Source organism: Strongylocentrotus purpuratus, unplaced genomic scaffold (assembly GCF_000002235.5).
Source record: "Strongylocentrotus purpuratus isolate Spur 01 unplaced genomic scaffold, Spur_5.0 spur5_scaffold_12, whole genome shotgun sequence".
Lineage (NCBI taxonomy): Eukaryota > Metazoa > Echinodermata > Echinoidea > Camarodonta > Strongylocentrotidae > Strongylocentrotus > Strongylocentrotus purpuratus.
The window spans coordinates 766,202-832,500 of record NW_022145597.1 but is presented as its reverse complement, the minus strand read 5'-3'; the positions used below and the strand labels follow the sequence as shown (position 1 = coordinate 832,500).

At 37.2% G+C, this 66,299-nt stretch overlaps 1 protein-coding gene across 4 annotated transcripts; it reads right to left on the bottom strand.

Moving 5' to 3' along the window:
• Nucleotides 1-7,845: 7,845 nt before the first annotated feature.
• On the bottom strand, nt 7,846-64,670 carry LOC105446626 (peripheral plasma membrane protein CASK). 4 transcript variants are annotated; one of them, XM_030981546.1, is made up of 12 exons: nt 64,396-64,670; nt 53,175-53,608; nt 31,448-31,534; nt 25,454-25,579; nt 22,691-22,888; nt 21,415-21,648; nt 20,279-20,478; nt 19,473-19,588; nt 18,534-18,695; nt 17,743-17,945; nt 16,782-16,868; nt 12,410-12,586 (listed from the first exon to the last, which is right to left on the bottom strand). In XM_030981546.1, the coding sequence occupies exons 2-12, from the start codon at nt 53,259-53,261 to the stop codon at nt 12,410-12,412; spliced, it is 1,677 nt and encodes a 558-aa protein (XP_030837406.1). In that variant the 5' UTR covers nt 53,262-53,608; nt 64,396-64,670. The 4 variants fall into 4 exon arrangements, with proteins under 4 accessions (XP_030837407.1, XP_030837406.1, XP_030837408.1 ...); XM_030981547.1 differs by lacking the exon at nt 64,396-64,670 and having other exon boundaries at nt 7,846-12,586; nt 53,175-54,578; XM_030981548.1 differs by lacking the exons at nt 53,175-53,608; nt 64,396-64,670 and adding an exon at nt 54,740-54,911.
• Nucleotides 64,671-66,299: the final 1,629 nt, after the last annotated feature.

Below are 66,299 nucleotides of genomic sequence, written 5' to 3'. Positions count from 1 at the left end.
ATTACATAATAACATTCCATACGCCTCTCTGATTCCCTTTCCTTTACCAATGGATCCGACAGTGGGATAGATAATTAAAAGCAAGGCGATAACAAGGACATCTCTAATAATGATGTTGTTGATTTCTCTAAGTCAGTTTAGATCGAAGCCATTGATCGATATTCTCATTGAGCTTTTATTCAAAGATTCAAATAATCGCTTTAAAGCATTGTGGTTTCAAATTCTTTGTCATGAAGAATGTTTTTTTAAAGATTTCATGAGATTGTATGATATTGATTTTAACTTTCAGTCATGGTAGTAAACGTGTTACAACTTCTTTGTCTCGAAGAATTCGTTTTATGAATTTGTTGGCGCTTATACATGGTATCTTGATTATGCATAATGCTTACATTTCCTGTTTGAAGAAGTCATGGTAATTACAACATTAAACGTATTGATTGACAAAATTAGTATTACAAAAAATAGAAGATCTGATGATAGAAAATTTTAGTGCGGTAGATTATTGTTGTTTTTACTTTTTCTAACTCTGCTTCTAACTTCTAACTACTTCTACCCTCATCGATTTAGCTATTCAATCTATTTAAGCCCGAAAATCAATCCATGTATTTGTAAGATGTCAGATTCATCTGATAAATCGGAGGAAACATCGATTATTTCTATAATAAAGTCCATAGGGGTGATTTCTCAACTAAATAACAATCGAAAATGATTTATTCCTGATTTCGAGATAAATTATATTCATTATTAACTTGTAACCCCCGTCAAAGTTTTACTTATTCGATTGTAAGAGATTCTAGGACATGGCTTGAATGGATTAAAACGAAAAATATTAGAATTTTAAAAAACCTGTCGTTTTATTTGATTCGATTTGATTTGTTTTGATTCGTCAGTATGAATACATTTAGGGCACAAAATATGTACATTTTGACAGAATAGCCAACAAAATCTGACAAATAGATTATTTTGTTGGCAGATTGGGATCTAGAAATGTATTTGAAAAGCATAATTGTTTAATTCTCGGTTCACCCCCCCCCCCCTCCCATCCCCATCAAACGATGCAGAACCCACCCCAGATTTCACGCTATTGTACCCAATATTACCAGCCTTTAAACATGGCTAATAATACATTCAGATATGAATCAGGCGATTGTTACTTCATCGAGACTTATCGATTTCTTCTGAAAATGTTGTTTCTCACAAACATAAAATATATTGATTTTATATGTTTTGCTTGACACGCTCGAGACACGAGACAATGCCACATATTTTTACAAATTAAATCGATTGCCAACGGATTGAAGAACAATGTAGTGATTAAATAAGGAAGGTTACTGATCACTGAAAAATTCTAAAAATAAATTTGTTAATTGTTATATTCTGTTGAAATATGTTATGCATGTATTACTGATTGATTAGGAAAGTTAACTGATTCAATAATTGGAACAGGCTATTGTAAAACGTTGTGAAATCTTTTCATCTCATCGTACATATACCAAACTAAGGTTGGTTGTAAGATTGAATCTTAATTCATCTAATCATGAAATCAAATCAAATTTGACTGAAGACTGGTTTCATTTATATAACTCCTTTGGTTCATGAAACTGTCGTCCCTTATATTATATGCAGTAAAGGTTTTCCTTAGTTTCTTAGAAGTTATTTTAGCGGGTTTTTTTTAATTTGTTTATCAATTTAAACAAGTTTGCAGATAACTAAAAGGTATAGCTCCGGCAAATAAAATTCCTTTCGAATACAAACATGAATGCTGTTCCTAGTTGCATAATTCACTCTATTACATGGCTCTAGTTGTAGAATTGTGACAAAGTTTGGTGTCAAGATCTTAAGACACTATGACATTCGATAAAAACAAAAATATATGATTGATTAATATAATTAAAATATGTAAGGACTCACGAGGTTTTTCTCCGTTTTCTGATTTCATTTGTTCAATTAGTTGTTTTTTCTTATATTTGAGAACGGTAGATAAATGTTAGATGTTCTTAAAGAGAAACAAAATACACAAACATACTTACTATCCATATGGTAGAAAGTTGAATCTCTCTGAAGGAATATACCCTTCCAATTCTGCTTGTGTGAATCAGTTTAAATTCCTTCAGCAGCGGGGGTTGTCTTTTATCAATTATTGTTGGAAATCTGAACAATATCACCGACTCCAATGAGTTTACATTCAAAGAAAGGGAGACGATTCGTCGACAGCCTGAGGTATAGATGCGACCCATGCAGCAATATGTTCATGGTTTTAGTTATTTAATTTTCATTCATAGGATGCTACAAAAAGAGTCGGTATATCTCCTTGCATGGGGTGTCGATGTAGTAAGCTATATGTAGCTCATGCAGAATTGACGAGATTCTGTTGCAGTACTGATGTGTTTATATATAGTTCATGTGCAATATTCCACTAGCAGAGTTTGTTTTCGACGTGGTGAAGTATCAACAGCTTGTTTCAGCTTGAGAAGTAGGTCGTCCTCCAGGGAGTAATATTCTCGCGAAGATACAGGATTATATAGGGTTTTAGTAAGACCACTGAGGATATGCTCCTTGAAAACCTAGTCGAACAAGACAGTATCATTTATTTCACAAAGACTCCGTGATCCTCTTACCCTGCTTAGGCTTAATCGGTTAAACACTTGACAAAGGAAGTCCAGAACAGGAGCCCTGTGTCATTTTCCAATCTCTGCAAGAATGATACACCGGACTCAACTTGAGTGCCCAGTGTCACTCACAAACTGGAAAAGAGGATGGAAAATTCATCGATATATTGCAAGATCACTGGTTCGTTGCAAGACAGTAGAATATGCTTTCCTAGAAGTTTTCAGAAGGTCTTTGAATGGAGGAAGAACCAAAACCTCATGCAAACAGTAATGACTATTTGTCTGAAGGCAATTGGTGATAAACAGAACTTTTCAAAAATCCGCCATGGAGTAATCCTGGTAGTTCACAAAGAGTGATTCCTGAGGCAGCGATCTGAGCTCTATGAGACGCAGTCTTCGGAGTGCTTCGATGATGAGATGATGTTTGTCAAGATAACAGAAGAAACCTTCAGGAAGAACTCAGCTTTCACTCCAATCTTGATGAATGATACGATTTTAATGACATCAATCACATCAGCAACAGTTAGAATCCCGTCATATGCACTCCAATCTCAGAACAGCACCAGCTTGTTATTTCTTTATTTCACTCAGTTGTAGAAACGGTCGCAATAATCCTCCCAAATCCAGCATGAACAAGCTCATCGAATGCCAAGGCACCCCCACATCACACTCATCACAAGTTGATACCAAACGTCAGCAGTGTGTGATGAGTTAAGAGACAATGAAGACATAGAAGTGGGACGGGTTGCTGGCAAGCCGGGCTTAAGGTTCCAAAACGGGACATATTCAGAGGGATGGCTTTAGTGAATCCCCCATACATGGCGTATTGATATGACTTCTTTCTCGCTTTCATATTTGATGGGTTAATAATTGTTGGCGTCATGCTTGGCTGATGAAACTGTGTAACAGAAACATCCCCATGCACGCTACTCATCGCAGAGGGTGATCTATTATGCCGCGGATCTCTTCTCTAACCCTACTTTTCTCTTCTCGATGACACTCATTTATCTTCTTTAGCATTCGACATTATGCTAATTGAAGCTCCTTCGTGTAAATTGACATTCACACATCATGTTCATCGCGTTTTGAAACGTAACACACTCGTTACGTTATCAATGGAATGCATTCAGTCAGCTCATTTCCTTTCTGGTAGACGGACAACATTGCATTAAATTTGCCTCTAAGTTCATTCATTTCATTATTACCATGAGTATATGAGGAGGAGGATTCCAAGGTTGTTTTTAAATTTCACAGTCACCATGGTGACAAAGAAATACAATGTGATCTTGTTCATGATTTTGGCCTTGTAATAATGAACTCCAATGAAATTTGACGAATATTTTGGGTTTATTGATACCTAATTATTTGTTTTTTAAGTTCTTCTCTTTTTTTCTTGCTAGAGGTCGAATGATCTATTTCTTTCCTTCTCTAGACACTAGGCTCTGCAAATTCTCTCTCTCTCTCTCTCTCCCATTCTCTCTCACATCTCCCATTCTCTCTCTTCCTCTCTCACTCTCTCTCTCTCTCTCTCTCTCTCTCTCTCTCTCTTCCCTTTTAAGTTCCCTCTTTGTCTTCCTCATTATAACTCTTTGATTGTGTTGCTTTCATTCTCTTGGTTTCTTTAGAACATTCCATGTGGCTTCCTATTGTTGAGGTGTGTTTTTGTATGAAAGACACCTCCAGGCATCGGATTAAAGGTGACCCGTTATATTCAACCCGAATATAACGGGAGCATGGCAGCATTATAAGCTACGGATTAAAAAACAGTGAAGGACAGATATATTCTCTATTGATAATCTTTGAAACAAGAGAGATACCAGAGCAAGGGAAAGTGGTAAAATGGTTGAATGACTATATTCAGAGAGAGAGAGAGAGAGAGAGAGAGAGAGCAATGATGAGGAAGGAATATGAACACCACAAAAACAAACTTTGGTGACATGATTTTAGACTATTGTGAAAATGCACATTGTCAGATTCCACTGAGGTTAACCATTTTAGAAGTGTGAAGTGTGAAGAAATTGTATTTTCTATTAGAATAAGACATCGTCAAATATTATACCAGTTCCTCTATAGTACTGGATAATACCAGTGGCGTATCCAGGCTTTGACATCAGGAGGGGCAACACATCTCATGCACCTTACGGGGATACAATGTACACTGTTGCCCCAAAGTTTGGGATATTTTTCAAACCTCTTTTTATCAAATTAATGATTGTGACAATACGTTATGGTTTATTCTTGATAGAAACGTTAGTATCTTCTCATAACTTTCTTGATAACGAATAGGATATGAGATAGCTTGAAAAACTTGTATTTTAAGACAGGCTGCCTTCTTTTTGCCTTGGTCGGAAGTATGTCAAGATGATCACCCCCCCCCCCCCCCCTCCCTCTCCTATCTTGACCCTCCTTCAAACACGCTACTGTATTGTACCATTTTCTTTATCGTGCAGATCTTAATCTGCACAGAAATAGTCATCTACATGCTTACCTAGATATGCGACAAGAAAATCTAATCGATTTGTAACACCTTTAGAAAAGAAGGCTTTTAAAGATCAATAAAAGTGACGCTTCCGTACAAGACATCTTTATAGTGCATGCTTCCATACATCGACCCGCTACACATGCAGACGTTAGAAATCATATCCGAAATAACTGTCTGAAGCAAATGAAAGTGTATTATAATTAGGGAAGATAAGATAATGTGTTTTTAATGCAAGCTGCATTATGATAATTCAGTTGTGTATGTAAAGATGGTCAGTATTAAAGGTGATTATTTTGAGCTCCATAGTTGCAAAAGTAGTAGGCTTGGTTCAAATTTAAGCAAAAACAACAGCAATTAAGTAATACAATTTCCTTGTAGGCCGACATGCTTTAAGAGAACAGAATACATCTGTTTGGAGCCAAAAGGTATTAACTAATATCGTTCATACATGTAATGCCCCTAGTCTGCCTGAAAACGGACGATTATAACGCTTTACGACAACAAAGATCCCGTAACTGTAAGAAAACAAAAATGATATATCAGGCTACACAAATATATCGTCTGTTTAGAGACAGAAGGGCATTAACTCATATAGTTTAACATAGGTAATGGCCTTCTGGCTTTGCTCAGGCGATATAAATGTATACACCTACGATTTTGAAACTCTTCAGGCTCAATGAATCATGTGAGATAATAACACCAAATTGCCAGAAAGCCAACTTACTTGATTGATGAAGTCGTCTTGATGATGGTTGTCGTCCCATAAACTCGACGATCTCAGAATATCTTTCTCACCTGCGATGAACGAAATCGGAAATCCAGTATCACATGAGGGTTTTTAAACAATGTCTTTCATGTCCACGAATGACTTGTTATCCATAGAAATGATGGCTAACTGATCTCAATCATTCCCCTATCTTCATGATCATACACATTGATTCATACCATGGCGTTGTCGTTGACATGTGCCGGTGATGAACAATAATAAAATGCTAAATTTCCAAGGCGACGTGCGCTAGTAGCCGGTATCACTGGAACAGTGTTGTTTGGATGCGTCATAAACCAATCGTAGTTTTATCTTACTTCGTCTTCCAAATAATAAGAGAGAAGAAGAAATACTGTCATTATCAACTCTATTGAGCACTATTTTTGTACAAAGTGGATTCATTCATTCCGTGTAATATCGGCGGCGTTAATTTCTTGTGAGAGAGTGAGAGATGTTTCACAAACTATTCACGCAATAATAAAAGCTTCCTATTTCAAACAAAAGAAAGACGAATAAAATTACTCGCAAGTCATCAAGGTCCCTATGTTGGCGTAGGCCTTACATACATCTTCGTTTGTAACATTAACACGATTAATTAAGACGCACCTCTTCCCCCTACATCACCAAGATAACATAACGATGTGGTTTGTTGCTCAGATGGCCCTGTAGTTTGGAAAGGAAGCCCTCACAAACACATGGAATACTTTCACGGCCAGGCGTTAAGTGAAACGAGTTTTCTGTACACCTCTCTTTAGTTTTCGTCCTTTGTCAATATTGTCTATTCTCGAACTGTGTCTGTTCAATACTCATTGAATCATTTTAGCCACTTGTATCAATTTGCAGAGGCTGGTCCTGACAATAGAGAGGACAGACCCTAGATAAATGCTTTATTGGCTACATTTTGTGTACACGCCCGGGACTACAAACCTACTTGAGTAGGTGCCGTGAGCCTGTGACACACAAAACACACAAGGTAACAAGGTAAAGGGGTAGAAAGTGCCCCCATTTTGAAAATCACATTGCCACCCTTGCGAATATGATTTCTTCTGAAGTTGTATTTGTTGGTTTGTTTTTGTTCGTAGGTGTTTTATTTGTTTGTTTTGTTTCTGCCGGCCTCTCTTATAATTGGCTTGCCCTAACGTGTAATGCATTTTGGTGTGATATTCTAAATCACATTTTGTGCTAGAGGAATGATTTCCTGACATAGCACTACATAACACGATTAAAAGTCAATATTGAACAATTCCATCATGTCGAACATCAATTTAAATCTCTTATGATCTACAAGACATTTTACTAGACTTAAGAATATACTTTTTGTTATTCTTTGTTTTTCTTGTTCTTTGTAAATAGTGTAAATAGTTCACAGCCCTTTAGGGATTTTATTTGCTATACATGATATATTTGAAAGGTGTTGTAACGATTCAAGCTCAATGCTTAGGTTTCATCACTTGTGTGTGTTCATTCTTTAAACTGTATTATAGTTGCAACTTGTTTTTGATAAAACATTTTTAAATTCTTTTTCATGTGAAGTCAATTCAAATGGAGTGTAAAATTGAAAATGATTTTTTATATCATACTCTTTTTCATGTGATGTTAACTCCAATAATTGTGAAATTGTAATTTTCAATAAAAAAAATGTTTAAAGCGCAATTTTTTCATTTTATTTGTAAAAATTTCTATCTCTTTTTCTATTTCTTTTTTCCTCTCCCTCTCTCTTACTCACTCTCTCTCTCTCTCTCTATCTTTCTTTCTCTCTCTCTCTCTCTCTCCTCTCCTCTCGCTCTTTCTATCCCCATCTCGTCCATATCTCCCCTGTTTTGCCCGTCTCCCCCCCCCCCCCAAATTTGTTTTCCTCATCTCTCTCTCTCTCTCTCTCTTACACACACTCTCTCTGTCTCTCTGCCTCTTACCCCTCCCCCTCCCAGTCATTGACAAGGCTGACATCAGACCACACACATCAATTAAATAAACCACAGACAACTTTGTCATTTTTCAGTCACTCACATGTTATTTAATACATAATTATGAAGCAAAACATGCCAAAACGGCAATGTTGTAGTATCATTTTCAGATATAATATGAATAACATTTACAATTACATTATGTCATAGGAAAGTTAAATGCTTTTTCATGTACAATTTCATTTTACTCTTTCTTCTCCTGCCTCCTACTCATTCATATACCTTAGAGTAGTGCACACCGGTCTTTCTCTAGAAACAAGTCCATTTCTTATATTACTTGGCAATCTAAAAAAAAAGGGTGCAAAACAACAGAGAAATCGTCAAACTAATTTTTAGTGCAATTTGTGGCTTGATTACATAACAATTACACAATATTTGTAGGTACATACATTTATGTATGAAGCATAAATTACACGCATAGCTCATTCGAAAGAATTCTCATACTTTCTTTTCCCCACCTTACAGAACTGATGTGGAATCTCTAATCTTTCACTGTTTTAGACCTGAACAGGTTTGTTGTAAATCATGTGGTTTTACAACAAAACACAAGAACTGAAATATGCCACTTAAAAAAATGTGAAAGCTTCATACAAGTAGTTTTAATGAAACCAGCACAAAAGCTGAAATTGCTAACATGAACTCGACTCAGCATCACATTCTTTTGCAGAGTTTTTTTCTTCTTCGTCAAACTTTAGCAAACACACACTCTCCTCAAGCAAAAATCCTACAAGATGAAATTCATATGATTTTTTTTAAACCAAACTTTCAGATTCTTTAGGCAATTTGTCAAGATTTGTGTAAATTTTGGCAAGCTGTGACTGTCAGTTGTCAGCTAACAATGAAAATGTAATAATGTTCCTGATTTGTGTTTCTTGATAACAACTGTTAATGAATAAAGATATTCAATGTCATTTTCATTTCACAATACCACGAAATCAACCAATGGCTTTCAATGTATCTATGCAATTCAGAATTGCAAATTTACAACAGTAATTTACAATAGTAAATTACAACATGTAATTGTTATTCACAAAAGTAATTTACAAATTGCATTGTTAGTCTAAACATGAAGTATAACCTAGTTGAGTTACACCTGGCAGTTGATATGACAATTAATGTTTCTTCATGAAGCTAATGAACCATTACTCTCATATTTCATAAAAACTGTGTTTCTTCCAATCTCTTTTTTTTTAAATTTTAAGTGAAAATATTTTGCATCTAATTTTATTGCATCGTGCAGACAGAGCATCGTGTGATATGAAAGACTAGACACTGATTTCAAGTCGTATTTCATTCAAAAACAATATCATATATGGAGGGGAAAATGGAGAAAAATCTAAAAACTACAAACTTGATTAGATAACAATAAGGGAAACATGAAGATGATATTAAATCATCAATAAGAAGGAAAACATGAATTTACATTACAACAAAATATCAAGTTAGGATTTTTCAGTGGAACAATATTTGGTAGGTGGAAAGGATACAAGGACTCATAATAGCGATGATGAAGATTTGAGCAGTAGTGGATAAGGAGTAATACCTTAGTCACACAGACAAGACCCACACCAGACCGACAACAGACCAATCGAAACTATAACATGATGTCTATGGCCAAGAATGGGTCGGTTTGGAGTCGGTCTGAAATGGGTTTGGCGGTGTGACTGAGGTATGAATGGCACATAATAGACTGGGTGAAGGGCATGACAAGGTCAGACTAGGTGAAGGGCATCACAAGGTCATCTCTATCTATCTACAAGCAAACAGAATCAATGGCAAGGATTTGGTCCTAACACTGTACATCTTCTTGCCTAGAAAACTGATTATTTTCTCTCATGAAAGCTGTATTCTTATCACTATCTCTTTCTCTGTTTCTCAGAAAGATAAACATACAAAATTGTGTTCTTAAATTTCCTATCTCCTCCTCTGCCTCTCGCTTTCTCTCTCTCTCTTTCTGGTAAACATGCAAGATGACACCATCCACTTCACAAACTATGCAGTTCAGGTAACTTTAGGATGATATTGAAGTCAGTCAGGTAGAATAGAGGGAAAAGAAGTTAAGGATGAAAACATGATGCTAAAAGAAAAAGAAAGAGAAAAGAGAGGGGAGAGAAGAAAGTATAAGATTTTCCCATAGGGTATACAACCAATGTCATTTAATCTTTATCATCAATTTGTGCAACGCAACAAAAACTTTTATCCCATCCTTTCCGAGTCTCGAAACAGATACATATCATAAGAATACTGTGCTTTTGAGATATCGTGGTCAAACAGAAGAAAGAAAGAAAAACTGATGAGCTCAAAATCTGCCATGGCTGTAACAATATAGTGCAACTTCGGATCACTTCAATGAATTGGCCTAAGATTATTCAAGTTGAACAAACTCAGTGAATAAAATCAAAACATATACTCTATGGAAAAAAGAAAAAATGTAAACTAAACAGGTCGCATCTAATGGTAGCTGCAAAATGCATTTAACAGATGATTTGGAAGTCTGTGCTTTCCACTTTTCACTTTGTAATCAAAGCTATCAAGCATCATTCATCATTAGTCAATATATACAAATTTTCTCTCATACAAATTCATTGGCTTAGATACAAAGAAACATAAAGACAAACAAAAAATGTTATATTTACTTTCATTTTCATACAAGATTCACAAAATAATTATATCATAATGCTGAAGAAAAATATCTGAAACACTTTAAATAGATATACAAAGTGTCTCATGGTAAAAGAAGAAACTATGAAGAATAGAAAGATAAATGTAGCATCAAATGTTCAAGTCTGTGAGACTGTCTTCCTTTCCCTTCAAGTCATTCTAATGAGTTGTGCATTGAAGGAGATATATAGCTGCCTTAGAGGGAGGGGTATGTAAGGATAAGGAGCAACTCTGCAAAGATCCATGCACCAGCGCTGATATGTCAGGTATAATCTTGAATTCTTTATTCATTATGGATCAAAACCTAGGTCTGCCAAATTGTTTGAAATACATTATACATGTACCCTATATGTGTGCTAAAAATAGACTGTGGCACTCCTGTTTGTTCAATTGGTCGACCAAAACAAGTCAAGAGTTAACAAGCTTCAACAGCCATACCAAAGAAGAATATTGACAGGTTTAAAAACCACAAGCATGCTTGTCTATAGGGGCCTATTTTGTTCATGTTTCCCGTAACTGGCCTTAATAGATGAATATGACTGTATACATCAAAATTCCCTCCTTACTGATAGCATACTTCTCCAGAAAGCTCTTTGTATTTCAACAATACTCCTAGATTTCATATAAAATAAGATGGCCACATTTAATGACCAATGACAAAACAGATTCTCCACATCTCCTGTCCCATCACTCCCTAGTTCATCATGTCCATTTTCTTGTTTGCCTCTTCTTCCACAAATCCACATTTATTCCTAAATGAGAAAGAATTTCAAAATACTTCTTTATATCTGGCCATAAGTCAGTTCTTTAATCAAGTTTAATTCCCACAGTAAAGCGTGTCTGCATTGCTTTGAATACCTTTTTCACGCACAAGTCCCAGCATATTATCGCATAGTATGTGCAATGGTCAAGCACAAAACACTATGCAATGTGAACTGTCTGATCCACCCTCATTAGTAAGAGCCTCCTATAAATAGAGTAACTGCTTCAACTTCTTTCTGTATTGACAATGGCACAATGCCTTGCCTTGCACCTCTGGTTAACATTAAATTAAGGGTGATATTCAAACAATTTCCTTCATTTCTATCCGAGAACAGAGCACAAGTATTATTGGTAATCTCGATTGTCTGATCAAATTTCAAAAAACTTTCACATAATTGATCTTACAATATTCCTTTCCAAGAATTACAGTCAAGTTTGCAGGTTTTTCATACTGCATGTTTTACTCTCTTGTACATGATTAGTTTGTAGAATCCAAAATATATATAGTAGCTATCGCTGGACCATCGTTCACTGGGTTCCAAAGCAGCATAAGCTAACACCAGTCTTGGGATTAACTCTGGGAATGGGTTGATTTAAGAAACAACAGTCATGGATCCAAAATGGCTGCAATCGGCTAGATTCCAGTCAGTCTTCTCTTGCTTGATGCATTAAAAAGTTTATTCCTGCTCAGAACTAGCTCCTCTCAAACCTAATGATGTTCATTTCTTAAAAAAGACTCTTGTTCATCTCAACATAGACCACTGGTCTTGAACCCTTCGATTGCAAAGAAAGAAAGAAATAACAGTGATATATGAAAATGATTCAGGTGAAGATATGACGATGAAGAATCCAAAATGGCTGCAATCAGGTGGTTTCCTTTGTAACTTGCTTGATGCATTACAAAGATTATTCCAGCTCCTGCGTAGAGCTAGCAGTCCTTTCAAACGTGATCCATGATCGCTACTCGTAACAAAAGGCTGCCATCTCTAGTTTACATAAGAACAGTGGTTGTTAAACCTTGAATGCGAAGTAAGAAATACCGGTGATATAAACACCATAGAAATACATGTAAATTGAAAACGATCCAAACGGGTCGACACTCTACCCATGGAAAACAGGGAACAAAGAGCTATTGACCTCCGGCAATAAACAATGACCTTTGACCTTAGTAGACCCAGCTGACGGGAACCCATTGCGGCGTGGTGCATATTTCTTCCATGGCGTTCTCGAGCGTGCGTATCGTGTCGTCGATGTCGTTGTTGACGATGGTGAGATCAAAGAAGTGACCGTAGGCCTGGCGGAGCAGCTCAGATTCCTTGGCAAGTCGCTCCAGGCTGCTATCCTGTTATCAGAATAAAAATAACAATAACATTAACAACAATAACAATTATAATATTTCTGCATAACATCCACAAGGGACTTCTCTTTGCTTCAGGTGAGCAGGGGATGTTTCATACAGCTGTTCGTAAATTTACGCATGACTTTACGAATGACTTGTATATGAAGTGCCAGATAGGATGCTAAATCATTTTTTAACTGCATCAATTAAAGTTGAACTGTGCAGATGTAGATTATCATTCTTATTGTAACAAACATTTCTAAAGCAAAGTATATTTTTTGCCATAATTTAAGTGAGGTAATTGGAAATATAGTCAGTTTGTTAAACCATCAGGAAAAACTTTGGGTATCCTATCTGGCACTTCATCTACAAGTCATTCGTAAAGTCATGCGTAACTTTACAAACAGCTTTATGAAACACCCCCCCCCCCCTGATATCATAAGGTGCTAAAATATTCCAGAGATTTCTTTCAGTAAAGTATCCACTAATCACACAAGGGTGAACGTGAGCAGATGTAGAGTATCATAAGAAAACAGACTGGAATTAAAATTCTCAATCTATATAAAAACAACCCTTAACAAAGTAAACCCTAGGACATAAGACTTCACATCAAATTGCAAGACAGAAGGCAGCGTGCATCACTAAACAAATATTATTTGGCTCATCCCCTTTTGATAAGCACCAGTGTTATAAGAATAACTAGTAGGACCCGCGGAAATCCGCGGGATTCTAGAGGGGGCGGGGGGTGTAAATAGATATATAGAGAATGTCTAAATTAAAACCACCAAGAATGTTATTTGCCATTCAGGCCATTAAAAAAATATACATGTTTAGCGTCCCCGCCCGCTTCCTTTTTGGGGGCAGCCTCCTATTTTTTTTTTTTTTTTTTTTTTTTTAAAGAAAAAAAACATCGTCCCCGCCTGCTTCCTTTTTGGGGGCCGCCTCCTATTTTTTTTTTTTGAAAGAAAAAAAACATGAAAAGCACTGCTAAAATGTATTTCTGATTTTAAAAAAGAAAAAAAAAAAATTGTAGGCCGCCATCTTGAAAAATAACCCGAATGCCAGGGAAAATGTACGGAGCGGCCATTTTGAAAAAAAAAAGAAAAAAAAAAGCGCCTCCTCCTTCCCATTTTTCAAAAAAACAGGACGCTATAAGCATGTTTTTTTTTAATTTGGCCTTATATTAAATTAAAAAAAACAATCCAACTGTACCGGTAGTTATTCTTTAAGCCACTGGAACTGCGTAGAGTTCCGTAGTGTAGCGTACCGACTACGCAGAAATTAGGCTGCGTATTAATGGGAAAATAGTCCCTGCGTAGGTTATGCGTAGGCTGGCGTACAGGTTTGCTTATGGTTGCTTACTGTGTGGAAAGCTTTTACTGCTTAGTCGATCTGGCGTAGGGTAGCGTACTGTTGCGTAAAAAGGCGGACTTTCTGCGTAAAAAGGCGTAATTTCTGCGTCAAGTTTCTACGCCGAAAGTACGCAATAAAAATTAAACATGTTGAATTGTTTTCGTTCACCTTGCGTACCCCTTTCAGTCCCTCAGCATATAGTAACGTAGGCCAGTGTAGTTGGTACGCAACACTACGCAACTCTACGTATTGACCCCACGCCAATTAGTGACCCGCAAGTGTCACAAATAAAGTATTAAAAATATGCTCATCTGTCCCTAATTAAACGCCTAAAACCCCCGAGCTTTCGGGGGTTTATGGCCCCTTGAAACCGTGGACCCCACGCCTATATTATATATACACTCAACTCGCTGCGATCTGATCTCTCGGGGATCTCTCCCCCTCCCCCCCCCCCCCCCCCCCCCCCCCCCGAGCTTTTGGGGGTTTATGGCCCCTTGAAACCCGTGGACCCCACGCCTATATTATATATACACGCAACTCAGGACCCGTGGAAATCCGCAGGATTCTAGAGGGGGGTGCAGGCAAAAAATTAAGTTTTTCATTTCGGGGGCTCCATTTCAAATTTTTGGGAAATTTTCGGGGGCTACTTTTTCAACTTTCGGGGGCTCTTTTTTCTGGGGCTACTTTTTCATTAATTCATAAAAAACGATAGGCCTACACTTTGTTGAGATTTGTTCAGTAGCCTAAGGTTTCAGGCTTCCTTCTTTATAATTGCCTATTTAAAAAAACAAAACATTTTTCTAGTTCAATAACTATTAAAGTTTTCATGCATTGATTTGATGCAAGAACTGTAACATAATAGACCCTAGATTGTGATTATTTCTGACCATTAATTTCGATAATCATTTTTCAAAGTAAAATTTTCACAAGAAAATCAGACAGTCGTTTAAAAACGTAGACATTAGTAATACTTTTACTAATTCTAAGCTCAGGTTTCGTTAATCTATTCACGAAACTATATTAAAATCGCGGCAATAATGATGCAAACCAACAGATAACAATTTCAAAGTGTCAAATCTCTTCGACTCGAATTCAACTCACACACTGCTGCATAACTGCAGCGTAACTCAGCTCATCTCACACACACTACACAGTGGCAATGCACTGTATTGTAGCGTGTCAGTTACGGTGATTTTGTCTGATTTTCTTTACTTTGAAGAAATGATTATCAAAATTACGTAAACATGGCGAGAACATCACAAAATAGGCTTTAATTTCATACCTCTATTTATGGAAACTTTATAATATTGCAGCAATCGTGAATTCGTGATGGAAATTGATTGCAGTTTCGCGATGTTTAGTGGTTCATGGTCTAGATTCAGCTTCTACCAAAACAAAATCGACCGCCAAAAACTCGAGCCCTACGCTCCGTCTCGATCTCGCAACTGCGAAAATGTACGTGTTTTGGCGTACTTGCGTGCGACATGGTAAGCCAGGTAAGGTATGGAATATGGTTCGAGTTTTTTTACGACCGATTTTTGTGTATACAATTTTATACGGATAGTCATCGGTCGTGTGTCTACGGATGTAATGTTGAATATCCATGAGGTATCTCTGTCGTCACGCATATCCTGCATTAAGCATGTCGCGTCTGGTTTCGCCCTGGACGTCGACACGGAGGAGGACCTCGGGCGGAATATAGCCAATTCCACAGAGTAGACTCTCCCGCGGACGATGGCACCCGGCACGGGTACCCCGAGGGGAGGGTTCAGGAGGAGATAGCCGCACCAACTTGGGTCGGCGATCTCATTAAAAAACAATAGAATACAAAGGCTGGCGGAGACGTCGCGCCCCCCGCGGAGCCTTAGCGTATTACTTATATAGATTGTCCATATCAATCATGATCTGCTGCTTTTCAAATTGCATAACACAATAAGTTTCTACCTAAATTAGGACAAGTTAATTTGGGGTTTCATATTGGACCAATATGTAGTGTATTGATCTAGTAATCTTTGACTGGCAATCAAGGACCAAAGTTAAACTCATGCAACTAACTTTTTGAAGGATTCTGTATTTCTTGTGGTGATTTTAAAGCCTATCTGCACTAGTTTAGCCAGAAGGGATCAGACCTCCTTGCATGGTCACTGGCAGGTGGTTATCTCATAATAATAATAATAATAATAATATTCCACTTTTTATCAGAGCTTAAGCACTTTACAAATCAGCTCTCAATTAACATAAGAAAAAGAGAACCAAGGGGAATCAAGGGGGATCAACGGGTAAGGTTTAGGCATTGTGGGCTGTATAGAGGGCCCAAGTAGCTACAAGTAGTGCAGTGCCGCTTTAAGACCACAGTACACTTCACCAAGTCACACCTAAAAGGATAACTCCTCAAGCCAAGCCACAAGACTCTTTGCTACTACTACAGTCTTCACATTAAGAAGTGTTGGTGTACCAATGTTAAATCTGAGATACATTGCCCTACGTGTTATCAGTGTCTGTGATATGGTGTAATAATGAAGCCCTAACAAAAATTGCGCCTCAAAATGATCATGAAGTGCCTCAAAAAAGTAAAAATCTTTGAGTGACCGGGTTTACCATACCGTACTCATGTTCCCCAATAGACTGTAGGGTTATAAAAAAGGTGAGGAAAACGGAAAATTAAATTTTGATTTCCAATCATAAATATCTTGATAATCAAAAAAGATTTGGTTTGTAAAAGTCATGGGATTCCTGATTGACCTAAAGGTTTATAATTATGATTGCAGCATGAGCTAAATCCAGGATTGTGTTTCAGAATCTGAGGCAATGCTACAGAGTCACTTTAAGAGTTCTGTGTACTTACATGTACATCATTCATTCCTGTGAGTGTAGGTGCAGCAATGAAGACAACGAAGGGAGCAAACTCAGCACATCTCAATACCTTCAGAGCCTACATGGAAATAAACGCACACATAGATATACAGTCAAAACTGCTGTATGGAAAGACCACCTGACAATAAATACCACATTTTTCATTTCCCTTGAATATGGTTTCTCATTGAAACCTGTACTAAAGGAACCTGTACATAAAGACCACTTTTCATGCTTCAGAGCCTACATAGAAATAAAAACACCAATAGATATATTTAATTCATCTGCATACCTTATCAATAATGCCTACTCCTGAGGACCCGTTTCACAAAACTTGTCATCAGTGACAAATGACAGTTTTTTTTATAAGCTACTTAAATCCTTGCTTCTGATTGGTTATCAGCAGATTTGTCACTGAGTTTTTTCATTTGTCATTGAAAAATGGCTTTGTGAAACAGGTCCCAGATGACCTGCAATCATAAACAATGTAGGCAACCTGCAATCATAAACAATGTAGGCAACCTGCAATCAGACTTCTCAAATACAATAAATACAAGTACACAAGTGAAAACGGTAACTTATAGCTGACATTCAAGTGGAAAAATCATCCATGAATGTGAATGCGTATACATATGAAAGGGTGTCTATCTAGATATGAAATGTTAAAGCATGGCCATTGCAATAAGCTCAACCATTCTCTCCCTTATCAAACTCAAAAGGATAGTTTTCAAATTGCCACTTGATGACATATGAAATTCAACAATTCTGTGCAAAAGTACTCAAGTTACAAAAGGAGAGAGAAACCCTCGGTTTTATCTTCTTTGGAAACAAAAACATATTTGTGTACTTTGATAAAGAAATAAAATAAAGCCATTCAAATTTTAAATACACCATGTACTGTAGGAGGTTCACATGTATTAGTCAATGACAAGTGCTTGACTAAAGTCCCATACCTGAGGTTCCACGTCGAGTATAGCAATGAGACTCCTATTATGAATCTCTCTGATTGTATCTAGCTTAGTCCCATACATGGCGTCTTCATGTGTGCCGTACTCCAGATACTTGTTGTTAGCTATGTCGTTCATCATCTCCTCGTGTGAGACGAAGAAGTAGTTCTTGCCATTCTCCTCGTCTGATTTACACCGTCTTGTCGTGTCTAGAGGGAAAGAAGAGAAGGGGAGAGACGGACAATAACATAAGATGGACTCACTTTTTTTATCGTAACTTTGACAAAATATAAAAGAAAAGCAGATAGAAGTGTTGAAGTAACAGGAGAATTAGAAGGAGGATGGATAAAATGAATGAAGATTGAATAAGAAAAGTAGAAGATGAAGAATTTTTGGGGGAAAAAGTACATACCGGTAATTGAAGAAATTTTAATCGCTTTTTTCTTTAGAAAACATTTGATTACTGTGAAAAAATTCACTTTCTTTTCTGACACATTTTTTTCTTCAAATTTGCTCCAAATATACTTTAACGTTGATAAGCAAACCGACTGCATTTGTCAACCAATCTCCATTTACCTTCCCAAAATAAAAGTACAAGATTGAAAAATAATGGACATTTATACATGAGCCATCTACGAATCAACTCAGTTGAGTGAGATAAAAATATGGTGCATGTTGCTATGTCAGGCAAGAAACAAAACATAACAAAATGATGCACAGTATTCCTCGCTGAACTAAGCAGGCCAACACTCTATCTAGTTGGCTTGCTCTTAGCAGGGAGTATGAAATCTACTTACGTGGGATTGGATATGCATATTTATTAGGATGACTTGTGATGAGTGTATTCTTTATGTGTCTCCTGCCGACACCATGTGCTCCTAAAAGAACTAATGTTTTCCTCATGAACGCAGGCAGTCTCACCACCTCCTCATACGTGACAAGATCTAGTTGGTCGAATACTGCATCAAGGAAGAAAGGAACGAGAAAAATAAATATTTTAATCAGATGTAAAGGTAGAATCTTGTGAAACAGTCAAGAGTATAAGTTTGTTCTATTGACTTGACAAAGGAATATCAGCAAGCTCAAGAATTGTGACATATAATGACATGCCGATCATAAGTATCATGATTCTACCACCTATAAATGAATCATAAGGAATCTGGATTTATATAGTGCTTTATACAGAATGCCCTCTGTTAACGCTTTACTGATATATTATTATTCCCTCGGTCATCAGATTCATTCACACACATAATGTGTAACATCTCTACTGCTGGGGAGTATTCCTACCATTATCGTCACCGTGAGGGCATACATTTACACTTTTCCAATACAGTACATAACAATTTTGTTACACGCTTTAATAATGCATAATCAATATGAATTAAATAAAACACGATATAGCAGGGCAACAGCGTAAGCATAAAGACAGATTTACTTACAGCCTTCACTTTAACTAAAAAATAGAAAAGAAAGAGTGACTTGATAGACAGATAGAATAGAGGAAGAACGCTGGTTTATAAATACAACAAAAGGTTTGATTATACATGTATATCATAATAGAATTATGATATAAATTATTTCAAGTATCACAATAACTACTGGAGATAATTATCCAAAGGATTGTTATGCATTTTCATCTCTTTCATCTGTAAAACTCAATGCTAAGGCCCTATCAAGGCCGGATTAAAACTCTAGGATTGTTGAAAGCTGGGGGTAAGCTGTTATGTGCTAACCTGCATTATGCTTGGCTAGGTATTTATCTCTGTATTGCTTCTTTCTTCTTCCAAACCATGTACACGATGCTTGTTGCTCTTTCTTTGCTCTCTCTATTGCCAGACATGCTACTCTCCTGCAACATAAAGAAAAACAAATCACAACATTAGAAACATTACTTCTTCTTTTAGTACCAAAAGCTCTTTGTATTAATACAAATCAAAACATTACACACATTACTTCTTCTATTGTAATACATATATTAGTATATGAGTATATCTCTCTTATGGTAGTTTTCTTTCTTTATTATGTTTTGCTCTTCTTTCTAAAATTTGAAAGCTAAAGGAAGTGCTTATTGAACTTGGTGGGGGGGGGGGGGGGAATTCCCCCAAGCCATGTGCATTTATTTTTCACCTGTGTATTTACTGGTGCAGACATACATACAATTCTTGTAGGTCTGGTGATGGAATGAAGCTGGCGGTTCATTAAGAGGTTCTCATACTTTCTCATTTTCCACCAATCATCATCATACTTCTTTAAAATTCAGGGTTGTTTTGTTGTTTTTTAACTGTGGGAGAACGGTGGCAAAATTGCCCCAAACCCCTGTGTATTCATTTCCCCCTTTTTGACAGAAAAGACAAATGTATGGCAGGCTTCTACAGTGAAAGACCACCCAAGGGAGACAAGAAAAGTGGTCTTTATGGGCAGGTGGTCCTTGTAGACAAGTGCCTTTGTACATGTTTCAATGTGAGATTATTTTCAAGGGAAACAAAAAATGTGGTCATTGTAGACAGGTGGTCACTAAAGCAGGTTTGACTGTACATACCATTCTTGTAGCTCTGGTGATGGAATGAGGCCGGCTGTACCGTTGAGAGGTTCACCTTCTTTCCTGGCTTGCCACCAATTATGATCATCTTTACTGATGATCTGGAGGATATCACCGCAACGGAAACTAAGACCGGCTTGTTGGCATGGTATCAGGTCGTCTTGACCTGGGTCATAGTCAAACTGGGCTCGAACGTAGATCTGTAGAGGGCAGCAAACGGGTGAATGAGAGGAGACAGTGAGACAAAGAGCATTGGGAGAATCAGATGAGAAATTCAAAGAAATGAAATAAGGAGACAGAAAAATATTTTGGAATGCTATAGATCGTAACATTTTATTTTTTTAAAGACACATTTGTTTAATCATGAATTATTACTACCATTTCTATAATACCTTTCCCAAATCTTTGGTTTTATTGTTCAGACAATAATGGGAAATTTAAAGACATTTCTAAGAGTCGTCTGTGTCCTCGTATCTTGTACCAGAAACAATTTTTTTTTCCTGAACACAGATTCATAGCTGACACAAAAAGCTACACCAGTACATTCCTGGCATGCCTGCCTCCACACAAGTTTCTTCTTTACCCTACGACTTGCAACTGTTAACATTCCCTACCCCAAATGGTTGATCTTCACTCCTACAGTGATTGGGATGCCTCAATACCTCTTGAATACTAGCTTAAGACAACTTGGGGTAGAACCTAGGGGGTGTTTCACAAAGACTTAGATCAACTTTAAGTTGGACTTAACTACGGCAGGCTGCTCATGCCAATGTTTGCTCTCACCATTTACTGGCATTGGTCTCTCGAATCATGCAGGTCACAAATCTGCAGAATTTACATCTTTGGATAATTCATTATTAAAGAAAATATAAAATCCAAAGATCATAACGGCGAGAGCAATTAATGGTATGAATGGCCGGCCATAATTAAGTCCAACTTAAACTTTGTAAAACACCCCCTGTACATACACTATGGCCTGAATTCACCAAACTTAGGTTTGTCTGGACCTTGGTCTGAAACGCATCGAAACACGTCATATGACGCACATAAACCTAGGTTTGTCAACAAAACTCCTTTGTTGAGTGAATGTTAGATTAAAATGATATCACCTCCAGTGGTTGGTTAATAAGACCTACCTCACAAGGCTGAGGTGCACTCCTATAGCTGGGTACAATCTTGAACGTGATGCTGCCTTTGAGTTCTCTGAGTAGCTTCTGAAGCTGATCAACGGTTTGGTTAGCCACTGAGGCATTGTTGATCTCTCTGATCTCATCACCGACATGGAGAGTGGCTTGACGATGGATCATACCACCGTGCATGATGCGAGCTACGATGCAGCGTCTGTCTTCATTCATCTTCAGTGTGATGCCCTGTGTGGTGAGGGACGATAGAGGGGGTAAGTCAGAGCATGGGGTTATATACTATCATTAACAGAAACATTTAAGCCTATCTGCACTAGTTTGGCCAGGGGGGATTAGAACTCCCTGCATGGTCACTGGCAGGTGGTTATCCCATCAAATCAGCTCTCAATTAACATAAGAAAAAGGGGACTATGGGGGATCAATGGGTACCACTTAGGCTTTGGTTGCTATATAGATGGCGCAAGTAGCTATAAGTAGTGCAGTGGGGCTTAAAGAAACAATTTCAGACAACAGAATCATGTCACTTCATTTCAAATGTACTCAAAGACCACTCAACATGGTATCCCTTCACTGGTATGCCCTCTGTAACAATGAGGGAAGAGAGGTAGGGAGGGCATCATGTCAAATCCCACATTACCAGACCTTTCAAACAATTGAAATCATTTCCTTCACTTCAACGTTACTCAAAGACTGCTCAAATGATAACCCAAGTGTTTTCAATGACCTTAAATACAGGTTTCATTCCTCATGATTGAATACTCATTCACTTCATATTCACTAGGTCTCAATTCTAAAGCGTTTGATGTAACCTTGCCTATGGATTTTAGCCCAGTACTATCATCACCCAAGATTTTCCTGATTTCTTCAAAACTCATACTGTACTATCATTTTTATGGTGCTTCTCACACGTTTTTCAATCCAATGCATGTAAATATGGTCTGTGTGGAGCCAGAAGGGTGTTCACTCATGTACTTTAACACAGGGTTAACGCCCTTGTGGCTCCAAACAGCCATGACTATTGATGATAGCACGATGAGATTGTTTATGTAGACTATACGCAATTAGTTTGGGATGGTTTTGCCCACCAACTTCATTCCTTGAAATGCTAGAGCGCTGTAGCCGGGGTAATAATAAATGCGCCTCGGAATAAAATTTCTAGATAGACGGCGATATAGAAATGCCTATTATTACCCTGCTCTTTCCCAGGACAAAAAAGCCCATTCTGAAAGGCCGCTCACCCCTTGACATCTCAAATGTTCAAGGAACTTACCAGAGGCTCTTCTGAGTTCTTCTGAAACTGTACAAGTCGTACTCGAGTGACTTGATCTGTCTGGTCCATGTTACCATTGGGTGGTTGCATCAGCTCGGAGTCGCCGTTGAGGTAGGGCATAACAGGGGGTGGAGTCACCCTGATCGCGTGGTCACTGTAAACCTCGTGGGCAACCACGTCATGGGCCTGAAGTAGTGCCTAGGGGGTCAAACAAAAGTCACATAACGGTTAAATGAGGGTCAATTGAAGTCGAGAGAGTGTCACTGTTGAGGTAGGGCATAACATGAGGTGGAGTGTCTTTGATCGTGTGGTCACTGTAAACCCTGTGGGCAACCACATCATGAGCCTGAAGTAGTACTTAGGGGTCAAGCAAAGGTCAAATTGTCAAATCGGGTCAAATGAGGTTACATAAGGTCAAAATATAGTCATAGTTGAGGTAAGATACAATAGGGGGAAAAGGCTTTGATGGCATGATCACTGTACACATGCGTGTTACCAATGGAAAAGGTCAAAGACAGGGTCAAATGAGGGTCAAATGAGGGTAAGATAAGGTCAAAATCGTGACATCACTATAGGTAGGGTATTTTATAGGAGTCATCCTAATGGCATCGTCACTATACCCAACACTATACTGAAATAATCATTTAAAATAGTGACATCTGCTTAGGCTTTTCTAGCATACACTTTGTAGTACTTAAATGTACATGTATGTCCTTTGTATACACTGTCACATTTTATAATTTAAAACTTACATTTATAAAGACAGAGGACATGAACAGCTTTGCATTATACTGTAATATCATGTAATAGCACAAAAAAGATGCATGCATATACTCGCCCTCGATAATGAAAAAGAAACACTAAAGGTTTTATTTCTCCAGGTAGGTAACCTTTCTTGACCTTATCACAGTAAAGCTCTACACATTCATTGCCTTGATTTAATGTAAAAGACCATTATGAGAATGTAGCACAGTCTCTGCATGTGTATGATTCACACAATAGACATGTGCAATACTTCCCACCGTGGCCTACATACTTGATTCTACACCAGGCAGGCATACACCTCACTGAGCCTCCCTACAGCTAACCATGACATTTTGACTTGACTTTTCTCATTAAGATGGATAGTGTTTAAAAGCATGATGACTGACAGTCAATGTGTGTGTGTCTCAAGCATGGCCGTCTGTAATTAAAGGTAGTCTCATGCCATGGAGGCGAGATGATGGCAAATAGAAAGTTGAACGGAAAGTCTAACACATTTTACAGGGAAATTCAAAACCTACAATGAGTGATATCCATTTCAAACAGTTCTATATACAGCCAAGTAACAAGTCTAGATTATCTTTTACCTTTTTAAACTTTTTTTTCTACCTCAACTTCAATAATCATATATCCTATCCACATATCTGTATCAGGCTTTTTACACGAAGATGTATTTTTTTGTTGAAAATGTGTGCACTTCTTTCATTACATTATGCTTGTTCAAACAACCCTATAATTCATTATTGATCACTTTATCTAGGATTTTGAGTATTTCAAAGTTAATTTCTCTCTGAATAAAACTTCATTGTCTGAACTCAAGGAATTTTCATTTCATCAGTGCTGGCATTGATTTTTAAACGACCCAAAGATTTGATATTGGATCATATATGTTGGGAAAATAAAGAAGTCATCTTTCTTCCTGAAATTCTAATTGATTCCATGCATTGGGATGCAGGATTTTAAAGAATACTGTTTATCTTCTCTCAATATTGTATACATTTCTTGATAACTACTGGTATGAGGCGCTTATCCATTACAAATTAAGAATTTGTACATAAAATAAACAGCTGTAAATATCACTACTACAATCCAGCTTTAATGCGTTTATGTAGCATGATTATTCTTTTTTTTTTTAAATTCCAATTTGCATATTCTACATTTATTGTACTTTTAGGAATATATGCATTATGCCCCCCTATCACAATCAGTTGCTGAAGGTCATATGAAATATGACCTATAATGATATCTCTGCTCTATTTGCCAGAAATTTTACATATTTACTTAAAAGCCATTAACATAGTCTTAGACAATAGCAATATGTATCCTTATCTGTGAGTAAACATTCTAGTTCATGTGGGCTGGGATGACAATCTAGAATTCCAATGATTAAATGTCAGACCATTTTCCTATATTGATCAACCTTTCTTGACCCCTTCCTTCTTCAAGCTAGTTCTGCTTCTTTCTTTTTTTCATGTGTTTTGTGTCAGTATGATAGGTTCTTATATGGCAATTTGTTTTAACTTTTAAAACATTTTCTGGCACCTACATGTATGTCAATTCAAAATACATTAGGCGGTGTCACACAGAAAAATCCCTTAAAAAATCCTTTCAAGGGAAAATTTTCTTGCTTCGTTAGAGGATTTTTTAATGGGATAATTGATTACAGACAGCAATTAAGAGGGTAACTAAAATCCGGATTTTTGGACTCTGTGTGACACCACCTATTGTCAAGTTGAAGAAAAGCTGATTAATGTAATACTTACACAATTCCTGCTTTACAATTATAACAATTTATAAGCATTAAATTGGCATCATGTTGAGAAGATCAAAATCAATGTTCTATCACATAAAGATAGCAATTTTCATCTTTTCATCATAGTTTATGTCAATTTCTATCCCTATTATATGTGATTTTTTTTTAATAGAAAATTAATCAATAAAAATAGTCTTGCCAATTTCAAGTCCTTATGAAGTCGTTGATGTAGTAGTGATTAGACTTACCCTGAAGTAGGGATCACTGAGGATGGCTTGTAGTTCGTAGGCGTCTTGGCTGTCCTGGTTGTGTTGTCTGAACAACTCCAAGACCTGTTCGGTAGTGACATGCACAGACTGTAGTGATGGTACGTTCTGCAATGGTAGCATAGGGCAAGACATGTTGCGTTCATATAACCCTCCATCAAAACTTTAAAAGGAATGTTTCTCAAGACTAAGGGAATGTTTCTCAAGACTAAGGGAATGTTTCTCAAGGCAAATTAATGCTTCAAAGGCTACATGAGCGTTTCCAAAGCTAGAGGAACGTTTAAAGGAACCAGAGGCTACAATAAATGCCACCGAGTCTAAAATATGGCATATATTTTCTCTCAAACTGCAGCCTCTTTCTACTTTTCATCTAACTAAAAATTATAAATCAAAGCATATCTCTTCTAATTCAAACCAAAGGAGCATTACAATTTTGTGGTAATCTTCTCCTGTTTTGGTAATTGGTTTAAGTTCTGTGGTAAGAGGTGGGAGCATTCCATTATTTGGTTTAAAGCATGCATTGGTTAAATCTTGGAATGGTTTAAATGGATGTGAGAGTGATGCTGGATTAAATGATGAAGTAAGTGGGTAGTAATGCAATGAAAGAGGGATATTACGCCATGTCATGCCACTATGCTGTATTCAGTAGAGCTCTGTCAAACCAGAATATTTTTAGCGTGCATGAAACTTTCGTGAATTTCACGAGGAGACCAGATTTGTGAGAGTTAAATGCACCAAATTACAGTACAATACGAGCTGTATATACTGTGCAAGTAAATTGACTTGTATTGTTGCATTATGGTATGTATAGATCTAGAGCACAATCACATCCAAATTAAATGAAATTGCGTTTCCGAGACCTCAAAATATATAGTAAATATATATCTATAAATGTTTTGTCATGGTCTGCGATTCATGAAGATTTTATGCCCCAAAAAAGGTCGTCAGCTCCAATTTGCGAAAGTTTCATGTTTGCGAAAATATTCTGGTTTGACAATAACTACATAAGAATATCTACAATTATACTTTTGAGTGATACTGTACAAAATACAAGGTATATGTATATGGATAATACAGTAAAATACATGTAAATGAGCATATCATAATTCATATGAAGGAATGCATGTATAGCTGCATGAAATGGGAGGAAAACATCTAATAAAATGGGTCAATTTCTTGCATACTGTGTTAAAATTACAAATTATCATATGTCAATAATAAAATATAATCTAGCAACTCATGCAAAAACCTGAATATGTATATAAAATTGTTTCACACCTCATAACTTTTAACCAGAGTAATCAGAACATGTACTAACATTTTCTAAAAAGTGTCGAAGACATTAGGATTGTCATTACACTGGAGTAATCAAAAATATAAATTCTGATTCTACATCTGAAATATGAAGAATTTGCAGGCTTTCATAGAAAATTCTTCTCTCTATGGGTAACAATTTCTATGGTGATTCAACAGAATAAATTGGAATATCTAGACTGATAATGCTACGACGGATGTCTAGCATATTAGCTTGGGGAGGTTAAATTATTTTAAAGCAAACATGCAAGTAATTAATTAAGTGCAGCATATTCCTCCATGATCCTGTCAAAAAACGAATGATGATATTTCTTAGAGTTGATTAGGCCTTTAATCTTGATTCAATTAGCGTGACTCACTTCCCAGTGAGGACATACCCTATGGCTTCACAGGAAGATTCAATCAAACACTATACCACCAGACAGGGTGTGTTTATACACAATACAAGTCATGTTCTAAATATTATGTAAATACATAATAATAATAATGATAATAATATTTACTTTTTATATAGCGCTTAATACAAATGTCTCTAAGCGCTTTACAAATATACTATTACCCCGGTCATAATACAATAAATGTGACCTGTATTGATAGATACAATCTTAACATAAAATATGAAAAATTCAATCTTTCCCAAGTGTGTACGCCTTCATTCTAACCACACAGCACAGTACCTTGTTATTAAAACCTACATTCTCATGAAGATATTCCTTCTCTATGAATCCCCTCATCAACTGGTTGAACCAATTATTCTGAAGTACCAATTTACACTAGTGGCTTTCCACAAATGATTTATATCATCAAATTTAATGCATACATTTACCAGTACGCACATCTAAGCACTCTACAATTTCAAAGAGCTATTAAACCAATACCATAACTTATAACTGCTAACTATTTCAACTATCGAAATTGTGAGTTATAAAGTTTGAAGGAAACTTTGACTTAATTGATGAATCTGTGTATCAATAAGCATTTTCTTGCAGCTGATATTAGACCAGCTCTAAATTTCAGGATATTTCGTCAAACCAAATTTCTTAGCCACAAGTCCGACACAGGGGTGACTTAATGAACTGATAATATCTATTTTTCATAACATAAAAGGAAATATCTGATTGCACTCAACCTGTTATGTGCACTTGTAGATTTGGATGTCGTATTTGAATTCTCAATCAAAAACAAGTCTACGCCACATCAGGAATGAGATTTGTAGGCATAATCTTCTAACCTAATCTCATAACTATTTGTACATGATTTCATCCTGTCTAATTGACTTCCTATATTCCTCATCTTACCCTGCGATCTCAAGTCATGTTCTTTGCAACTTCTATTATTTTCGGCTAGACTATAACCTCAAACATTGTTAAGTTACAGTCATGAAAGACATTGCAAGGGTTATTATAATACAGTCTACACCAATGATTAAATATCTTCCTTTTTCTTATCCTGAATTAGGCAGTTGCATCCAGTTTATATGGTTGTATGAATTTAACTTAATCATTTTGCAGAATTTGACAATTTCATCTGTAAATGTAATAGCCTCTAATGCATACAGTTTAGGACAAATAAATTGAATTTCATTTTCTTGTCAGGCTCTTTTAAAAATGGGGAGGAGGAGGTTCCATGTTATTTGATTTTTTGATTTTCTTCTTTTCTTTCTGTGCATAGAAATGCTATTGGATCAATTTCAACACAAATATTTATTCAAACCTCATTTTCATATGAATGTAGAGCTTTAAACAAGATGAAACTACATTATGTTCATGATTTTTGTTAAACCTAATGTCTAGATAACCTCAGATCGGGCCCCACCCCACGTTGGTGTAGATGACTGCCTACCTATATCATGTAGTTTTCAAACAGATATTCCCAAAAGCATAACATCTTGTTTTTCTAATACTCTTTCATTTAAATAATCATTTAGCCAAGCCTTCACTAATTGAACAAAAATATTTCACTGCAAACATTGACAACCACTTGCAAAGCATTAACATGATTTTGAAATAATTTTGGTATGATCTGAAGGGCAACAAGTCACCAAATGTATGATTGTCACAACTCACAAGCACTAATTCTTTTCTGAAACTTAAACAAATAAGTGTTGACTCCTTGAGCTAAGCCTACATCAAGAATCAAATAATAATAGAGGTGTTTCACGCCTATAAACTAAAACAACAACAACAACATAATACTTTAAGAATTTCACAAGTAAGGTAAACACAAATTTGATTGACATGTGGATGATTTTGATATGATAATGAAATGATTTAAAACTGAAATAACAAGGCTAAGCTTCACAAGACTTTTTGAGTCACAAACAAAAATCTTCTCTGAACTTCTGAAATAAACACTACTCCTTGAACGGAGCCTTGACGTAAACTTTAGTAGTATCTCGAGGTGTTTAGCACGGATGTCTAATACCAGAGGTCCCTGGATGTATTAACGTAATGGCAACCATCTATCAGACGATGACATTAAATGGTAGTCCCAAATGTGAACAAATTACACTTGATTGATTTCCATCTGTAACTATACCTAACAAAGAGCAACACAATATTAAACAATGGATGTACCGGTACATAGTAGAGTAGTTTGAAGGCACGACCCATTTTTCATAGAAGCCTGGAAGAATGTCACATGGAAAAAAATGTTTTGTATGTTGCCAAGACATTACATGTCACAATAGTGCAGGGTCTGTACAATACAACACATTGAACACAAGTGTTACATTCATTTCACATGATGCATCATGGAAAAAAGTTGACATCTTGTCAGCTGTGGCTTTATTATATACTTTAGGAGATAGGGGGTTTAATGTGAGTTTTTGGTGGGGAAAGTTTTTAAAAGCTTATCTGGGAGAAGTTTTTAAAAGCTTATCTGGGAGAAATTTTGCACCAATTCCAAAATTGTCAATACCAAAGCTATCCCGAAGGGGTCTATCGGTTTTGCTGGTTCAAGTCCTCAGGATTATGACCACAACCTATACAATTCATGGCCCTGTATCATTACATGTACTTGGTTCTTCTACTCAATAGGCCGGCCTTCATCAGCTCGAGTTTGCCAAATAACCCAAAGTTTCAGACTCGGGATATTATATCGAAGTTCAAAATTGCATTTTCAGCAGACCAATATATGCTCATCACAAACTAGCTCAGACGGGCCAAATTAGCCCGCTATTTCCCAAATAGGGGGATATTTTGGAAACAAGACCAAGATTTCTCGGAATATTATCTCAGCCTAATATCTTGCTGATGAAAACGCAAACGAACATGTTAATTTGCGATCGGGATAGTTAAATTAGCGGGTTATTTGGCAAATTCAAGCTGATGAAAACAGGCCTAATGGAAACTACCAGTTCCAAGATTTAATTTGATTACTGGCTATCTTACTCCCAACACACCCCTAAACTTCCTGTTGTTAGTATCATATCAATACCAGCCAGCTAGCATACTAGCTTGATTCAACGTGGAAACAGCAGAATTAGTGTTAATTTGCAGCTGACATACTAAGAAGCAATGCCCAAATCACACCCCTTTTATGAATGCTTTAATATGGGTAACATGCATGTGATCGTCAGTCTGTGCGACTTGAATACTCATATAACCTGAATGGATGAATGAACTTATTAATAACTCTTTAAAACCAAATATGGAATGTATCGCCTTTTAATTAGGAGCCAGAAGGGCATTGACCTTGTGTTAGATTTTAAGTGTTGAAACCCTCCTGGATTTGAACAGATGATACATGCATATTCATAAGGTCTAAACTTTTAAACTTCATGAACAGAAGATGATACATTATCAGGAAATATCACTGAACCTTACAACATGATTTATTTACAATAGTCAAATTTGTACAGCACGTATACTACGAAGTGCTTTAATACATTAGAGTTACCCGGTAATTGGATTTAATTGCTAATCCATATATTGTAGTGCACATGCTCTGCTCCCTGAGCTGGGTGCCATTTTACAAGCACACACAATACCAATCCATCCACATTAATGTTTGCATCCTACTGGTACCCATTTTACACCCGAGTGGAAAATGGCAAATGTAGATTAATGCCTTGCCAAAAAAAATTAGTAGTACCACGCCGTGAATTAAACCAACAACCATGTTATCCATAGTCCTGTGACGTAACCACTACACCACAACACCTTAACTATTAATATTACATCCAATGCTTTTCAATGCCTATTCCTTCACAATATTTTAAAAAAAAATTGATCACTGCTCTTTTTAAGAATGGGCCTTAATTTCATTTTAACATTTTGTAAGGGGGGGGGGGACACTAACTTCTCAATTTAGTTAGTATTAGCACTATGTTTTGACCAAAGAGCTTCCCCCATAATGCAGCAGTGGTAAGACCAGGGCATCCTTTCACAAAACCGTCTTAAGTACAAGTTTGTCGACATCGGTTTGAAACTATAATTGAAACGTGTGTTAATTGCAATAGATGCGTTTCAATGGGATGTCTGTGAACTTGCACTTTTGTGAAACGCTGCCAAGGTAAACATCTATAATTTGATAGGCATTAGTTACAAATGTAAATCTTCTGCTAATAATGTTTCAGTTCAACTCCCATGCCTTTTGGGGGGACCCCAGGAATGTGTAATTTCCTAACAAACCAAAGATGGAGATTGAAAGTAAACCTACCTCTCTGGTTCTTAAGACACTGTCAGCAGGCAGGTTTCTCTTGTTGGGAAGCTGTTCACTTGATTTCGTGTTGATCTTGTCATACAACTGGAGATCAAGAAGAAGAAAGAGAAGAGAGAAAACCATAAATTATTAGTTTATAACATATTCAGCCTTATATGGTCCAAACTTTTAACTGTATAGGTTGATGAGGAAACAAAAGGAGATATGATTAATTGATAAACAGTTAGTGAAATTACAGAAATGAATTTTTTAATAAAATTTGCTGTACTACTGAAAAGTAGGAGAGAGATATACAATAAATCAATTTAAATTGAATTTAGACTTAATGTTGTTATACTATGCATGAATGAACAAAAAAATGTGGAAAGAATACCGTTAAACAAAATCCAGTAGTACCGGTATTCAAACTGGTGTTGGTAAGTACGTTAAATGTAGTATTGAGAAAGAAATACAGGATAGCTCATTTCTGCTTCAAATGTTTTAATAACTTCCTGAAGGCACGCAAAACCTGAAAATTGCCTTTTGTAATTCACACAGTAATGGCTGGAAATTGACTTGAAAATTGGTATCACTTGACACAAACTAACCTGAGATGCATGAAATAATGAGAAGTTAAAAAGTGACACAAAATTTTAATGAAAGAAACAAAAATGACCCTTAACATTCAAAACTTTTTATATTTAGCTTAGAAATATTAATTTAAGAAGTTTCTTTCTTCTCCATGCATTAATGGAAATAGAGTACAAATGAACATCATACATGTATGTGGCCTATGCATGCATGCATCCATATACAAGTAATGACTATTGATGGCTCATTAAGTTACATGTATAGATTGTAGTCATAGTCCTATTCATACACCTATTACGTTATACACCCTATTGATTAGCAGCCATTAACAAACATCAATCCCTCAACACACAATTACATATATCAAAATGGCATACATGTATATCATTTCTTTCAAAACCACTCCAAAATGCAATCACAGACAGAGTTTTAAACTTACCTAGGTAAATATACCAGAGCACCTTGAATGTTTGTTATATCTCACATTAACATCCTATTCGGACCAGACAATATCACGCACTCGATCAAGACCTAGCACACACACACACAGAGTTACATGTAAGCTGTGCCCAGTTGGGAGGGTAGACTGAGCTGAGCAGACTAATGCTCTAACGTGAGAAGGGGGAAGTGATTAATACGACTGACCCAAAATACTCATGATCAGAGGACGAGGGGGAGAGAGAGAGAGAGAGAGAGAGAGAGAGAGAGAAAGAAAAGAGAAAGGAGGGGGGACGTGGACGAAAGAGAGATCTTAAAAGATATCCAGACCGAGAGACGTAGTAAGAGAGAGAGAGAGAGGAGGGGGGGGGGGGGGTGGAGATGCACCACGACAGATTTCTTATCTCACTCTCCAACACATTCAAAATTCCAATGCAAAGTCTGTTTCCTTTTCTAATGCAACCATAACTTTTATTCAAGAACTCCTGGTGCTGAAGACTACACATACATTGCCTCAGCAAAATAAGTGTGATATGCCCGACAGATTGATATCTTGATTATTTTCAGCTCTTCTTCATATCATGAAAAATGTTTCTCTTTAACCCCCTGTCCACACACAACATTTTCCGTGATTAGCTATACCGTTTCGCGATAGTGATACCGTTTCGCGATAGTTTTACGATGAAATTGTGTGTGTGGACGCTCACTAACGATACGTCGTATAACGAAACTAGTCTAACGAAACGCAGGTTTGGGCATCGTTTCGAACTGAAACTCAATAAAGAATCACGCCTAATCACGAAAATGTTGTGTGTGGACAGGGGGAGTGTAACTAGTGTAACTAACTGGGCGGGGCTTAACGTGACCTCGAGCGAAAGGAGACCAGACTGTAGAGTTTCAGGATTACTTTCTGCTGTTTATGGACATCCTTGAATTTATACGATGATTATTTATATGACGTTTCTTGTGTGTGGACACTTTGAAATTTATACTATGATTCTTTATACGACGTTTCGTTATAGAGTTTCGGGATAAATTGTTTCGTGTGTGGACACGCTGTTAGAGCATCAAGAAATGAAAGAGAAAACATTTCTTTTAATATAGAAATTGTTTTACACACTTTGAAAAAGAAAGTTCACAAATCAGAATCATGTCCTCTCATCTAAAAGGAAAAAAAAGTTTGAGTCACATTTCTATTTTCTATTCCTTGTTTGATCTGTTTGGAACTAAAAGGGCATTAAATTCATGTTAAAATATATGAGGTACATGTAATACCCTTCTGGCTCCAAACAGACTCAAGATTGAGATCGATCGATTGATCGAGAGAGAGAGAGAGCGCGCGCTTCTCACAAGACAGGATACAGACTAAATTGAGAACAAACTCTCACTTCTTCTTTATTGACTACTAGACAATTCAAAGACAATCGTATCACTGAATTTCCTGTTTCCTTTCAAAATTATAAATCTTGGCTCCCATGCCAAGACTTCTACTTGTGATAAAAACTTTTCCATCAATATTAATTACTCAATTAAACAAATAGTGTGATAATATTTATTATATTCAAGTATCGAATGAATACCCATTAACATAGAAATAAATATATGTAAATTATGTAACAGTAGTTCATTATGTAATTTTTTTTTTTAAAGGAGGATCATCTCTTTAAACCTATATCCTAACTTTCATACTTTTTCAGTACTGAACACAAGTTCAAGTGTCTCTCTACAGAGCAGGGATTAGTGCCAGGTTGGGGCAAGGCTCATGCACGGTATGTCAAGCTTTCTATACCCCTCATGGGGGAGAGTATTACATCAATTACTGACATGCTGGCGCTGTATTTATTGCTCTGATCTCCAAGAAGATGTCTCACTCTAGACGGTCCCTGTGGTCCTTCTGGTCAAGATAAGAGCTATCTTTAGACCTGTTTTCATCAGCTCGAGATTGCCAAATATCCTGCTATTTCAACTATCCCGATCTGGATAATTTGCGTCTTCATCAGTTCGAAGTTGCAATTGGCGGGATATTTGGTCGGGATTGTCATCCCAGGATATCTTGGGCTAGTTTGCAAAATATCTTGAGCTAATGGAGACGTGATTTGTAACTTCAGGATTATTTCCCAAATTAGAAATAAAGGACTCTTGGTATTTGGCAATCTCGAGCTGATGAAGCCAGGCCTTAATATCCGATTTTATTCCTATGGTAGTCATCATAAAACAAAACAACTAAATTCCTATGTATAATAAAACTGGGCATCATTTTAAAATAGTTTAATCTCTTCCTGTAGTTTACTTTCATGAAATGGGAGAACTGAACTATTTTTATGAGCACTCAATTTTGCAGTAGACCATCCCTAATGCATATGACTAGCTGCATGACACAAGTAAAGGTGCTTTCACAAGAAATTCACTTATTTGTGTTTATGGAAATTATTCTTTCGAATTTTCCATGCTATATATTGGGTCTGCACTCTGCATGCCAACAATCTAATGAATTTCTCTTTATGGTCTAGAAGATGAATTCAAAAATTGTGCATCCACCATCCATGGAATATTATCTCAGGGTATAGGCCAATTATTGGTAACTTTCTTGTCTTTTTTTCTTGTTTGGACTCAGAGCAAAATTTCTCTTTAATCTTTAGTTTAAAAAACAACATTGTTACTATTATATGTGACAAGTTCCCAAGCATTTCAACTGCGCCTTGTAATAAATTAAAGTCCTTCCCTGCATGGCTTTCGTTTCCGAACGTACCTTTCCCAACGCTGAAATAAGACGCTATCTGATCTGGCTTGCTGCCTTCGGTGTCGGCAAAAAATCAAAAGCAAAAGTTTTTGTTGTTGTTGTTGATCTTGGTCCTAAAAATAGGGTACGTCTTATACACAGAGATTTGCGGTAGGTACATGTACAGTAGTAGCATTACTGAATAGCTTTAAAGCCTCTAATAATGACCTTTCACAAGGCATATATACATCAAGCCAGCGCTTCCACCATCCCTTCTTGTATCAATGTTGATATTCAAAACATATCTCCACGAACATAACAAATGGCTCAAGGATGTGAGTTCATATCATACATACTGCTAAGCTGATAGCATTTGACCCCATTCACACAAACAGGTCTGCGTACAGTTCATGATATACATACCAACTTTGTTTACCATGCCTATATACCCCCAAGTCAGCCTTTTCAGACTTTAGTGCATGCGGTCAGTTGGATTCTGGTTACATACGACTATTTACCTATTCTGAGAAGTAGGTCTGAGCTGATACAGCATCTCATTAAACTCTCTTATTGGACTCTCTTGTATGCCTTTACAATCAATAGCTACATTTGACTAGTGCCCTTACAAACTAATCATTGTTTCACAGTGCTTAACATCACTACATGATATATGAAAAAGAGTGATTGAACACATATCCAAAAGGAGTTTTGAGACATAGGAGATATCCAAAGAATGGGAATCAACCTCAATTGGTGGAAATTTGTTACAAAGCAGATTGAGGCTTGAAAAATATTTGTGTTTAATATATATGAAAGGAACATCTACATCTAGTAGAGTAATTAGTGTAAATGGGGCTATGTAGCTGTTACTAAAAGACGAAGCATTTACAATTACGATATTGATCTTTAAAGCCAATTACAGCATCGAATGGTTACATTGTACGGCAATGGGAGGGTGGAAGGATGGAAGAGTGCACACGGCGAGGCGAGGACGACCATGGAAGGGGAAGCGGAAGGATGCTGACATGATAATGATGATCAGGATGAAACACATTCAAGTGCTTACTGATGCGTATTCATGACCTGATGGATAATGGTATAATGAAGGAGTAGGGTGATGTTGGTGATGTTGGTAGAAGTGGTCTGTTTGGAGCCAGAAGGGCGTTAACTCATATAATTTGACATAGACTTAATGACCTTCTGCCTCTGAACAGACAAAGTGAGCTTGATGGTTGAGGTTGTGATGGAGGACATGGTATGAGAGATGTGAGTGGTAGTAGTGGTAGTTGTGGTAGTGGTAGTAGTGGTAGTGGTAGTAGTGGTAGTGGTAATTGTGGTAGTGGAAGTTATGGTAGTGGTAGTTGTGGTATTGGTAGTGGTAGTTGTGGTAGTGGTAGTTGTGGTAGTTGTGGTAGTGGTGGTAGTGGTAGTGGAAATTGTGGTAGTGGAAGTTATGGTAGTGGTAGTTGTGGTATTGGTAGTGGTAGTTGTGGTAGTGATAGTTGTGGTAGTCGTAGTGAAAGTGGTAGTAGTGATAGTTGTGGATGGAGTAGCACAACAGTGGTGGTAGGAGGAGAAGAGCAAGTAGGGAGAGGACAACCCCTGGAAGTGGAAACAGAATAATGTTGACACGATAATGATGATCATGATGATGAAGCACATGAAATGGTCGTTGATGGCAATGCTGAATAATGGTGATGGTTGAGGTTGTGAAGTAAAGAACATGGTATGAGAGATGTGAATCAATGATGCACATGCTGAACACATAGATAATGGTATATCCATGATATGATGGATATTGGTGGTGGCTATATAAATATTCTTGTAATTATCATGAAAGAGAAGATAAAAGAAAAGATAAAAGAATGTTTAGAATATCTTTCATCTCATGATATTATTTTGAGCATATTATGGTAATTAGCATTACACTCAATTTTATCTCTTTTACACGCGCTAGGCACACAATATTTGACCGGGGGGGGGGGGGGGGGGGGGGGGTAAAGAAATAAGAGAAAAGATACAAGAATAGTTACAAGAAAAGTAACTAGAATTATCAGAACACCAATTTTGTTTTGGTAGTGAAGATACAATAATATTAGAGAGACAAGAGTTGGCACCCTGTGCAGCTTCTCTATAGAATATAAAATTAAATTGGGTTAATTATGTGACCTAGAATAGGAACTTAATTACTAAATGTCACATCAGATATTACTATCAAGGAAAACTCTCTCACAACAAAGAAAATGTATAAACAACACTGTTCCGACTTCTCTCCATTATTCCAAGAATGGCAACCTAGATCCTCAAAGGTTGACAACAATGCTCTATGGCATTCACAAATACATCTCTGACAAGATTATGATCAAGGAGGGGAAAATACACTGTGCTACTCTGTTGGCATCAATAATTCACATTCGCAGTTGTGCCAATATTATCATCGGATCTATCAGTCCAAAATATGTGACTTGCCAAATAATAAGGAAAAATGGATCCGCTATGTCTGTAACGCCAGGGGCAGTTCAGCAAACTCCAGGAACCCTTTCAAATGGAGAGAGAGAGAGAGAGAGAGATAGAGAAAGTAGAGCGAGATGGATAGATTGTGAAAGACAGGGTGGGATCGAGACAGGGAGAGATGTTACAAAGAGCATTAGAGAAATGGGGAGAGAATGGGAGATGAGTGAGAGAGAGAAGGAGGGAGGGAGGGAGGGAGGGAGAGGGAGAGGGAGAGAGAGAGAGAGAGAGAGAGACAGAAACAGACAGACTGACTGACAGAATAGACGAACACATCGAGAGCAGAAAATAAGGAGAGAAAGAGAGAGAGAGAGAGAGAGAAAGAGAGAGAGAGAGAGAGAGAGAGAGAGAGAAGATTGGAGTGAAATAGAGATAACTAGGACATTAAAACAAGCTAGTACAAGCATGAGAAAACAACTCATCCACTCTATAATAAGCTTGATATAACTTGGGATGGAGTCGACAGAAGATGTTTGTTATTCAAAAATAGAATAGCATGTCTTTTTTAAAGCTCTCTAGAGAATGATAAGAAAGAATAAGGCCAGCAGGGTACATGAGGGAGAATAAGAAAGTGGGAGAAAATCAAATACAAACATAAGTAAGAAAGGTATCCCACAGACCAATACATCATACTGGCAGCAATCGTCTCCTAATAAGCTTCACGATATGAATTATTTTCCATATGTTGCCTAGGGCAATAGAAAAGAAAATGATCAAAACAACCAAGCTACTAAATAGCTTTTCTAATATTTCATCTCTCTCGCACTGAATGCCAATTGAACATCCTTATTTTTCATGCACATTTCATTACCTTTTCTCATCATAACAACTATATTCAATTCAAATTTAATTCAAATTTGAACATAATGGGAGAATAAATCATCTGTTGAGAGCCAGAAGGGCGTTAAGTCTCCGTAAAGTATATGAGTTAACACCCTTCTGGCTCCAAACAGATAATATGATACAGCGCCTGCAAATGTTTGAATTTCATGGTACTATTGCAAACAAGCTTAAGCTTTTGAAATATTTGAAATGTTCTAGTGAATGTTGGCAGCTTTGCTTGAAGCTTGCTAGCTTTACATGTTGTGTACCATTTATTGGCTGAGAAACGAATAACATGTTTGTTATTCTGCCGAGCACACGCATACACGCAATGAACTGCTGGCTATAACTTCTCGTGCTCCTGAACGGTCGAATCTGCATCTCTAAATGGGGAGAAGCAAATGTATAATAAATATGTTGCTTGCGTAGGGGTGTTTGGGTAGCGTCAAACAGGGCATTTTCAATGCATAGGCAAAGAGGCGTTATATGAAATCTCCAACGAACAGGGAGAAAATATGTTTGCCTGTTTGGATATTATCGTCCTTGTTTTCACGAAGTGACGGTAGTGAGGAAAATCGTAACGCAAAGTGAATGCATTTTTTTACCGTCACTTCGTGAAAATAGCGACGTTATGTGAAGAAAGTAAAAAGTAAATGAAGGAGGCAATCGAACACAGACAAAAGAGATGACGATGATAAACTAAACAGGACACATAAAGATGGAGGAAGACATAGGGGAAAGAAAGAGTAATTACAATTATGGATAGCAACAACAGTATTTTGAGAGGAAAAAAGTAATTATGTTGTAGAATGGGTAGGAAATTTGTATGTATGGATAAAGGTGCTTTGTAATTATTTGTTTAAGTATACAATTTTGGAAATATCCTCTGAAATGATAACTTCACATATCTGCATGATTTTTGTTGTTGAATTTATTAGTGAGGGTCTATTCAATCGGATAGCATTTTAAGGATTCACATTATTTCATGCACTGACTGATTTTGACCAACTCACAAAAATGTTTCATTCTTGAATTGGAGCACAGTGCATTTACTATGTTATGAAGAGGAAAAGCACGGGGTTAGGAAAGGCACAAACATCAAACAAATTATATTCCCTTTTGCGTCCAAACAGACAACATGTCATCTAAATATCTCTTTACAAATATCTAATCTTGTATCTAGTGCAATAATTCCTCTCCTGAATCAGTACATTACCATGCTACACCTTTCCATTAAGCAGGTGAAAACCATGTTCAGGATTATCCCTAGTGAGTGAGATATGAAGGGAACCATTTCTCTGGAGTGCCTCGTATCTTGCATCACAGTCAGACCAATTACCAAGTGAAAATGAATTGAGTCCAGTCAAGCGCACAAAGCCAATCGAGTATGTCAATAAATTGCTTCCCAGAGGTTAATGCAAATATCTAAAGGTCCATTTACATTGCAGGAAAACCAAGTTTTTCTAAATTTTTCTAAATTTTTCTAAATTTGTCTACAACACTACTGGAAAAACCATCAGCGTTTGCTTATTTTATGTTAATTTGTTTGTGAGTTGTGCGCTTGGCTTGCGCATCTCGTTGCTGCTGTACATGCGGAATTGAGGAAAAGTCACGTGACAAAAATATCAGAATCGTTCACTGGTGTTTTGAGAGCAAGCCATTACACAGCAAAAACCTGGGGAAGTTTTAATTGGCTTGTTTTAGAAAAAGTTTTTTATTTGGGTTTTTTGTCATGTTTATAAAAAGTTGCCTAGCAACTTCTGACAAAAATTAGGAATGTGGGAATGTGAGAAAAAAACAATGATTTTTTTATTGTATTGTAAATGCCCCATATGTATGAGGATTTCAAGAGAAAAAAAACCTCAAAGAATATTTTATTTTTTGATAGATGTATCATGTAAGTAGAGCATGACAGTTAATCAGCAAATGAATAATTGAAAAGGGGAATTGAGATTAAATTATGCACATGCAGAGATGGTTTAATTCCAAGCTTGAATCTAGTTCAGAGCAATCCATAATATTAGGTCTATGTGTACCACCAGGAATTGAAATACAATGCATCTTTCAAAAATATACAAAATATTAAAGAGACAGGGGAATTCATCAAATCATAAAAAAAATAAGTTTAGACAAAGAAGGTAATATCAGGAAATTCATGATTATGAGAATCTATTTCACAAATGCAATGCTCCCTTAAATGTTACATGTAGTTTTTCGGCTGACAGCCAGAGAAGTTTTAATTCTTTCTGAACAGAAATGAATTGTTGAATTCTGGCTCTCAACAAATCAACAGAAACAAATACTGTATGGTGAACATGTTCTTATTCATTTTAATGGAGTACGTTACAATCTACCATAGATCAAACACATGTATAGGAATAGTGAAGGTTCAAATACATAGGTATAAACAGAGGTCTGGCAAATGGAATTATCATCATTATAGTGGAATATCATTGAACTATTACAATAAATTGTTCAATTAATTGAATTACCTTGCTAAAAAATGAAATCATGGTTCATCGAATGGGAAATTTGAAGTGCCCATACGTTAATAGTGATCAAATCTAGTCAAATTTTTCTTGTTTTTATCTGATTTCTTTCAAAACTTTCACCAGTCTGCTTCTCTGATTGTTTTAATTTCTTTTAGAATAGTTTGCTATTAGGGTTGCTTTTCCCTTTAAACATTGACCACAAATTCTGCTACTCCACCGAGATGAAGAGCATAAGAGGTGAGAGTAGACCACTACTTATTCATTGATTCGTGATGTCATAAACCACTAAAGTGCTATGACTCCTAAAAATCACCCCCCCCCCCCCTCCAGGCACCACTACTATCGTGGGACAAACCACTCCTCAATGAATATTGGTGAGATCAATGAGTGAGAAGAAATCATAAAGAGACCCTAAAGAGAAGATAGAAAGAAGGAACAATGAACTTGATTTGATGGCTGAATGAGATACAATCATATAACAGGTACACAGTCACATTAACAAGGTGTAAGGAGACTGGACAAGAAAGCAGTCAAAGAGAAAAGAGAAAGTTACGAGGGAAAGCACAAATAAGAAAAGGAGAAATATGGCTGAAATGGAATAAAGAGAATCAAAAGGGATGGAGGTATAGAGACAAAAAGAGGAAAGAAAGCAGAGAGACAGAGGGAGACAAAAAGAGATACAGAGAGAGAGAGACAGACAGAGAGACAGAGAGAGACAGAGATAGAGACAGAGATAGAGACAGATAGAGAGAGAGAGACAGAAAGAGATACAGAGAGAGAGACAGAAAGACAGACAGAGAGACAGAGATAGGGGAGAGACAGACAGAGAGAGAGAGATACACAGAGACAAAGAGAGACAGAGAGAGAAACAGAGACAGAGACGGAGAGAGAGACAGAGAGAGAGACAGAGAGAGAGACAGAAAGACAGACAGAGAGACAGAGATAGGGGAGAGACGGACAGAGAGAGAGAGAGAGAGAGATACACAGAGACACAGAGACAAAGAGTGACAGAGAGAGATACAGAGAGAGATACAGAGACAGAGAGAGTAGATAGTGTGAAGATGGAGAAGGGCCATGATGACAGTTGAGATTAAGAAACAAGTACTGTGGGTGATTGAGGGAAAAGGGAAGACATAAACACAAACACAGACAGATAGATTGACGTACAGACAGACAGACAGACAGACCAACAAACATACAATCATGACTCATAGATTGACATTCGAACAGGAACATCATTATGTATAATTGCAGAAATAAAAGAGGGCGCAATTGGTAATAACTATTACGGTAATGGTAGAAATTACCATCAACATAATTATGCATCACTTCAGGAGATGGAGAGGAAGCATCTCTCTGACAAGATGACGAAACTCTTGAATACCTGCGAGGAGAAACAGACATGCAAGTGGCTGGCATGCAGGAGGGTGTTAGCACACATGCCATACAGCAAATGTCTAGCTACTTGCTTCTGAGGTTTTGGCTGCTCCATAGTGCATGTTTATAAGTTTGAACATGACAGCGATGTCTCTTTTTAATGATTGATATTAGTCACAACCTCATTTGGGTATTTCATATCAAAATAATAAGCATATGTTTTTGAAGTTATAGGCATTTTAATGCTAAAGTCCTTCTGCTTTTAATAATAACTCAATAGTTCATGTCTGTGTTTAGCAGAATGATGCAACAGTGCTTCTCCTGCCTACTGCACAAGGAACTAATATCAAACCAAGAAGTTACCAGCCATGGAGTACTAGCTAGCGAGAGCGGTAACTTCTTGATCAAACATAAAGCATCTGCTATGACCAATCCTATACTTCATCTCATTCATCATAGAACATTTGAGAATATCAAAACATCATACTTTCATCTGAGCATATGGTGTACAGAAAAACATGATTGGAATGTATTTAGGTTGACCTAATTAATGGTGCTACATTCTGCTCGTCCGGTCTACACCATGTTGATATGTCATAAATGTCGGACTCAGTTGTAAATAGCTTTGCAGGTCATCCTATAAACAAGTTTTAGATGACGATTATTAATTGTGATAAAGAAACCCTTTTTCCCTTGGCGTGATCTCACTTTTTTGTACCATATTCTATTGATGTTCTATGGCATGTCTCTCTGTCTCCCCTTTCTCTGTCTGTCTGTCTGTCTGTATGTCTATCACGTCCATCCGTCTGTCTGCCTCTCTCTCTCTCTCTCTTTCTTTCTCTCTCTCTCTCTCTCTCTCTCTCTCTCTTCCTCTCCTCTATCACTCTTTGTCTTTCCCTTCTATCGCTGTCCCTCTCTCTCTCTAGTCCTCTCCTTTTCTCGTTCAATTCTTCCTTTGTATTTTCACCTCCGCAACATCCATAGCAACAACCATAGCAACAACCATAGCAACTGCATTAACCTGTTTATAGTTGTCGAGAGAAACGGTGCTAATCATAAATTATTGCCAATGCAATATCCTTCATTGATCATAAATCACCTCTAGATTGGCGGGAAATAGTTATTTTACGAGTCAATAAGCCCATTACTACTTTTTAATTAATTAAAATAAAAAGGATTGTTGGTGTCGGCTTATAAAACATTTTTATACACGCAGTGAAGACAATGTATTATCAAAGCATGTAGTTTGCATGTATATAACCTGGTAAGAATGGTTAAGCCTTTCTTAGTAGTATTTCTAATCAGTTTAATCTTATTCTTGAGTTAAGCTTAGTGCACAACAGATAACATGAACAGGTCCTGTACAAGTCTTTCTGTCTCGCCTTTGCTTGAATAATGTGTGTTATACCAAAATCTAGTCATTTAAAATGGGTTAAGATAAAATAAAATCGTCTCGCGGTCTCAGAAGGGTTAAAGATAGATTAACTAGGGCATGACTAATCCCATTTGAGCAGCTGAATATAGGATCAGTATTAAAGAGTCTTGATATGCAGTGTAAACTGTCATGAATTTAAATGAAGGAATCTAAACTCTGCCATATTAAAGAACCACAATTACCTTCCAGAAAAGTCTCTACTAGCTAACCCACAGTATGCATTTCATGTTTAATTCAGGACTGGGAATATATATATGCTTTCTGCAGAACCCACACGCTGTTAGAATTCAAGGTGGTATAGCATCGCTTCCCTGCCCTGAATAACTGGATCACCAAAATGCCTGTCAATTATTTAGAGGGGATGTTTTCATGCTGGAATCCTTAAATACCACACAAATTTAGGATTTCAATTATCTCCATCTCTCAGAATAAATTTGGAATTCTTGCTCAAATAACTACAAACCAGTGATGGATGACACAAGAAACTGAATCAACTATCTAAGTAATTGTAATGAAGAAATAATATGATAGAAAGTGAAAGCCTGGGGTAATTTATTTTCTTATACCCCATCACTCATTCAAGGGATCCGGAAACTTTGTCTCAGATCCTTTAAAAAAATCTTTGAATTAGCTCACGCTGAAATGATAATTATAAACCTTTAGGTCAGTCAGGAACCCCATGACTTTTACAAGCCGATCGCCTGTCTGATTATCAAGATATTTATAATTGAAAATCAAATCAAATTTTGCGTTTGCCAAAAGGTTTTCATAACACTACAGTCTATTGGGGAAAACGAGTATGGTAAAACCGGCCACTCAAAGGCTTTTACTTTTTTGAGGCACTTCTTGAACATTTTGAAGCGCAATTTTTTAAGGGCTTCAATATATCACAGACACCGATAACACATAGGGCCGTTTATCTCAGATTTTACATTGTTAAATTTTACCAAACTTCTGAGAAAGCATATAAGCTGGTTAATAAGCAACCAGAGGACCGATGGCTTTAGGTCCTCTCTGAGGGACCTGGTAATGAGGATTAATGCCTTACCAAAGGGCACTAGCGCATCGACTTGGTTTCAAACCCGGGTCACCGGATTACGAGACCACTGCTCTACCAACTGAGCTATCACGCCTCCCATTAGGTGTGCATAATAGAACATGTGCCTATGTCTGTGTACACCAGTGTATTATTAACCTGATATACGGACGAAAGGAAGCATAATTTCTTCAAGGTGTGCTACTCTTTTCATTTGTGCTCCCTAGGGTCAACTACTACTCCTTGTCTCAAATAAAATATTCAAAGAGTTCTGGATTCAAGAGGCCTCTCATGAATTAAACATGAGGTGCTTCACCTATTATTAATAACAACTCAAATGATTCATAACCTGCAGCAGAATATATGAATATTCATATGTGATTGGAAGTCTGGAATCAAGGGGATGCTCATGAATAAAACATGAGGGAGTTTGAAGACCTTTACCTATTTTGAATATTGCATCCCATGATTCATAACTGGCAGCAGGAAATATGAATATTTATATTTCTTTGGGGACCTGGATTCAGGGGGGTACTCATGAATAAACATCTCCACAATCTTCAATCCAATTTGAATCATTCATAAACAGAATAAGAAATAATATGAGCCTCACTCTCTGCATTTGACATAAAACATGCTAAAAAGAACAAAATGAAAACTTCAAGCCTAATAATTATAATTTGATGGGTGAAGCAAGAATGTTGCCATATTCCATTTTCTGCATCACTGTGGAAAATACACATACACTTGTGCTTTCATGCTTGCTCGATATACTTTCATACAGAATTTAACATGCTGAAGAGCTATATACCAAGTCAAGTGTTGCAAGTGGTATTCTTTACTTCTGGATATTTCTTATGCTTTCTCACTTTCAATGCTACAAGTGCCTCTAAATCACCAAAAGGTTAATCACAGGCTACACACACACATGGGAAAATGACAATGTCTGCCATCTATCATTCTGCATAAAACATCCCAATCCTCACATCTACCGAGTGTCAAAAGACAGAGGTGTAACAACATGAAGGTGTGAAAACATATCGGGCCATCAATGGCATGATTTATGTTGTTAACAATGTTGCAATGAGTTATGTAGACAGAGAAAAGGTCAACTGCATTAATGTCTGCTCAAAGCCAAGGTGTTGATCCTTTTTTATCCCTATCAATACATCTTCTTCTTCTTCTTCTTTCCAGTGTAAGTACAGTCCTCCGGGTAGAGTATTTTTGTACTGTTGTGTAGTGCTGTTAACGAGTGTGCCATGCTGCATTGTGTGAGCCTTAACAAAAAAGAGGTCCCAAATGGCTTTAGAGTAGGCATACCAGATGGTTTGACCCAGTGAGCTTGAACAGAGAGTCTGACATGATGGATTCCCATATGTCCTGGACAATATACAGCCTGAAACGGCATGAAACGGCATGAAACGACCCGAAACAACCCGAAACGACCTGAGACAGGGAGGTGCGACCTGAAATCTAACATCCCTTTAAAATAGAATACAAGTAATATATCAGTGGTCAGATACAATGACATTCGCATCAAAGATAACTTGACATCTACTTTAGATAGCTCACCAACAAAAATATAGACATATGGGACTGTGTAATATATCACAATCCTGCTAGAACTGAATTTCATGATTTATTTGCTTATAACTCAGCTGTAATACACTATCAATCAAATCTGTTTGGCTCATACAACTTTTTTGTACCAAGTTATTTCAATCATTATGAAAGCTCAAGATGATATCATCTCGTGATAGCTATTAGGGCCTATTTCTGTGAAAATTTTAAACACCACTCTTTGTATAATCACACTGGATTGTGTTTTTTTAAAGATCTTGAATCATTTTCAAAAGCCAAGATTCCATTACCTGACAGTGCTTTAACCTCTATCCAAACTCCAAAATGTGTGAGATGACCACTCACCTTGCTGGCAGTAAGCTCCAATGCTCAATTCATCCAGCCTATCTTTAGAATTGTTTATCTTTCCAGCATCTGTCCATATCCACACATTTTATTTGATTAGGCGAGCTAGCTACCAAACCCCTTTCAGTCCATGGTCAACTTCACGCCAGCGAGCCAGCGAGCCGTATCTCACCCCTATCGTATCATCTCAGAATGTTTGCATAGAAAATACCCCCACCCCAGATGAGCTCTCACAAATCAATACTAGATGGCTGGAGGCGAGGCTACTAAAACACATCCCATCACAATGGATGTTTACATTGTTCGGTTACCATGGTTACCACAGAATGACTATGCCTGGGAAACCTGTGAGCATACAACACAAATTAGTTCAGGAATTTTCAACAGCTTTCATTAATTTGGTGTTATACTTTGAGGTGAATGTGTTGCATATGAGTCATGTTCCACAGCTGAAGAAGGAGCCAGCACAAGGTCTTTGAATAGGAAGGAGATACATGTATGTCCATAGGGTAAGGGGTAAGGAAATATCTATATGGGGAGAATAAGCTGTTCCGTCACTTCCCTTCCACATAAAACTAGAATTTACATAGTTTGTTTCTTTTATTGTCATTGTACTCTATCACTGGGATTTATGAGACTCGTAGAGACGAGTTGCCACATTTGCATGCAAAGAACCCACTGGCCTATTTGAATAAGGGTAAGGGGAAACCCCAGTGTAGTGGTCCACCTGCACAACCCAATCAGTTAAACTGGGAGGGGAGACCTGAGGTTTACAGTGATTCAGTTCGCTTTCCCCTCCCATGCACAGCTCACACCATATGATTAAGCTTTTTAATACCCCCGTCTCTCTCCCCCCCCCCCCCCCAATATTTTACTTCATCTACAACAGGCCTTCTCAACTAATTTATTAGAAGCGCCAAAAAAAAGAAAGAATTGAGGTTGAAGTGCCAACCTGTATGTTTGGTGACTGTGTTACGAGGGAGCGTAGCGACCGAGCCTATACCGGGTGGTGTCCAGGGGGCGAAGCCCCCGGAAGCTAATGGATTTTAGGGCTTTTTTGAGTCCCAGATGTGCCATTTTTAACACCTTTTTGTTCCATAAAACATCAATCATAATTTCATATTGATTTGAAATAATTAGTACAATTCCTGGCTGAAATCTACACTGGAAGTTGTTTTATATGTAGTTATTTTGGTGCAATAAACACGGAAAATGTCAAAATGAAGTGTAAATCAAACAAACGAAATGGCTTGCTTACATTTTGGGCTCAACTTCGACTGCGACTTTTTGATTTTTCTGAGTTTTTTTATTTTAGAATATAATTTGTTAATGTTGTTCTTTCTTTAATTTTTAATTTTTGATTTTCATTAATTTTTTGGAACAGCCGCGCGCCACTCTGACTGACCGCAAGCGCCACGAGTGGCGCGCGCGCCGCCAGTTGAGAAGGCCTGATCTACAAGATCACTTACAGGGGCTCTGATTATTGCTCAAAGTGACCTACATATAATATAGCTGTAATGATATACTGGTAATGGTTTGATGATGCCATTGATACTCCCACTTCAACAATCTGGGTAAGCTCATCCCTGTACATTATTAGCTACAGTGTAACATTATATACAAGACATTTCTAACACTCCACGAGACATCTTGACCTAGGCCTAATTATTCACCTGCTAAGAGGGAAAAGGGCTTGTAAGTCCTATAATTTTACATCTAGACTTATATCATTTTGGTTCTCAAAAGCACACAATACTGAGTCTGAGAGTAGTAACTAGTAAGAGCAGGAGTATATAGTGCCACATATCATGTTATACAGATCAGCTGAAAGGCAGACGGTACTAATATACAGAATAAATGCATTTATGGCTCCATGCAAGCAATATTGTCTGCTGGGCCTAGAACCAGAAGAGTATTAACTCATGGGAAGAAAACGTTTAATACAGAGATAATGGCTTTCTGGCTCGCAACGACAACAAATATTGTCTGCAGAGAGTCATAAGGGCAGACAAATATTGATGAAAGAATACATAATTTAGGTTTTGTGTTGTATGCAGAAAACCTAAATGTTGTATTCTTTCATCAATATTTAACTTCAAACAGATTTGTTATGAAGATCATTGCAGAAAGACACATTATGATACAATTTAAGAGAAATTTTGACATCAAATTTTGCAATCAAATTTTGGGGGCTCCCAACACTTCAGAGGGGCTTTAACAAAGAGTGAAAAATGTCCTCTCTGATTTTGATGAATTGTTCTTAAAGTCATTGAAAAACTAGAACTAGTGAAAATTGTGATTCCAAGACTATTCCCAGGGGCTGTTTTTGTGAGAATATTTCAAAGGACTAAAAAAAAAGGTGACAACATTGATTTCTGATAATAATGCAATGTAGGGCTAAACTAAAGGGTACAGAGTCCAAATGAAATGACCCTGGGTTTAGCCAAGCTGCCATGTGAAGTATACCATACATAGACTACATCAACATATTGGGATAAGATAATTGCAAAGGTATGAAACAATAGAACAATAGATGTGGAGGGGGTGTGTCATGGGCGGATCAGGTGATGTAAGTGGTTCGATACAAGTAGGTTACGTTTCAAGGATTGTGTTATTATCCTGAAACAGGATAGGAATCCGGTCCATCACAAACATAAAGCATGTTCACACTATAGGTCATTTATACCAAATGCTGTATCAAGATCAATGAAACATTGCAAAGTAATGGAGGGTATACTAGAAAACATAAGGAAGAAAATGAATTCAGCAGAGGTCAGGTGACATGACAGCTGGCCAATCATCAGTGCCTGCTCCCGATAAGACCCGCCCACTTCCGATAAGACCCGCCCACTTATAGATTGTCGTGCAATACGATGTCCAGACTAGAGGGGGATGCTGTTTTTCATCAAGTTTTCAATCAAAACGCTGCTCTGAGAGGCATTTCTCTACACGTTGTACGATGTTTCTTTATACATGTTTAAAGGCCCGGTCACACAGGGAGGACGCATGGGGAACGCACGGCCAGCGCATTGGAAATTTGCAATTTTGGCCAGTGCGTTGTCGTTCGCTAGGCGTGCGTCATCATTCGTTACTCGTTCGTCGAGCGCGCTGGACCAACGCTGGACCAGCGCTATGCATGCGTCGTCATTCGCTGTGTGCGTCGGGATTTTTTGAGCATGCTCAAAAACGTGCGCCGAGCTCGACGCATGAATATACACGCCAAAGGCACGCCAGACATGCGCCGGAGCGCGCTAGACCAGCGCCAGACATGCGTGGAGCGCGCTAGACCAGCGCCAGACAAACGCGGAGCACACGCCCTGTATACGCACAGCGCGCTAGCTACACGCCGTGCATTTTGTGTCAGCTCGCTAGCTTTTCCAAAATTATGACAAAAGTTAGGCACACGTTCTTTTCCGATTTCCAATGCGCTGGCCGTGCGTCGTAGAACGCGGTGCATGCGTGGACCATTCGTCCAGCGCGCTAGCAACACGCTGTGCATTCGTGGAAGTTGTTTTCATGTGCGCTCTGTGTGCGCTCTGTGTGCGCCCTGTGTGCGCCCTGTATACGCCCTGTATGCGTCCAGCGCGCTATGCATTTGGTGTCAGCTAGCTGTATAGCTTCGACAAAAGTTGGGCGCACGACAACGCACTGGCCAAAATTGCAAATTTTCCATGCGCCGGCCGTGCGTCCCCCATGCGTCCCCTCTGTGTGACCGGGCCTTAACACTTGGACTAGAAATATTAAAGGAACAATCATATAGCTATACAATGAATGCTGGTAATCTGAACACATGTGAATTAAACATTTGGTCTCACTTACAGTTGGCAATGCACTTTTTCCATTTCTAGATCTTTCAATAACAAACACAAAATTACAAACTAGACACACCTGGCAACATTTTATAGGCACAGAAATTATTTAAATTTCAAGTTGTAGAAGACTTTTGCACTTCACAAGGAAATCATTTGCAATAACCCACAAACAGCCCGACAGTTTTTAAGGTAACAGCGAGATATTTGTTGAAATACATACCATATAGTAAAGAATCAAGAGGAGGTGCATCAAGATAAGTGTCAGAGAACCAATACTCCATTCTTTTTCTTGATTTTTTTTTTGGCAGGGGATCATCCTACTTGATAGTACACATTTTAATTAGACTGTTTAGACAGATCTGTTTTACTTGCATTATTCCACTCATTTTTAATGTTTTTATTTTGCCATCATCAGAATTAATATCCCATTCAGGAAAATTGGCCACTATGATTACTGTTTAGAACAATCTCAGATAAAGGCAAACAGACACAGGCTCTAAACATTCACTTCTTTCACATTCACAATGTTCACTTCCACACAGATCAGCCTGCGTATCTAGAGAGAGAGAGAGAGAGAAAAGGTTTAATTTATTTCCATCACCTCTAGAATTACCCTCCAAGTATTTCCAGATGAGTGGATCCTCCTCTACGAACGGAATGACTCCAATCGATCCCCCCTCTCCTCCCGACCCGACAAAAGACGGTCGATCTGGAGGAGCGAGCGAGCTAGCGCTTCCCGCTCGGAGGCGACCGGAGAGAGCATCAGGTATTTTTGGAGAAGGGATGATGCGGTGATCGCTCAAGCGTGAATGGCTCAATAATCATGTCTTAATTCATCTTGCCCTCACAACAAGTCAAAATGCTTCACAAAGATCCATTCCTTTCCATTATTACACTCAGAAGATGCATGAGGGTGTGATTTGACGGCTAAATGCATACCTGCCAACATTTGAAAATAAGAATTAGGAAATTTTAGCACAGTATGCCTTTGAATATAAGAAATCGCACTTGCAGCAGCAGTGTAACTGGCAATACGTGGTAAATCTGTACCAAAAAGCGAATACAAATTCGCTGCTCGATCATACAGCCATTCAATGCATGCAATACGTGAACTCTCAAATCACGGCACATGATAAAACAAGCTGAATTTGGCTTAAGCACAAAAACAAAAATATTTTGAAAAATCTGAATATTCCACATTTTTAGGTCCTAAAAATCCAGAAAATCAGAATAATCTGGATTATTTGTAAGGGTGTGCAGGTATGTAAATGTTTCAGATTACAATACATAAGAAATACATTTCATTGGAATGTAGCTCATTTGAATATCATTCTAATGGTCATCTGTCAAATCAAATCTTGGACATATTTTTTAAACCTAAAACTGCTGCATCTCTCAATAAATACCTACATCAATGTGTACACTATAAACTTTAGCTTCCTACCACACACAAAAAAGAATAAACATACTCAATTATTTATAAAAACAACATGAGGCCATGGAAAAGATCATTCTTTCCTTCCAGGTTTAAACAAAAACATGAATTCCAGATCCAATATTGTGGGATACAACAAGTAGCCATATAAATGCTGAAGGAATACTTGGGTTTAGAATCACTCAGAGTTAATAGACTGAAAATAGTGGGAACTAGTTTTAACTCTGGTAGCCTTCTTCTTCACTAAAGTCAAACAGATTAGTATGGTTGAAATGTCCTAATTATAATGTAACATACATTAGGGAGGCTCATTTATGATTGTTATGTTCTCTAATAAAGCATGGTACATTAGTCGTTACATCATCTGTGAGAGGCAAAAGGGCTTCACCTGGTATAATATTACCAAGAATTAATGCCCTTCTGGCTCTAAGCAAACTATATATCAAGTGGAATATATCAATGGACGCTCAATATATCATCAGGTCAGCGCCAGAAGGGTGTTAACTCTGTTAAAGTATACAAGATAACATTCTTCTGGTTCCATGTATACATATTATCCTCACGATTCTAATTGAGTGAATAGGAGACAGATGAAGATGTCAATTAATGATTTAGTATGTCTTCTGTCTAGACAAAGCGATCAAATAAAACAATTTAGACAATCAATAACTGGTAATTATCATCTCTCCACTGACAATTCACTTCTTTAATTAGCCAATTACATGGTAGGAAATTGGCAGATGTACATTGCCCAGATGGGAAGAGTTGCTAATATGGTTTCCAAAGTTAAATTTTTTTCTTCTGTGTTTTCATCAAAAATCAATTAACATAACAACTATCTATACAATCAAAACATGATTAGAATAGAACAGTGATCAACAAAAATTACAGAATCACATACAACAAGAATAAAGAGTATATATATTGAAAGAAATTGAAAAAGAAAAATTAGTTACTATTTTGTGTATCTGTACTTAGGAAATAAGTGAAGAATAGTAAAAATGGCTGTTGAAAAGGAACTGCATAATGGACATTGTATATAAATCATAGGTAAGAAAACAATTCCATTAACAAAAGAGGGAACTGTTAAACCTTGAAAATATAGATAATGTGATAGAATGTGAGACTGTTGAAGGTCGCTAGCTACTCACCCATCTCTCAAACACCAGTTCAATTTCTGACCTATCGTCAGACGGGCTCTGCCCATCCATACTGTTGTTATCATAATCCATTTCCATGGCAACTGCATCCACACTTCACAAGATGGAGAAAAAATATCATCACTATGTCACGTTTGCTGATCAAACAATCGCTGAGTTATTCCTTTTCTCGATTCAACACAAAACTCAAGGTTTCATCCCAGCTGAGGCAATGTTAAATTTGCTTGCGTAAATTTTCTCCCAGATAAAATCAGCGCCGAGCATTCCATGTCATGCTGTATTTTCGACGGACGTGTCTTAGTTAAATGGCACAAGTCACGCTATATGTCCGACTATATCCCTTCAAGTGGCCTTCATCTCTAGAGGTCTCTGATGCTGATCAATTGTTCATCAACCACCTTGCGTCCACTTCAACGGTTACTCCACTGAGGAATAGAAACGAGCGGTGAGCGGCAGGGTTCTTCCTTAGCACCCTTATCAAAGGCAATTGCACTTTTACTGAGAAGTGTGTACAAGATTACACTCAAGATGTCAAATATAAGAAGCTCTTACCCACTGGTACACCAGTCATATCAACCAAGCGGTTCCGACCGATCGACCGACCAACCACATCACCAACCAAACAAACCCTACACAGCTAATGATATTCAGCTGATACTCAGTAATTGGAAAATCTAACAAGGTAATTTGTCAATTACTGAATCGGGCATGATGATCATCTGATTAAGTCGATTAAAACAACATGTTAAGCTAATCATAGTTGTATGTATATCGCAAAAAGGATAGTACATAGGACTGATATACGCATTAGAATCAATGACTAGCACTCTCCTTACTGCAGAAATGACTATAACCACTGTAAACTCTTTCCTCACAGTTCACATGACATGATATTGTCCATTTGGAGCCAAAAGAGATTTAAATCGGTGTAAAATTATGGAGACTTTCTTGCTTCAAACCAAAGATATACAAACACAATATCACCCAGTGGAATGAGACCAATCCTTCAATTGATCTGACTATATATCTATTAGATATGCAACGAGGCGTTTGATCTACCGGTAGGCAAATTAACCAATCACAGACTGCATTAGGCGTATTAAACACAATGCCCATATCAGGATCTAGTCCAATTGTCTCATTCTTTCGTTGATAAGATTGCATAATGTCTTAACACGTGTGATGAAACAATGATAGGAAACCGTTGCAACATCCAGAAACAAAACAGAAAAACAGGTCAATGAAGGACAAACGACAGTCTCTAATCCAAAATAAACTTCCTACATGATGACCACATTCACTCCAACCAGGATACGACATGAAGCAATCAAAAGTGATGAAAGCTATTCAGTAGTGGTTATTCACCAGATTTTCTGATTATGTAGAGAGATGATCATGGTACTACAAAATCAAAGATTAGCAATGAAGAAAAAAAAATTGATCTTCAGAGAAACATTTCAATTTTTTTTAAAACTAATTGCTTCATGAGGAGCATTCCAGCCAGGAGGCCACTCCATAGATATTCACAAAACTGAGCAAATTGATTAATGTCTTACCAAATTATATATAAGTGCCAGTCTAGGATTGGAACCCTCCACCCTTTGATTAAGAGGCAAGTGAATGAACCACTGAACCATGACGCTATGTCTTATCTACAGGGGAATCCTGATCTAAGCAAGTATAGCAATGTCTTTGTGTTTCATTATTGTCCTTTTATAGTTCAGAACATGAAGGCAAGCCATTATCCTCTCCCTTTCATTCTCTAAATGCCCCCCCCCCCCCCATCACTGACTATACATACTACAGGCATGTCGTTTCAAGAGAGGAATTCCTGATCCAACTAAGTATAGCAACGCACTTGTGCTTCCTTAGTAATCTTTCATACTGCTCCCCATTTTTTTCTAATTTTCGTTCTTTATTTTGTTTTTCTCCCCCCCCCCCCCCTAATGACACTAATGACTTTAGATCCTACTTCAATGCATTATAGTAACCTTTCATACTGTTCCTCATAAGGACCATCACTCTGCTTTTGTTCTTTTCCTTTATTTTTGTCTGCCATACACCCCCCCCCCCCCCACTCTCTGCTCCCTGAGTATAGCTACACCACTGACTTAAGATCATATATGTACACGTGTATCGTACTAAAAGATGAAATCCGGATAAAAACCAAGAGTAGCAACGCACTTGTACTTCAAAGCTATTGACCTTGCATATATTGTACATCGATGGATCATGCTATCCAAATTAATGAGATTATAGGACTAATTACACAAACGAAGTTGATCCCATCATATCAATGTATATTTAATTAAAGCGTCCTGTTCATTCAATCGACTATCCGCAGGATTGGTTGTCAATTGCCCGACCGTATAGGTCATAAATATTGGATTGATTTCATTCCCCAGGGAAATCAATAATCACAATAATATATCTCTCAAAGCTGAGAGAAAATGCTTTGCTGAATGAAAGCACTTAATTCACAATAAGGAGACATATCATACTTTTATTGGCCTGGATTTTTGTTTAAATTGTATATGTTTGTTTTCTGTTTTAGGGTTTTAAATAATTATGACAGATGACAAAACAATATAATTAGGCTTTTTGTCGGACATTATTACCTTAAATTGACAGTTCAGTTCAGTTAAATAAACTTCAAGTCTACAAATCTCAATCTATGTTGCCACAACAAAAATGTACTTACAAAGCTATTTTTATATCAGAAATATCACCCCTTTTTTTTACATTTCCTTTCCCATCTCCCTGTATTTCTCTTCTTTCGTTTCACCTTTTTTTTCACCATTCAATGGAGATTATGGGGGTCATGCACCCCACTTCTGGCCACTCCATCGCTGTAGCTTGACCATGCTAGAAGCTCTAGTACAGTGACCAACCGATTGATTAAGGTACGTGCCTGCAATCTACTTTAAATGAGGGCTTTCCCATGAGATGTGGTCCAGATGTCCCAGATCTAAAAATGATACCGACAGATCGTTACCACCTGATACCAACCGATTAAGACTCTACATCTAACCATTCAGACCCGGTGTTCAATGACTTCTGAAGGTCATTACTGACATATATGCCTTGACAAATAAGCTAAAGAGAGCAATAAAGCTATTCAATTCCATTGCATATTGTGCTTACCGACTGTGTGTACTCTTTTTTTTTTTTTTAAACTGTAAGTATAATAAAATAAAAGATAAATTGAAGGGAGCAATAAATCTAAACATTTTATTTCACTGCACAACAAAGACTACTCGATCTGCCGGCTGAAGAAAACAATAAAAGTAAAGAATTGCAATATAACCAATTATGCTGATTGTTTGTACCATATTTATTTAAAAGATCAAATAACACCTTATCACAGGTTGTATCCAGAGCCTCTGACAGAGAAGCATCACTGAAGAAGAAAAAATCGCTAACAAGCAAAAGGGTGACACATACAGCAAATTTGTATTTAGCAGTATCTCAATTGCTCATTATAGTAAGGCAATTTGTCCTACTTTGCTGGGATGGCATATGAGCCCCCCCCCCCCCCCCCCTATATGCAATAGGCCAGTTTCGGCGGTTACGTAATGCGCGGTTACTGTAACCAAGCCCGACAAACTTTGTCAAATCACCATTTTGAATCTGTGCATTGTGTATTAGACTGTCGGTTCTTGCCGTTAAATTGCATTCATATCTTTCTATCAAAACTGCGTGTATATATATGAACTTCTGTTTTGGCCGGAAATGTCTTCCAACTTGCCATTCATCAAGCTGAGTTTCAGGCAGCTGCAATATTTTCTAAGAAAAAGAGGAGTTTCGACTACGGTATACACCCGAGAAAAGACTCGTTAAATTAGCGTCCGCAGTAGCGGACTAGCCTGCCCGTAGCCCCTGACCTACGGGGTCCGTGTCACTCGGTAGACGTGACTGTATGGGGAAATTACAACGGGCAGGATTTTCGTTAAGTGAACTAGTTACATACCTCCCTTAAGTTTGACGATATTCCTGACTTTGGGACCTATGACGTATTCAATTATCTAGTAGAGAATATGGCGGACCATGCATTTATGATCGTCGAAAACTGAAGGCTTTTAAGAGTTTTAAAGACTTTCGATTGATATTTCCCGATGGCCATAGATTATGTGGCCTGGAGAAGCTAGAGTACAATCCCCCCTCTAGTTAGCTCTCGGCAGCTCATGATAGCGACTTGTGACTAGATTATAGAGGCCAAACCGACGCAAAAAGACAGAACATACCAACTTGAACAAAAAGAAAAAATATATAAATAATAAACAAATAAAAAGTAGAAGTCTAGACTAGATCTAATAGAAAATGTAATAACAATTTTATTTTTAATGTGTTTTTTTAAATAATAATAATTGCTTCTTGAAGTTGAATAACGAAGGTCCTGCATAATTGTAGTCTAATACTATTAACTTTTATTTTATGAAAATCAAACTTAATTCCTAATCTTATTCTAAACAATAAAATTATTCATCATCCTGGTTCTTCTTCCTTGCCATCATAAGGTTTTTTAATATTACTTTTATTATTCCCTTTTTCCATTGCTCTATCATTCTTTTTCCTTGTTCATTGTTTTTCTTCATTTTTTCCGTTCAAAATTATTTGTTTATCATTATTCATCATTTTTATTTTAGCTCTCTGTCATCGGACGATATTATTTTCTAAATATCATTTTATTAACAAAGACCTATATTATATTATATTATTATCTTTATTGTCATTATTTCTCGTTGGTTTTGTTAATAATATTGATTCTGCGGTCAGTGCTTGCTTCTCGTTAGCCGTTTCTCGTCCGCCTTGAAATAGTCCGTATCGAGGCGTTTCACAAACATTTTTTAATCCGTAAAATTGTTTTCATTTTGAAAATGTGAATCGCGCCTACACGAACACGAACACGTGGTACGCGCGCACGCTTCTGCAAGCAGAGGTGACTGTGTGTGCGAACGAGTGGAAAATAGTTCATCACTTCTTTCATTTCTACGTCCAAATTTGTACTCAGATTCAAGCTAAGGTAAATGCAAAATTGAATGGAAATTACCGATTTCGGCTAGCTAACTTATATTTTGGTGCTTCGCTTTCTGTTTCATCACTGGCTTTCAAGCCAATATCGCTTGTATCATCGACCTTGTTTTTCTTCTTTTTGAGGGGGTATCGTGCGCTGCCTGTACCGGGGACTTAGCCGAAAAAGTTTAGCTGCAAGATGTGAATCGCTAGTTCTGTACCAGCAATGCTTTTCTATTATTCTTGCCTAAGACTCAGCGATTTTAAAGATCAAATGTATGAAGAACAAAATCACATCTCAAAGATATTTATTATTCAAGTTTGAAACTGCCTCCTTTGTCTTCTCTCTCTCTCTCTCAAAATAGCGAAAACAAACGATACAATCACACCTAGCGAACACAGTCATGTATGGTATGCACGCAAAGTGTAGTCTGCTACGCATCGCGAGTTCTTTGCTTGTCCGACCCTCCGATTACGTAATGCGATTTAAAGGTCTCTGAATACATTACGAAACTGGCCTATTGAAGTCATTTAACTCAATTCTTCCCATCAGAATCTGTTTGTTTCTTTGTTCCTTGGACAGCATTACTCTTTCCTGCAGGATATCCCTATATATGTCAGGGTTGCTCTATCTGACATTGTAACAAGAAACTATTTATTTGTGTGTAAGGGAGAGGATACAATGACTGGTACATGGGTTGAGACAGAGACCCATTCCATTCCACCGGTATAAACATGGGAGGTTCCGCTCAGCAGGTTACTTCCTTTCAAATATAAAGTTGAGTACTCGTCATGCAAAGGCATTGTAAAAGAAAGTTGCCCACAAGTTACTGAGGAAAGATAAACTACAGAGTCTTACAAATTGATTAATTACGTATTGTGAGATTTTGGGGCATTGTCAGATTGGAATTAAACTGACTCAATATTACTTAATATCATAACAAGTGAAAAGCACTGCATGAATATTGGCACATGTGACTGCACACAACTGGCATCAAAATATAATCCAAAAACTTACAACAACTTTGTTTTGGTGTTATATCTGGAAGTTCATGAGCAAACTTGCTTATTTGTCATTGCCAGTGTGATATAAGGTGTTGTTGTTTTTTTAAGACAGAAAATTCTTTTAATTTTTTTTTTACTCGCCAAAAGTAGATCCGAGCTTTGCCGTTAACCTAGACCTTGTTTGAGTTTGGAAGCACAGACATGTCACAAGAGGTCAATTCATGACCCACTGACCTACATGTATCTAATCATCAAGGTCATAGACAATGGAGACCAAGATAAGGGTTATCTTGTCACACAAGCATGCATACAAGACAGTTTTCCTAGGGTTCAAAGAAATATTTAACAATGCAAATATCTGGACTTCAATAAGTTAAACCATCGACGGGATTAATATATCCATGAAAAACAAAAGCAGGGGGCTCCATTTCCATGAAGATGAACAAGGAGGAATGTAAAGAATGTGGTTTACACAAATTTTAAATAATTACAAAAAGTAAATAGATGAAATGCTTGTTTCAACAGAGTAAATGATATATACACCTTTAAATGCAAAGAGTCACAGAAGACTTCAAAAAATGTCAAATACACAACTATAGGACCTTTAAATGATCAAGACAATATTTATCACAAATGTTCAATTGTTTCATCTTAAAAAAAAAAAAAAAAATGAATTTATCGACAATATTTTTATAAGTTATCAACTGCAAATCTAAAGATATCTAAAGTCTTTTCTATCCTTCCTTTACCGAATCTGAAAATAAATGGTCTTAATGGAATATGGTAGCTAACTAGCTATCACCATGGATGAAGGCAATTGCAGGTGGACAAAACATCTCCTCTCATCTCACCCCCCCCCCCCTTGCCCCCACCCCTGTACTTCATCCCACTTTAACAAAGCTGCAAAATGGTGGCTAAATGGAGATAAAAGCCCCGTCTATTTGCTCATTAATCTCCTTCTCTCATGGGCCTGGCTACCAAGAGGAAAATGTCCACACACTCGATGAGCGGGTTTTAATTGTCCCTCGACCTTGAGGGAGCTAGCTGCTTCAGCATCTGTATTTGCAGGAAGCCGTGTATTCCTCCACTGATGCACCGCTAATCGGTTTGAGAAACAAGTCACCCTGCATCCGGCCACACACACCATAGTGTGTCTATATCAGGAGTAGATAACAAGAATAAGCTCACATTTTCACAACAGGATTCAGCAAGTCTTCTTCTAGGTGTATAACCTATTGTGCTCTTGGAATGCAATTAGGATGGCTTTCCAGGAGATGACAAATCAATTAGAGATTATATCTCAAGGTATTCTAAATTTACAAGGTTTTTTTTTTCTTCATTCGGCTTGGATTTCAGCTGGTAGAGTAAATACATTACGCAGATCCATTATAACTTCATAAATCAGTCAATAATTTTGATACATGGAGGTACATGTAGATTTACCTGCTTGTACGTCTTTTTGATTTTTTTTAACATATTTCCTTACCATTTTCCACTTTCTCTTAAAAAAGAAATAAGTTTATCCCACATAAGCTCAAGATAATGTTATTTAAAGGCCCACTGCACTACTTGTAGCTACTTGCGCCCTCTATATAACAAACAATGCATAATCGGTGACCATTGGTCCCCCATCATCCTCTTTTTCTTATGTTAACCGAGAGCTGAGTTGATGAGATAACCACCTGTCCAGTGACCTTGCAGGGCGCTCTAAGCCCTCCTGTAAACTATGGCAGATAAGCTTTAATTGTATATTTTTCATTTCTTCTTCATTTGCCATAACAAGGCACATCTAAAAGATAGAAAACTATAGAAATATATGCATATATAAGAGACAAAAACAATATAATATTTCATTATAATTGGTCATATTTTTCACGTTAATATCTTTATTTTACTTCTTTTACATTGCTTTGTTTCATTTTAAAAAGCAATATTCCAAATAATATTTTAATATCTTACTTAAAATTTTCAAAATTGCTTCAAAACAAAATCAAAGTTTTTACTCTTATTTTTCTTCATTTTGCATGGGGAAAACATGAGTGTGGTGTTTAGATACAGGTATGCATAGCAATGGTCATTATACATGTATCCTAACTTCCACAGATTTAATGATAAATCAGAATGGAGAGCATACCAATATGAAGAGAATACCACCTGCTTTATAAAATCAATGCTAATAACATCCCTCTAAATGCATGGTGTAGAATGCGATGATCCTAGCTGGTTTAAAACTCATCTTGAGATATTTTAATAAGATTAGTTTTCAAGAGACACTAGCCCGAGAAATTTTGAAAAGTCTATCCTGATATGCGCTATTTTGTTTATCTTTTGTTTGTTTGTTGTAGTTTTTATGATAAATATAAAAATAACTTTTTTTTTATTTGTTGTTAATCACCTTAACTGGAAGAACAAGAAATACACTTTGTCAATAAAGGCATTCCTTTATTTTCCTATTACTTTGTTATTATACATATCTTTTAGCAGGGAGTACCATCTGTCATTGAGAGAGCTTATAAAGATTGCCCTTGTTTCCCCTCCACCAGAAAGAAATGGCTCCTTAAAGGGATAGTTGAGTTCTGTTTTCAGACCACAAATGCCTTCAAAGTGCATGGTTATTGCTCTTTTTCTTATCTATGACATTTATAGTGCCCTTTTAGAACTTAAAATTGCTATGAAGGTAATATTAGGCCCCTAAATGTGTGAAATTTAGCCAATACAATCATACCAATTCAGCTCCACTTTTAAAAACATACAGCTTTTTCAAATTATCTAATATTTGTGGTGGTACACAAGTATTAGAAATTGTTATATCTGTGGATATTTCAACCGTCTCTCAACAGATTTTGATCAAACACAGATGATTTTGTCATTTAAATTGTATGTTCTTTCAAATTTGACACTAAGTTTTTCATTATCTCACAAAAAAATATTTTGTGTAGCGCCCTCTGCAACAGAACTCAACTCAACTTCTTCTCGAGGAGAATCTAAAGAGAGTGGAGATGCAGATCAACAAACAAAGGTTGAATGCCCTCTACCATATACCTATCTGAACACCACTCTAGCAGCATACTAACGTCATACATGCATCCAAAAATATCACTGGAATATCGGGATGAAAACACTGCAGATAATTATTTATGAGGATGCCTCTGAGCATCTTAGAGGGAAGGATCAGGCATAGGAAAGCAAAAAGGTCTGTGAAAACATTTTCAAAAATGCTTCAATTTGGAAAAAAAACCTTGTCTTGCAAACTAGATTATTCTAAACACAAAATTCCAAATACATAGTACGGTTTAATTAGTAATCTCACAAATCTTGCAACTTGTAGGGGTTTTAAATAAAAACCACTTTTGCTTCATCTAAAAATCTGGTTTTGTGTTTTCCAGTATACAATCAAACAAGTCTTGTTGGTCAAAGGCCACCTGTTTACAGTGGTCATCTGAATTATTTCTCTCTAAGAAGCAATAAGTCTTGTATATAAATGTAACCTGTCTATAGGGGCATTATCTTCTGTGTCCATTTGACTGCCATAACAGAAAGGTTTGACATGATTTTGAATGAATAAGACTTCATAATGCAATTGCATGTGTATCCCATACTGAATTTAAAAACAACGCCATTATATACATAAAATTCCCATTACATGGTCAACACCAGTCGGTTACGAAATGCGATTTCACAGGAAGTACATAACGTTAGCACTTAATCAGCTTCTAACGACCGCTCCGCTTACTACATCAAGGTATGAAAAAGAGAGACAGACTCCAACCATCATTTATCCTCAAGCAAAGGAAATTACTGCCATTCACAGAGCGTTGCCCAACCAACCAACCAATTTCGTCCATAACTGCTTGTACTTAAAAATAAATGCGCACGTAGGGAACATATGCAAGCCTCGAGCAAGCAGTGTTGGAAAATCTGGTGAATATAGGAAAAACATACGCTATTTGGACTGTGTTTCAACCGCACTGCTGGCTATAAATATGGTAAACAATAGAACTGTGCTGAATTTCAGGCATCAGAAACAATATTATTTTTCTATCATTCTACATCATGGTTTGATATTGATAAAAGAATAAATACAATGATTTTTTTTGTTGTATATATAGGGCTCTAAGTCTCAATATCAATGAACTTGAAAAAATAGTCCTCTTAATTGCTTTATTGCGTTCTACAGATTTTGTAATGGAACAAGGAAATTATATCCAGGAATACAAACATTGAGACAGACAACGAACTCTACAAGTCTCGAAGCCATGTTCGTTATCCTACTGTGACTTAACCTGCGTGCAGGGCATATTCACTAATGCACTCCCAAACATGTATTATTAGTGAAAGTATATCTCACAAATCACTCACAAATACCAATGCCAAATGTAGATCCATGTTAAAGTATTAACAAAAGAAAAGAAAACCTACATAGTATTACAAATTCAGCTACTGTTCATGGAGGGGGGGGGGTGATACAAAAATGGAATGATTAATATGTTTACCAAAGATAAACAGTATTGATAACACAACACAGCTACCATCTCAAAGCAAAAGCTCAGGTTTCTCAAAAACAGCATTGTCCAGAAATATGTCACAAATTCTATGAGAAAAATGACAGCTCCATTGTGAAGGCCAGAACAATGGCACAGTAAAAATGTCAACATAAAGAGCTTATACCTCGTAATTGAGCAATATTTGCCTAGATACCAGAGGTTAAACAAGCTAGGTGCCGGAGATCAGATGAGATAAAAATATGAGATATCACATGCTCAGGAAACTTTAAATCCTGAGTTCCTGAAAATCAAAGCTTTACTAGCAGACATGCAGATAGATGTTGTCTTCCAAATCAAGTGAAAATCAGTCAGACAATTATCCACGATGCTATATGACTATATTCTGCTACATGTAGTCACCAGCCACTAAACTCTACAACATACCTGAGCAAGGACATACATGTATACCCCTACATGTACAAATCATCAGTCAATCGAGAGACATTTAAACTTATATCATACATGGAGGTAGCTGATCCAACATAAGTATATTAAAGCAGTTGGCTGGTCCACTCTTCTGGAAAATGCTACAGTCGCTAATATAAAGGTGGTTTAATGACGATGGACTAAGCCACTGTTCTACCGCTGAATTCTAAATGATATCAGATTAATAAACTCCATATCCTGAGTCAATCCACTGAAATTCAAACCTTTAGCGACCATTAATACAAGCCGGTCGATCCTCAGCAGGAACAATGCACAGTCACTTGATCCAATACCAGTAGTATAGGGTGGTTTAGCAATGGACCACAATGGACCATGGACTTTACTGCTTGGATCTCAATGAATGAACTAATCCCAACGTGTTCGGCCGGCCGCTGAACTCTAAATGATATCACAGATATAGAGGGGCAGTACCAGATAACGTTATCTAGGTTAAAGGGCCAGTTGATCAATTTATCACAAGTATAGATAGCTGGTCTTCCTATCCTGATATACATACAACTGCCAGAAGGAAGTCTAACCATAGTCTAATTAAGTCCTAGCCTTGCTCAGTTGTATAGCATGTCATGATGTCATGGAGGGGAGGAAAGGTCTTATTGGATGTATTCAAATACGAGAATACGGGCCACACCAAGAACAGAAATGGGGCAGAGAATTCAGAAAATATTCTTTTCTTGTCTCCTTCACCCCCCCCCCCCCCCACCTCGTTAGAGGCATGTTTACCCCTGTACCCTCCCCCTTTTTAAGAAGCTGCTGGGTTTCTCTAGCATAGATTACTACTACTGTACCCAACCTGAAATATGACACTGACATACAGGCATATACATGGTTGTGGGCAAAGTCATAATTAAAACTATCATTAGTGAAATACAATCCTAAAACTCCTTTAGCAAATGCAAGATCTGTGACATATTTCTGAAATAGTCAGTGATGTTATTTACTTCAACACTCTAAAGATTTATTTCTTCAAAAGCTAAATTCAAGCTCTTGGCACATTTCGTTAAGGAAATACATTACTATCTTATTCTTTCTTTATGTTTTGTGGAGGGGGGGGGGGGGGAGGGTGTTTAAAACTGTTTATACCTCAGTCACACAGCCGAACAGATTCCAACGCGACTTCAAACCAACCAAGTTGTTTATCCTTCGGGGGAACATAATTCGATGTTCGGTCTGGGGTTGGTCTTGTTGGTATGACTGAGGTATTAGAAACTATCCTAAGCTAAAATCGCTCTTGATCTACTCCCATATAGCAGACTACAACTCAGCAAGATATAGGCCTCCCTATAGGTCGAATAAAGGGCAGTGTGAGAGATCAACAAAGGAAGTGCTCAACTCATGACTTCTTCCTAACTGCATAATTAGATATATGACACTTCCTGGATATCAAATAATCAATTTCACAAATAAATACTGGTAGTGATAGCTGAACTCAATTGAAACTACCATTGGTAAAGGCTATTGCATGAAGAAGACCCCCCCCCCCCCCCCCCATTTTTGTTTAATGAGGGGGGGCAGAATCGATGGGAAAGTTTGTTGGCATAATTTTCACCCAGTTAGGAAGGAAACCTTTTTTTGTATTTTATAAATAAATGAAAAGGTCAGCATCATTTCTGAAAAAATAAAGTCAAAGAACTTTTCACAAAAATGTCTCTATTCACAATGTCTGTGAAGTTGTGTCTAAATCGGTACTAAAATTCTTGGGGGGGTGAAGAAATGCATTGCCAACCTGAAGTATTGAATTAATTATTTATCACTCATTATCAGCATAATGAAGACATGCCATCATATCAACCATCAAAAAAACAAAGGTCTGTATATCCAAGAATAGTTAATCTGCAATGGAATTAATTGATTGTCGATGACTATATACTCGTTGATTGTCAACAAGCTACCTGTAATTTATTCATCACCTATCCCCAAAATGACCCACAGATATGCTGTAGTAAGCAAGGTTAAAGATAAAGTTGAGTTCTGGTCATGCGATTGCATTGTGAACGAAATGTTGTGGAATCGATCAGAAAAGGTTGAGCATGTAGCATATAAGTATTGGTGTGTACTGCAAGGTTCTGGATGCCCCTGTGGTTACACCAGTTGTAATACCAATTACCAT

Bases quoted from the DNA above. Each gene is read 5' to 3' on its own strand.
- LOC105446626 (XM_030981546.1), bottom strand. From the start codon at position 53,261: ATGGAAATGGATTATGATAACAACAGTATGGATGGGCAGAGCCCGTCT. The intron at 25,580-31,447 runs GTAGGTTTACTT...CTACCATTGCAG, and splicing joins GTGTCTTAAGAACCAGAGAG to AACGTACCATCACTACAGTC. The intron at 21,649-22,690 runs GTAAGTTCCTTG...CTCACCACACAG, and splicing joins AGAACTCAGAAGAGCCTCTG to GGCATCACACTGAAGATGAA.